General features: G+C 37.9%; 1 protein-coding gene across 1 annotated transcript; it reads left to right on the top strand.

Moving 5' to 3' along the window:
* The first annotated feature begins 35,110 nt into the window (after window positions 1-35,110).
* LOC131873721 (alpha pinene synthase, chloroplastic-like) lies at window positions 35,111-55,761 on the top strand. The gene is made up of 3 exons (XM_059216908.1): window positions 35,111-35,297; window positions 35,611-35,749; window positions 55,662-55,761. Exons 1-3 carry the CDS (start codon window positions 35,209-35,211, stop codon window positions 55,692-55,694), a joined length of 261 nt encoding a protein of 86 aa, XP_059072891.1. The 5' UTR covers window positions 35,111-35,208; the 3' UTR covers window positions 55,695-55,761.
* Window positions 55,762-72,089: the final 16,328 nt, after the last annotated feature.

Genomic DNA, 72,089 nt, shown 5'->3' with positions numbered 1-72,089 from the left:
TTTGAATATCGCTTCCCAATCTTGCCCTTGCTTATTTTCTCCCTTTTTCCTACCTCCCTTTCTAGGAGAGGAAAAGTAGTTTATATACTTGTCAATTAGGGTTGATAGACTGATTTTCCCGACCTTAGGCCGACCAGGAAACATTATTTCCCGAATTGCAAACTTAAAGACCCGATGCCCACAAGAGACCGGGCCCAAAATAGGGCCAGGGACTAGGGCGCTGGGCGCCATGGTCCTGGGGGACCAGGGCACTAGGCGCCCTATTCTTGAAGGACCACGGTCCTGGGCGCCATGGTCCCACCTCCCAGGACAGCAGGGTGCAAGGAGGGTCAGGCCAGGGTGCTGAAAAATGCAGTTTTTGATGTCATGAACAAGTTTCAGGGTCTCCATTCAGGTTCTGTGTTGCATCGCCATCGTGAAGACCCAAATGCAGTCGAAATTGCAAGTGTCACAATTTTAGGACGCTACATTTAGCCCCCACTTTAGCGGGAGTATAAGCGTACGCTCATACTTCCAGTAAAGTACAAGGAATCAACATTGAAAGACTTTCACCACGTCAAGGAGGCAAGATACACCAAGCCCCCAGTGGACTAAGGATCTTACGACTTCGATTGACAAAGTAAAAGGGAAGATCACGAGGGAGAACCATGACTATCAGTAGTAAGGTTCCCTCACTATGAGTCATGCAAGAAAGATATCAAAAATTTTCAAGGAAAAGCTAAATTTGTCAAGAAATTTTCAAGTATCTTGAAAAGATATGAACGGGATGTATGCCCCCCTACGTTAAAGTGATCGCACATGCCTCACCGGGGGTGATTGCTTTAAGGTAGTGATACATATAAGAAATGAGAAAGGAGCACGTTATCATAAGGATTTAGCCCCCAAGTGTGAGATAAGCCCAAGGATAATAGACACAAAACACAAAGCACAAGGTGACTTCGATTTCCTCGGGGTCAGTATGTTGTATGATAATTCATGTATATCATATGTATGTATGCATAATTGTTCTTCATTCCCCAATCAAGGAAGGTCACCTAGAAGAAGGGAACACATGTGTCTTTTGAGTCAACATGAGAGAGACCAAAAGAGATCTCAATGTTTTGCATCGTCCTCAAGTAGACAACACTAAGGACAACAAATAGAAGAATGAGAATAACACATAGAAGAAGTAACAAAAGAGAGGAGGAGAGAGTCTGCTATGCTAATGAACTAGTCTAGCACGTCATCTACCCCCCGATCTTGCTGATCAATATTTCGGGAAGGTAGGAAACATGCTAGAGGAGGAACATCCAACATAGTAGATGGACCTATCACAAGATCCAAACAAGGGCTATGTTCATGTTCCGAGCCACGTTGTTCTTGTCTAGGAGCTAGGATAAGAGCTTTAGAAAATTCGTTAGATAAATGATTATCAACATCAACATATTCATATTCACTATCAGAATGAACAGGAGTAACATTTTCATCATGAATAATATTTTCATCTATATCATCATCAAGATTTATAAAAATAGGATCTTTAACTCGCACAGGATCAAGACCATCATGCATCTTATGTTTAGGAGATTTCGGCTCAATCATCGGCTGAGGAGAAAATGGAATAATACTAGCTGAAGGTGTTTTTGATGATTGAGAAGCAGCTGCCTGAGCTCTAAGATGACGCTTTTGTCGACGTTCATGTGCAGAGTGATTCCGTCTAGTCTTAGTAGGAAGTTGAGAAGATTGAGGAGGAGGAATGTTCTCATCCTTTTCACTTGGGTGTTTAGGTTGTGGTCTCTTAGGTTGAATAATAGGAGAAGAGGAAGGTCTCTTCTCTCCATAAGAGGAAGGAGGAGGAACTGCTCCATATAAGGGAGGAATATTTGGTTTAGGAAGGAGACCAAGTCCATCATGATGAGGAGGGATAGGTCTACTTTTAGGAAGTTTATTAGATATAGGCATAGTCACATCCATAGGGATGGGTTGGGAATCTTCTTGAGGAAAGACATTAGTTTTATCTTTCAAGGGAAGAACTTCCTTCTCAAGAACGATAGGAATGTCAAGTTTGGGTGTTCTAGGTTCACTTAGAGATAGGATCATATCTTTTTTCCACTTTTGATAAGATTTGAAAAGATGATCACTTCGCGGAGGAAGAGATTGGAATTGTTTAGGCCAAAAGTAATCAATAGGAACGCTAGAAGTTCTTTTAGCTGGTTTAAAGAGACTATGAGTGACAGTAACAACTTCACCATTATGGGGAAATTTCAAACACTTGTGAATAGGAGAAGCAATAGCTTTCATGGAAGATAGCCAAGGATAGCCTAGCTTCACACGAAATTGTTCGGATGATGGAATAATAGCAAAGTCCACATCAAGGGATTTGTTATGGACCTCAATAGGTAATGTAATAGAACCAATTGCAGGAGAAGAAAATGCATCAAATAGTTTCACAACCACATTTGTTTCATCATAGATCACTTGATTCAATTGCAAAGTAAAAAGAAATTCTTCAGTAATGATATTAACCATACAAGAAGGATCAATAAGCACTCCATGGCAAGGTGTACTCTTGACTTTTGCAACTATATATAAAGGACCATCAGGTGCCCTGATAGTTTCACTAGAATCAAAGGTGATGGAAGGTTCTTTAGGGATTTTCTGCTGCTCTACAAAGTTAATCACATTCGGAGTCATGGACACAAGATCATCAGGTGAGACAGAGGAATCAGTGGTATCAATCACATTAGAGGTATGAGAAGGTAATGGATTAGTAAAAATCTTAAGATTTTGGTTAGGAGGAGCTACAGATGTATTGCCTTTATCACTCACTCTAGAAACAGAAATAGTATTATTATCAATCAAATCTTGAATTTTACCCTTTAAAGAAAAACATTTTTCAGTATCATGCCCAGGATGACGATGAAATTGACAAAAAGATTTGTTATCAAAATAGGGTGAATTAATCTTTGTAGGGTCTATTTGCCTTATAGGACGAAGAGTAAGCACATTTTGTTCCAATAACTTATTCATAATACTATGCAATGACTCATTCAAAGGAGTGAACTTTCTTTCTTTCTTGAAAAACTTAGAAATAGGAGGCAAACCTGATGTCGCATTCACATTGTTGTTGATGATGTGTTCATTGAATTTAATGGACTCTCTGTTCGGTTTAAACTTCCCAAATGGTTGTTGACTACTATCACCCTTATCACTCGGAGCCATAGGATTTGCTTGTTCCATTTGACTCACAGTCAGTTGATAATTGTGAAGAGTTGCGCACAACTGTTGGAAAGAAGTAAACTTAGAAAACAGGAGTTTTTCTCTAATATCTTTTTGTAAATTAGAAATAAAGATTCTTTGAATATCATTGTCAGGCACTAGAAAAGAAATTTGAGCATACAAATGCTTATATCTACTAATGAAATCAGTCACTTTTTCTTTAACACCTTGTTTACAATGCATTAAATCAATCAAAGTAACTTTAGGACTTATATTGTTTTGAAATTGTTGAATAAAAGCATTTGCAAGTTGTTCGAAAGATGTAATAGAATAGGAAGGCAACGAGCAATACCATTGTAGGGCTTTATCTCTTAATGTTCTAGTAAACAGTTTTGCAAGCAACCTTTGGTCATAAGCAAAATCAATACATATTGTTTGAAAGGTCTTAACATGTGTTAGAGGATTACCCTTACCATTATAAAGCTCCAAATGTGGAATTTCAACATGTTTAGGGGGGATAGCTCAAACAATGTCAAGAGAAAGTGGGCTCGCCACATCAAATGTGGGCACACTAAACTTAGATTGATTCATAGAGGCAATTTGTTGCTGTAAAGAAGAGACAGTTTGTGCAAGGTTGGTAATGGTCGCTTCAGTCGAAGAGTTCATATTAGATATGTTAGATTGTGATGGAGGTGTTATGTTATTGAAAGAAGGTAGAGAGTAAGGTGGTGGGACACTATGATAGTTAGTCATAGGAGATGATTGGAAAGGAGGAACACTACAAGGAGGAATGGAAGGGTTAAATGAATTGCCCCCTTGCGTCATGTTCATTTGTGGAGATGTAATAGGAATACTCATTGAAGGAATAAATGAAGAAGTTGGATTGAATGAAGGAAGTGGGTTGATTGAAGAAGAGGGATTGCCCCCATGACTAGTGATCATAGGAGGAATGTCTTGTATTGAAGTAGTCATTATGTTTGATGTGAAAGTAGGTATACTAGCAATAGGAGTTGTCAAAGGAATAGAATGATTGACTTGAGTAAGAGGTTGTGTATAACCTAAGGTTTCAACACAACTTTTCATAGGCACCACATTCGAATCCACAATGTGTGCAATACCATGCAAAATATCAATTCCATTCTTATCACTTTGAACCATACGCTTTAGACCCTCAATTAAAGGAAGAGCTTGACTATCGGGGTATTCTTGAGACATCCATTGTCGAAAATCATCAAATTGGTTATCCAATTTTGAAAGTTGTTCTACAGAAACCTCATGGAGAGCTTCTTCATCATTAAGAGGATTAGAGGAATTACCCATGTCCTCATTAAAAAGGCCATTCAAATTAGGTTCCGTCTCCTCAGTAATTACACCTTGGAAAGACTTAATTCTAAGGCTTCGTCTAACGGGAATAGTGTAAGTAGGACTTATTGTTGTAAAACTCATGCACTAAAGAGAGAGAGAAGATTTTGAATTTTAGAGGTAGCAAATTTCAATAGAATCAACCAATCTCCTAGATTTAAGCTATTAAATGCAATCAAGACAATCTCCCGAAATTTCAGAAAAAATGTCCGAGACTGTGGCGAACGGAGTGCACATGGTCCTCGCAACTTTTTTCGAAATTTTCAGGGATGAAAGTTATGATGATTTTAAAGCTAATCTGAAAAAATTGAGTGATTTTATGATCTGTAGATAGGCCAAATTAAAGTTGCAATCTCAAAATTGAACCCTACCAAGATTGTTGAAAAATGTAAAATTTGAATTTTGAAAAAGAGGGGGAAACTGAAATTTTGAATTTTATGATTTTAGAGGGAATGCTGAAAGCAATGCAAGTGTTGAAATTTAAAAATTGACTCAATTTCATGCAAAATTCAAATTTGAAAGTGGAAATCAAAGTTGTTGCAATTAAACACTTAATTTCAAAAGTCACAAACTACAAATATTTGAATAAAACACTGAAATTTCGAATGAATGTCAACACACTTTTCAGATTTAGGACTGTAAGAAACACAATTTTGATATAAATTTCAATTTCAACAATTTTTGAATGATTAGAAGCCTCAATCCAAGCAATCGCTAGACCAAATTTGACTTTAATTTTGAAGGTGTTAAAATTGATAAAATCAGCCAAAATTTTGGATTTTAGCAGAAAAATACAGTAAGATCTAGCTCTCGAAATTTCGGAAAAAATGTCGGGGACGAGGGCGCTCGGGGTGCACACGGTCCTCGCAACTTTTTTCCAAATTTTCAAGGATGAGAGATATTGTGATTTTGTTGTGGAATCCAAAATTATAGCCGATTTGGAGGTGTTTTGATCAGTGAAATTATCAGTAAGGTTGAATCAAGAAGGTCTTAAAAATTAGGGTTTTGACATTTAACCACTTAATTTTTAGAGTTAAAGCACAAATATGAATTGACAATTTGCAATAGAAGGGTAGATCTGAAACAAGCATTAACAATTAAACATTCCACAAGTTTAATTACTTAAAAAGAAAATTTTAGGGTTTGTATGCAATCAACCTCTAAAATTTGCAAAAGATCAAACATGGAAATATAATTAGGAAAGAAAAATTTTCAGATCTAACCATGAATAATCAGAATGAGGATGTTCACGTCGGGTTCACCAAAATGTAAAGTGGAAAAATCAAACCCTAGTTGTTCTCCCCTCCCCAACTCCAAGGAGAGAGAAGGGAGAGTCACTAGGGTTGATGGTTTTCACTTAGGGGAGACTTTACATTCAAAAGAGGGGTTGAAACCCACAAGATCCAATCCCACACAATGCAAGATTGGATTCTATATGAGTTTCAAGGGTTGTGATAGAAAGGATACCCTCTTTTGTAAAGAATGTAGATAGAAAGATTGAACTAGGAATGCATGTAAAGTAGGAAAGATTCGCTAATAAACAGAGATAGGGATATGGGATGAAGCTGCAGACCTGGAATTAGCAGTAAAATGTCAAGACGGTGCTGTTTTGCAAATTTGAACAAAAGTTGACGGGACGATGGCGCCCGGCGTGCACAAGGTCCTCTGAAAAATCCGCGAAACGAAGGGGGATCTGTTCGTCTCTGCACAAGGATTCCAGATCTTCAATTACAGCCGTATACCTACAACCTACACATAGAAAAGAGAGGATGATTGGGGGGTTAGGGATGAGGGGTTTGCCTTTAGGTCAAACCCCGGTTTTGGAATTAACCAAGAAATGAGAATGCTGTAAATGTAAATGTTTGTAATGTAAACAAGTACTGATACCTTGTTGTAAGAATGTTTGTATTCTTACATGCGAAGGTGTAATGTATGTAGTATGTTGTATGTTGTATGTGATCTCCTCTTCAATGGTTGAATCCTTGTCTTGAATGCAACACTTAGCCTTGAATGGAGACTTAGAATGCTCAATTGCTTGAAGGAATGCTTGAATGCTTGAATGTTTGAATGTTTGAATATCGCTTCCACGTCTTGCCCTTGCTTATTTTCTCCCTTTTTCCTACCTCCCTTTCTAGGAGAGGAAAAGTAGTTTATATACTTGTCAATTAGGGTTGATAGACTGATTTTCCCGACCTTAGGCCGACCAGGAAACATTATTTCCCGAATTGCAAACTTAAAGACCCGATTCCCACAAGAGACCGGGCCCAAAATAGGGCCAGGGACCAGGGCGCTGGGCGCCATGGTCCTGGGGGACCAGGGCACTGGGTGCCCTAGTCCTGAAGGACCAGGGCGCTAGGCACCATGGTCCCACCTCCCGGGACAGCAGGGTGCAAGGAGGGTCAGGCCAGGGTGCTGAAAAATGCAGTTTTTGATGTCATGAACAAGTTTCGGGGTCTCCATTCAGGTTCCGTGTTGCATCACCATCGTGAAGACCCAAATGCAGTCGAAATTGCAAGTGTTGCAATTTTAGGACGCTACACGGTGCTAATGCTGTAGGCACTGCCTTTGCCTTCTTCATTGTCAGTTCTTTTTCTTTCTTTGCAGAGGGTTCCTCGATCGGTGTAACCCTTTCTAGATAGGTTCCGGTCCTCTTTTCCTTAGGATCAAGAGGTGAGGAAATAAGGGTAGAGGCATACCCTTCCAACATATCGTATATTACCTCATAGCCCATTGGCTCCACTTCTTCCTGTCTGGGCTCAACAGCCTCCATTATGCTTTTATCTACTTGGATGGTGAAACAGATATCATCTTCATATTTCTTGACAATGTCACCTGATATCCTCATTCTTTGGCTTATTTTTGGTCTTAACTCATCAATATACTTGTTCAAAATATCAGGGTAACTGGTTCCAATTGCTTCAATACTTTCCTTGATTTGCTTGGTCACCAGTTGGTCAGCAGACCACTGGACATCTCCTACTCCTAGAAAGTAGCCTTGGAAATAGAAGAACAATCCAACCAGTAGTTGTCCAAACTTGAAACTTAGTGCATTATCCTGTTTGATTGACTTTAGATTCAATAGGAGTTGTCTCTACATATCGATGCACAGATCAAATGATGCATCCTCCTTTATCATCCGGTAAGCGGCATTTACCGCTGCAGCAGACATAGAGTTAATTCTACTAGCTGAGAATGTCCAGTATCCAATCACCATACATGCATACTTCACCAGATCATCCTTGATAGAATTGACTTTCATGCCTTGTGAGTCGCCCACTGAACCGGTGAGCTTGGACATTTCAGTTTTGCTTACCGTCCTTAGGGCTGGCACTTTCCTTGTGTTGTAGAATCCAGTGACTGCATGAATTGCCTACGGCATGATATCATGTATTCTCTCCAGGTACATCTTATCACCATGGACTTTGCTCAGAATGATCCTTATATGATCCTCTATGAAATCCTCTAGGAAGTAAACAACATTGTGGAGCTTCTTCTTCTCCAAAATATTAAACTCTAGTTTGATCTTCTTATCCTTGCCACAAAATAAACCTAACTAGGAGTGGATAGCTAGAGACCCTAGGTCTTCAATCTTGCAATCTATGTAGTCAGAAATTCTCTCTTCTACTATCACACTAGTTGGAACTTGTGATAGGGCATTATAGTTGGAATTTCATTGAATAAAACTTGCAGACTCAATAGATGCACTAGAACTGGTATGAGATGTGGAAGCCATGATAGAAATTTTAAGAACTCAAGAAATACCTTTTGAAACACGTGAATTTAGGGCTTGCCGATTCTCCTTCAATTCACACTCCTTCGATTGCTGAATCACCGCTTTGTGTTCTCCACTTGACCGTTTGTAGTTTAAATTTGAATCTCCTTCACGGTTTCTCAATTTCTCAAAATCTCAGCTCGAATCGGCTTTTTGTCGCTCTACTCTTTGAAAAACTTTTCTTTGCTCAAAAACTAATAGTGAGAAATGATCTAAAAAATGCTTTTAAACATATTCCTCACCTACCATCATTAATGCTCCTTCATTAGGGCGTAAACCCTAATTTGCCTTTTTACCATTTCTAGTCTTCTACCAAATGACAGGTATAACATACCGGTTAAGGACTTTTACCGGTGTAAACCAAGGGTTCAAAACATTTCGCCGTTTGCTCCCCTAAGCTTTTCTGAAGCTTAGTTTGTTGATTCTGTGATTTCCACACTAGGTGCAGAAACCAGTTCCTCTTGTAACACCACTGGTTTCTTCTTCCTGGTTTTGTTCATGTCTTCTTCCAGGTATATCATCAGATATGTCCTTTCTTGATCTACAGAATCTAGCAATGTGACTTGGTTTGTTGCAGTGATAACAGACCAATCCAAGTGCTCTCCAAGGTCCATTGTTCATGTTTCCATTCTTCCTTCTGCATGTTGCAGCAGTGTGACCATGACCATGACAGACCATACAGTTTGCTCTCCATCCGGTTGCCGCTTGCTAGCCACTGCTTCTTTGCTAATGATTGAAGGCATTAAACTGGTTGTGATTCTTGTTCACAAAAGGTTTAGGACCAACTCCTTGGGTCCTCTGAGGATATCTTCCAGTGTTATTCATAACAGACCAACATTCAGATGCTCTATGCCCATACTTCTTACATGCATAATAGTTACTATCAAATCTATAGGATCTAGACTTATCATTTAGGAAATAAGGAAAATTGTTGTAAGCCTTACTCCTACACACATTTGTAGTATGTCCTTCTTTAAGACAGTTGAAGAAAACATGTTTAAAATTTTGCTTATTTTTATCCTTTGATTCCAGTTGTTTCTTTGATATTCCAGCATTTGTACCAGAGGTCTCACCTTCCTCATGATAAGAATAACCAAGTCCATTGGTATTCTTGACCGGTTTGGTAGATTCAATCTTTTGCTCTAGCTTGACAGTTCTCTTGTTGAACTTAGCAAGTATTTCCTTTGACTCAGAGAGTTCTTTGGAAATAGCAACATTTGTTTCCAATAGGTTTTCATTCTTAGAGATGGCAGTGTTCAGTTTTCCTTGCATGTCTTCCTTTTCCACTTTGCTTGCATGGAGTTGAGCATTTAGGGCACCGATCTCTTGTTTCAGCTTGGAGATCTCATGATCTCTTTCTTTGACCAGATCTTTAGCTTTCCTCCAATTCTCAAGCTCTTGACATATCCGGATAGTTAGTCCTTCCAATTCCTTTCTCAGGTTGGAGTTTGATTCATTCAATTTATTTACTTCTGCAATTAGGGCTTCCATGTCTGCTTCATCTGAAGAACTATTTTCAGATAGCTCCATCAACTTTTCTGCATGTTCTCTTCTTTTTTCATGAGATGCCTTGTATTTGACCATAAGATCATCATAGGCTTGTTCATACTGAGTGAGCCGGTGGATAAGTTCCCTCAAAGTGTATTCCCCCAAATCTCTTTCCAAGTGGTTAAACTTATAGAAAGGTAGGCTCTGATACCAATTGATGAATACTAAGAGGGGGGGGGTGAATTAGTATGCCAAAAATCTTTGCACTTAAACACTTTACAAGATTGACAATAAACTGGTAAAACAGTTTAGCAGACAAATCGGTTAGCACACATGCAAACCAAATAGCAAATAATACATTCACCCACAAAAGCACAAACACCATAACACATGAGATTTTGACATGGAAACCCAAATGGGAAAAATCACGGTGAGATGGAACTCACAAGTAACTGTCTGCAGAATAGGAACCAAACTGGTTAAGGTCAGACCGATTAAGGTCTTACAATGTTATTTACCAGAACAGATCCCGTTAGGAATCTCAATCTTTATTAGGAGATAAGTCCCATTAAAGACTACCATGCTAGAGGATTTTAGATCCACAGATGTGAACCACCTTGTTAGAGGATTTACAAAAGGCTTTTGGGCCTACTTGGTTAATGGCTACAAACTTGTCAAAGATGTGAGTAATCAACAAGTGTTTGATCTAGCTAATAGCATAGACTGCTCGATTAGATCCTTGATAGCTCAATCTTAATGCACTTTAGCATTACTTCAGTCTTCTACACATTCATTTTCTCTCCAACTCCTCAAGACCTTAAACCGTAGCCGCAATATCAGCTATCGCAACAAGAACCAACAACCTAAAACCCTAGACATGATGTCCTTATAAAGGAATCTGATTTCATGTCGGTCCAATAGGATTATATTATAATTTCCTAGGTTCAATGAACCTGGACATAATTGGTAACACGACACAAAAAGCACCATTAAAGTGTCGGGACCATCAAACAATTGGTGGATGGTAACTCATCACAAAATGTCGGTTGGTAACTCATCATAGAGTATTACCGGTTCATACAAAATGTCGGTTGCCGGTTTGACAAAAATGAAGACTAGTAGAAATGTGTTATGCCACTTTAATCCCTCATACCGCTTGAGGTCAACATGCCGCTTCAGACCGGGAAACGCATTCTGCAAAAACCAATAGTCTAAAGACTATAATACAACATACTGGTTGGAACAAATACTCGTTTTGCTCTAACTCATATATATAAAGGGGATCTCAATGCATGTCTGTGTGCATCAATGACAATCACAACATAAACATAAAAAATGCCAACATATTTATTCATAACTTGAAAAATTTCTGAATTTGATACATCAGGAAAATGTTGAGAAAATATTTTCTCCCTCATTTCCTGTTGCTTTTCTATGGCAAGGCGCCATTTATTGTCTAAAGAATTATACAAAGAATCCAGTGTCTCAGATCTAATTTCTTAAGGTGACCGGTCATTAACACATAAATAGCTAATGATTTCCTATTCAACTGCTTCCTTTTCATCATCATTGAAATCATCAAAACAATCAATCAAATCATTCAACACTTTTCTCCTAATATTCTTTATAGTTCTTTGACAATGTGTCAAAGGTTTGTAAGAAGAAATGTCAATATTTACCGGTGCAGATGATTCTGGTTCATTCTTTGTCTTTTTCTTTGTTTGCCTAGTTTTCTTCTTAGGCGGTTCTTCTGACACAGTTTCTTCTGAGTCAGGTGTATTTCTTTTTGTCTTCCGCTTCCTCTTGAAGACTTTTGTAGGTGCCGCTTCCGGTTTCTTCTTAACTGGTGACTGCTTGGTCACTTTGGGACTGGTTGCATGGTGCAGGGGCACCCTTCCAAGCTCTCCCTCCTTCTTTGTTTTGTTGATGTTATGCTTCTTTTGAAGCCATTGTACATGTAATAAAGGCCATGAGCTCATTTGTTTTTCACTAGGTCCTAGTTCTAGGTCCTTAGTGATTTTGTTGTGATTTATGGTGCAGTAGAGGTTGAGTGTGCCTTGGATGTGTGTTAGGCCTTATTGGCATGTTGATGTCCTTAGGATAGTCCAAAATAGACCTAGGAGTCATGAAAAGCAACAATGGCAAAGTTGCTCAAAAGACGCAAAAGTTGCATGACAACTTTTAAAAGTTGTCAAGCAAATTTTCCACCCAAAAAAAGGTAAAAGACCCTTACTGAGTGTGGAGAGGCCTAATTTTGGCACACCGATGGAGGCAAAGGTGGTATAAGTAATTGCAAACCCTAATTGGATGGGTTGGATGTCAGACATTGTACGACTCAAGCAAACTGAATTGACTATGACTGTTTTGTTGGTTACCAGTCAGTTTGAATGAAGCTACCGAGCAAGTTAATGGATTGATTTGCATGCAAAACTATGTGGAGTGACTTTTAAGGTTTAAATAATTTCATTGTGAGTAATTAGATTAGGTTTTTAGTTGTCGGTTGAGTGTGTTTGTAAATAGCTTGTAAATTGCATTGTCTCTATCCAATTTGGACTAGTTTGTGCAAATGAAGTCATAACTCCATTCCCCATTGTGGAATCACCATGAAACCATGGCGAATGGAAGTGAAGACCCTATACTTTAGTCCCATGCAAGAAGGGCCCTTGGAAATGTAGGGAGGCCAAACAAAGACCCACTCCTAGGTGAGACTGGACAGTGCTCGGCTAGGAGAGGTCAAATTGCAGAGGTCTTGGAGAGAAAGGTTGGTCAGAGGAGAGTGCACCATTTGGAGGAGGTGCAGAGGAGTAAGTGAAGCATCGTTGGTGTGAAGGAGGAGCCTCCACCAATCCAAACAAGGTGGCTAAAATACCAAGTATCCACTGTGACCCAGGCAAACCCTAAAAACCCTCACAAAACCCTTAAAAACCCCAAAATTCGCCCAAGGCATTGTACGGCTAGTTGGAGGCCCAAAACCAGAGAAATCCTTGAGCCCTTGCCAAATGAATGGTAGTCCATTTTGGGAGTTTGGGTAGTTGGTGCATCATTTGTGAGAGGAAGCCCTAAAGGACTGGGTAGGAGGCCTAATTGGTCCTAATCCTTGTAGCCCTATTGAAGGCGAAAACACAAAATAGTGAAATCGGTAAGGGGTTGGAATCTTGAAACCTCTTGGGGGCACATGAATGGGTGGAAAGACCATGAATTAGACCTGATATAACCTTGCTAAGACCTTGGAAGGTGTGGAACAAGACTAGCCCTTATTAGCCATAGTAAGGGGTTTGAGTCTCATGAGTAGATGAGACCTTAGGAGTAGGATTACAACTCATTGGTGGGTGGAATTGGGCAAGGTCAGGGGATTCCCCAAGAAAAGGAAGTCCTAGAGACCTTAGGGTGTGTAGAGAACACCAGATGATCCAAGAAAAGGATCCAAGAGCATAGACTAGGCTAGTCTATCCCAATGCACCATGCCACCCGATTGTTATCAGAGCAGGTTAAAGACTTGGAGGACTGTGTATGTCTCTATATACTAGTGAATCAGTAGGGGAGAGCAGAATGGTCACTAATGTAGACCTGGCAAGAGAGGTAGAAGAGAAGAAGGAGAAAAATAGACTCCTTGAAGAAGCTATGAGTGAGATAAGGGATAAACTGTAGGAAGTGATGGATCAGAGGACACAAGGACCTTGGGATGAAGACACCAAGGGTAAAGGCAAGAAAACTATTGACATAGATGACATAATACCTGAACTAGATCCCTTGTTCAATGAAGAACCTTTTGTAAAGGCTATTAAGGCTTTGAACACCAAAACTTTTGATGGAATGCCACATTTTAGTGGAAGAATGGACATAGACACTGTTATGGAATGGATTGAGGGCATGGAAAACCACTTTGAGTGTGAAGGAGTGACTGAGGCTCAAAAGGTTAAAGTAGCCAGATCAAGATTAAGGGGAGCAACTTTGACATGGTGGAAGTACCTGCAAGAAGAAAGAGTTAGTATGGGGAAGCTACCTATTGCAAATTAGAAGGCCATGGTGAGTAAGATTAAAGAGAACTACTTACCAGAGGATTGTGAAGTCCAACTTCATAAGAAGAGACAAGGATTGAAGCAGAAGGATCTTGATGTGACCTCCTACATAGAAGAATTTCAAAAGCTATGTCTTAGGTCCAAAGTCCAAGAAGATGAATCTATTAAGGTGGCTAGGTATCTAAGCAACCTAAAGTGGAACATTAAAGAGGAGATAAGCCTATGGACTCCTACTACTATTCAAAAATGTCATCAACTTGTTGCCAAGGTAGAAGAGAGGAACAAAAGGAAAGGAGACTCCAATAACAGGGGTAGAGGTAGAGGTAGGGATCAAGTGAATCACCGAGGTGGTTACCAAAGCAGGGCAAATGAGCAGAGGAACCAAGGAGAAGCCAAGTTAACTGAGCATGGAAGTGAAACCAATCTCAGAGGGGGCCATTTTAGAGGAAGAGGTGCACAAGGTTGTCCAAATAGGGGTAGAGGTACCAGCAGAGGTAACTCCTACTTTGCAACAATGAAGTGTTACAATTGTGGTCAATTGGGACACCCGACATATAGATGCCCTAACAAGCCTACCTCATCAAACAATGGAAAGAGGGTTGCTTATGCACATGAAGACTCTTCGAGTAGCAAGACACCTAAGGTGGATTATATTGAATCTGAGATTGGAGAAAATCTGATGTTCAATAGGGTCTTGATTAGACAGCCGGTCAAGAATGAACCTAAGCATAGGAAAGCATTGTTTAGGGTGAGATGCAAAGTTCTTGGTAAAGTGTGCAAGGTGATAGTTGATTCAGGATCAACTGACAATATCATATCAGAAGAGGCAGTTAGGAAGTTGAAACTCACAAGAATACCCCATACTAGCCCTTACAAGGTGACATGGTTGAACCATGAGCAGAGTGTGCTAGTCAATGAACAGACTTGGATAGAGTTTTCTATTGGAGGACATAAGGATAAGATCCTTTGTGATGTGTTGCCTATGGATGCTTGTCATCTATTACTAGGAGGACCCTGGCAATTTGATAGGAAGGTGATCTATGATGGAGAGGAGAACTCCATTTCCTTTAAGAAGGACAACAAGACCTTCAAGATTCAGTCTTTGACAGAGAATGAAGAGGGAACTTCAAGAACACCTAGTGTTCTATTGGCTACCGGTAAAGAGTTTTTAAACTTGCTACATGAGGAGGAGATAGTGAAGTGTGCCATCTTTGTGAAGCCAAAGGAGGAAGAAGACAAGTTGAAGGTAGAAGTACCCAAGGAGGTGAAGCAAATGTTGCAAGAGTATAAGGACATAGTGAGTGATGGAGCACTTACAACACTCCCACCTAGAAGGTCTATAAGCCATCTAATAGACTTTGTTCCCAGTGCATCCTTACCTAACAAGGCTGCATATAAGCTCACACATGATTAGAAAAAGGAGGTGGCAAGGCAAGTGTAGGAGATAATGGAACAAGGACTGATTAAGAAGAGCATCAGCCCATGTGCAGTCCCGGTAGTGCTAGCATCAAAGAAGGGAGGCAAGTGGAGACTTTGCACTTACTCAAGGGAAATCAATAGGATCACCATAAGGTATAGGTTTCCTATTCCTAGAATAGAGAATCTAATGGACTGTTTAGGATGGGCTATGTATTTTACCAAGCTAGACCTTAAAAGTGGTTATCACCAGATAAGAATTAAGGAGGGTGATGAGTGGAAGACTACTTTCAAGACCACAAAAGGGTTGTATGAATGGCTTGTGATGCCATTTGGACTCACCAATGCTCCAAGTACCTTCATGAGGTTGATGAATGAAGTGTTGAAGGATTTCACAAGCAGACTTGTGGTGGTGTACCTAGATGACATTCTCATCTATAGCAGAACCAAAGAGGAGGACCTTCAGGATTTGAGGTTAGTCTTAGAGAGGTTGCATGAGGAGAAGTTATGCATCAACTTAGAGAAGTGTGACTTCTTGAAGCAAGTGCTGGTCTACTTAGGATTTGTGGTGTCCAAGGGAACCTTGAAAATGGATCCAAGCAAAGTGGAGGCGATCTTGAATTGGCCTGCACCTAAAACAGGGACTGAAGTTAGGAGTTTCCATGGATTAGCTCAATTTTATAGGAAGTTTGTGAGGAACTTCAGTGGCATATGTGCACCAGTCCTTGACACCATTAAAGGAGGCCTTAAAAATAAGTTTAAATGGACTGAGCAGGCTGACAAAGCATTTCAAATGTCGAAGCAAGCAGTAGCCACAAAACCCATCCCACTCCTACCTACGTTTGATAAGCTATTCACTTTGGAGTGTGATGCAAGTGGAATTGTAGTAGGGGGTGTTTTGAGTCAAGAGGGAAGACCTGTGGCATTTTTCAGTGAGAAGCTTAATGAAGCAAAGAAGAATTACTTAGCCTATGGCCTAGAGTTGTATGCATTAGTACAGTCTCTAAAGAAATGGAGGCATTACCTACTCCCAATAGAATTTGTGGTGTTCACAGACAACTAGGCATTGAGATACATTAAAACTCAAGAGAAGCTTAGCAATAGGCATTTGAAATGGATGAAATACCTCCAATCCTTCACCTTCACCATCAAGCATAAGAAGGGGCAACTTAACAAGGTGGTAGATGCCTAAAACAGAAAACTGTTGATAGTTCAAGAATTACAGTTGCAAAACATAGGAATAGAAGGTTTCAAAGACCTCTATGAAGGAGATGAAGACTTCTCATCAGCTTACATGGTTTGCAAGGAGTTTGAGAACCATTTCCATGGTGAGTATGTAGATTACAGTCTCCAAAATGGTCTCTTGTTCAAAGGTTATTAGTTGTGTGTACCAAGAGGATCCATGAGGGAGAACCTCATCCAAGAGAAACCTAATGGCAATTTGAGCAGACACTTTGGGATTAATAAGACCCTATACTTAGTACAGAGGTACTACTATTGGCCAAAGTTGCCAAGAGATGTAAAGAGGTATGTAGAGCAATGTGGTGTATGCCAAAGAGAAAAAGGAGGATCAAGCAATGCTGGTCTCTATCAACCATTACCGGTACCAAATAGACCTTGGGAATGTATAAGCATGGACTTTGTAGTAGGACTTCCCAAGACTAAAATAGGTATGGACAACATCTATGTGGTAGTAGATAGATTTTCCAAGATGAGTCATTTCATTCCATGTAAGACTACACATGATGCTAGCTATGTTGCACATCTCTTCTTCAAAGAGATTGTTAGGATTCATGGACTCCCTCTAAGAATAGTTTTAGATAGGGACAACAATTTCATGGGTCATTTTTGGCAAACATTATGGAGGAGACTAGGAACTAACTTGTCATTTAGCTCAACTTACCATCCACAAACGGATGGTCAAACTGAAGTCATCAAGAGGGTGTTAGGCAATTTGTTGAGGTGCTTAACTAAGGAGTATGGTCAGACATGGGACCTAGTCATCCCTTAAGAAGAGTATGCATATTATGATAGTGTGAATAGGACCACTGGTAGAAGTCCCTTTGAGGTTGTGTATGGTAGACATCCAAGGGGACTATGTGAGTTGAGAGACCTTGGTACCTTAGAGATGAAGAGTGGGCAAGCAGAGGACTTCACTCAAACCATCAAGGAAGTCCAAGAGCAAGTTAAGAAGGCCATCCTTTAATCCACTCAAAAGTTGAAAGAGAAAATGGATGAGAAAAGGAGAGAAGTACAGTTCAAGGTGGGTGACTATGTGATGGTCCATTTGAGCAAAGCTAGGATGCAAAGTGGTAAGCCTACCAAACTGCAGATGAAGAGGGTAGGACCTTGTAAAATTCTAGCCAAATTTGGTGAGAACGCTTATAAGGTTGACCTGCCTTCAGATTTAGCTATATCACCAGTCTTTAATGTTGCTGATCTGGTTATGTACAAGGGTGAGATAGCAGGGTAGACTGAGAACCAAGCCAAGGTACTACAAGACTTGGATGTGAATAGCTTACCTCAAGTGAAGAATCCTATGGCAGAGGAGAGCTTGGAGTCAAGGGTGAAGAATTCTACTAGACACCAGGTCTACATGCAACACTTAGTGAAATGGGTAGAGCAACTAGTATCTGAAGCTACTTAGGTGGAGGAGAGCAAGTTCAAGACACTTAACATAGACCCGGCTCTCATCTCTTCTTCTATTTCTTAGTTGTGTGCATAGGAGGAGTATGGTGTAGGGGCACCCTTCCAAGCTCTCCCTCCTTTTTTTTGTTGATGTTATACTTCTTTTGAAGCCATTGTACATGTAATAAGGGCCATGAGCTCATTTGCTTTTCACTAGGTCCTAGTTGTAGGTCCTTAGTGATTTTGTTGTTTTTTCTGGTGCAGGAGAGTTTGAGTGTGCCTTGGATGTGTGTTAGGCCTTATTGGCATGTTGGTGTCCTTAGGATTGTCCAAAATAGGCCTAGGAGTCATGAAAAGCAACAATGGCAAAGTTGCTCAAAAGATGCAAAAGTTGGATGACAACTTTTAAAAGTTGTCAAGCAACTTTTCCACCAAAAAAAAGGTAAAATACCCTTATTGAGTGTGGAGAGCCCTAATTTTTGCACACCGACTGAGGCAAAGGTGGTATAAGTAATTGTAAACCCTAATTGGATGGGTTGGATGCCAGACATTGTACGGCTCAAGCAAACTGAATTGACTATGACTGTTTTGTTGGTTACCAGTTAGTTTGAATGAAGCTACCGAGCAAGTTAATGGATTGATTTGCATCAAAAACTATGTGGAGTGACTTATAAGGTGTAAATACTTTCATTTTGAGTAATTAGATTAGGTTTTTGTTTGTCGGTTGAGTGTGTTTGTAAATAGTTTGTAAATTGCATTGTCTCTGTCCAGTTTGGACTGGTTTGTGCAAATGAAGTCATAACTCCATTCCCTATTATGGAATCACCATGAAACCATGGGGAATGGAAGTGAAGACCCTATACTTTAGTCCCATGAAAGAAGGGCCCTTGGAAATGCAGGGAGGCCAAGCAAAGACCCACTCCTAGGCGATACTGGATAGTGCTCGACAAGGAGAGGTCAAATTGTAGAGGTCTTGGAGAGCAAGGTTGGTCAGAGGAGAGTGCACCCTTTGGAGGAGGTGCAAAGGAGTGAGTGAAGCATCATTGTGTAGCATCCTAAAATTGTGACACTTGCAATTTCAACTGCATTTCGGTCTTCACGATGGCGACGCAACACTAAACCTGAATGGAGACCCCGAAACTTGCTCACAACACCAAAAACTGCATTTTCTTGCACCCTGGCCTGATCCTCCTTTGCACCCTACTGTCCCGGGAGGTGGGACCAGAGCGCCCAGTGCCCTGGTCCTTCAAGACCAGGGCGCCCAGCGCCCTGGTCCCTGGCCCTATTTTGGGCCCGGTCTCCTATGGGACTTCGGGCCTTTTTGTTTGCAAATTGGAAAATAAACTTTCCTGGTCGGCCTAAGGTCGGGAAAATCAGTCTATTAACCCTAATTGGCAAGTATATAAACTACTTTTCCTCTCTCATTTTGGGGAGGATGGAAAAAGGTGGAAACGATATTCAAACATTCAAGCATTCAATCATTCCTTCAAGCAATTGATTATTCTAAGTCTCCATTCAAGGCTAAGTGTTGCATTCAAGACAAGGATTCAACCATTGAAGAGGAGATCACATACTACAACATACAACATACAACATACAACAACATCTATACCTTCGCATATAAGGATACAAACATCCTTACAACAAGGTATTAGTACTTGTTTTACATTACATTTACAGCATTTCTCATTTCTTGGTTAATTCCAAAACCGGGGTTTGACCTAAAGGCAAACCCCTCATCCCTAACCCCCCAATCGTCTTCGCTTTTCTATGTGTAGGTTGCAGGTACGCGGCTGAAATTGAAGATCTGGAATCCTTGTGCAGAGACGAACAGATCCCCCTTCGTTTCGCGGATTTTTCGGAGGACTGTGTGCACGCCGGGCGCCATCGTCCCATCAACTTTTGCTCAAATTTGCAGGACAGCGCCATATCGACATTTTATAGCTAATTCCAGGTCCGCAGCTTCATCCTATATCCCTATCTCAGTTTATAAGCGAATCTTTCTCACTTTCTATGCATTCCTAGCTTAATCTTTCTATCTACATTTCTTTACGAAAGAGGGTATCCTTGCTATCACAACCCTTGAAACTCATATAGAATCCAATCTTGCATTGCGTGGGATTGGATCTTGTGGGTTTCAACCCCTCTTTTGAATGTAAAGTCCCTCCTAAGTGAAAACCATCAACCCTAGTGACTCTCCCTTCTCTCTCCTCGGAGTTGGGGAGGGGAGAACGACTAGGGTTCGATTTTTCCGCTTTACATTTTGGTGAACCCGACGTGAACATCCTTTCTGATTATTCATAGTTAGATCTGAAAATTGGATTCCTTGATTACATTTCCACGTTTGATCTTTTGCAAAATTTTAGAGGTTAATTGCATAAAAACCCTAAATTTTCTTTTTAAGTAATTAAACTTGTGAAATGTTTAATTGTTAATGCTTGTTTCAGATCTGCACTTCTATTACAAATTATCAATTCATATTTGTGCTTTAATTTTGAAAATTAAGTGGTTAAGTGTCAAAACCCTAATTTTTGAAACCCTCTTGATTCAACCTTTGTCCGACAATTTCATTGATCAAAACATCTCCAAATCAGCTGTAACTTTGGATTCCGCAATAAAATCACAATATCTTTCATCCCTGAAAATTTAGAAAAAAGTTGCGAGGATCGTGTGCACTCCGAGCGCCATCGTCCCTGACATTTTTTCCGAAATTTCGGGAGCTAGATCTTACTGTATTTTTCTGCTAAAATCTAGAATTTTGGCTGATTTTATCAATTTTAACACCTTCAAAATTACAGTCAAAGTTGGTCTAGCGATTGCTTGGATTGAGGCTTCTAATCATTCAAAAATTGTTGAAATTGAAATTTGTGTCGAAATTGTGTTTCTTACTGTCCTAAATCTGAAAAGTGTGTTATCATTCATTTGAAATTTCAGTGATTTATTCAAATTTTTGCAATTTGTGACTTTTGAAATTAAGTGCTTAATTACAACAACTTTGATTTCCGCTTTCAAAATTGAATTTTGCGTGAAATTGAGTCAACTTTCAAATTTCAAAACTTGCATTGCTTTTGGTATTCCCTCTAAAATCATAAAATTCAAAATTTCAGTTTCCCTCTCTTTTTCAAAATTCAAATTTTGCATTTTTCGACAATCTTGGTAGGGTTCAATTTTGAAATTGCAACTTTAATTTGGCCTATCTACAGATCATAAAATCACTCAATTTTTTCAGGTTAACTGTAAAATCATCATAACTTTCATCCCTGCAAATTTCGAAAAAAGTTGCGAGGACCGTGTGCACCCCGAGCGCCACAGTCCCGGACATTTTTTCCGAAATTTCGGGAGATTGTCCTGATTGTATTTAACAGCTTAAATCTAGAAGATTGGCTGGTTTTACTGAAATTTGCTACCTCTAAAAATTCAAAATCTTCTCTCTTTCTTTAGTGCATGAGTTTTACAACAATAAGCCCTACTTACACTATTCCTGTTAGACGAAGCCTTAGAATTAAGTCCTTCCAAGGTTTAATTACTGAGGAGATGGAACCTAATTTGAATGGTCTTTTTAACGAGGACATGGGTAATTCCTCTAATCCTCTTAATGATGAAGAAGCTCTCCATGAGGTTTCTGTAGAACAACTTTCAAAATTGGATAACCAATTTGACGATTTTCGACAGTGGATGTCTCAAGAATACCCTGATAGTCAAGCTCTTCCTTTAATTGAGGGTCTAAAACGTATGCTTCAAAGTGATAAGAATGGAATTGATATTTTGCGTGGTATTTCACACTTTGTGGATTCAAATGTGATGCCTATGAAAAGTTGTGCCGAAACCTTAGGTTATACACAACCTCCTACTCAGGACAATCATTCTATTCCTTTGATGACTTCTATTGCTAGTATACCTACTTTTACATCAAACATAATGACTACTTCAACACAAGACATTCCTCCTATGAGCACCAGTCATGGGGGCAATCCCTCTTCTTCAATCAACCCTCTTCCTTCATTCAATCTGACTTCTTCATTCATTCCTTCAGTGAGTGTTCCTCTTATATCTCCACAAATGAACATGACACAAGGGGGCAATTCTTTTTCCATTCCTCCTTGTAGTGTTCCTCCTGTCCAATCATCTCCTATGACTAACTATCATAGTGTCCCACCACCTTACTCTCTACCTTCTTTCAATAACATAACACCTCCATCACAATCTAACACGTCTAATATGAACTCTTCGACTGAAGCGACCATTAATAATCTTGCACAAACTGTCTCTTCTTTACAGCAACAAATTGCCTCTATGAATCAATCTAAGTTTAGTGTGCCCACATTTGATGTTGCGAGCCCACTCTCTTTTGACATTGTTCAAGCTATTCCCCCTAAACATGTTGAAATTCCGCATTTGGAGCTTTATAATGGTAAGGGTGATCCTCTAACACATGTTAAGACCTTTCAAACAATATGTACTGATTTTGGTTATGACCAAAGGTTGCTTGCAAAACTGTTTACTAGAACATTAAGAGACAAAGCCCTACAATGGTATTGCTCGTTGCCTTCCTATTCTATTACTTCTTTCGAACAACTTGCAAATGCTTTCATTCAACAATTTCAAAACAATATAAGTCCTAAAGTTACTTTGATTGATTTAATGCATTGCAAACAAGGTGTTAAAGAAAAAGTGACTGATTTCATTGGTAGATATAAGCATTTGTATGCTCAAATCTCTTTTCCAGTGCCTGACAATGATATTCAAAGAATCTTTATTTCTAATTTACAAAAAGACATTAGAGAAAAACTCCTATTTTCTGAGTTTACTTCTTTCCAACAGTTGTGCGCAACTCTTCACAATTATCAACTGACTGTGAGTCAAATGGAACAATCACATCCTATGGCTCCGAGTGATAAGGGTGATAGTAGTCAACAACCATTTGGGAAGTTTAAACCGAACAGAGAGTCCATTAAATTCAATGAAAACATCATCAACAACAGTGTGAATGCAGCATCAGGTGTGTCTCCTATTTCTAAGTTTTTCAAGAAAGAAAGAAAGTTTACTCCTTTGAATGAATCATTGCATAGTATTATGAATAAGTTATTGGAACAAAATGTACTTACTCTTCCTCCTATAAGGCAAATTGATCCTGCAAAGATTACTTCACCTTATTTTGATAACAAATCTTTTTGTCAATTTCATCGTCAGCCTGGGCATGATACTGAAAAATGTTTTGCTTTAAAGGGTAAAATTCAAGATTTGATTGATAATAATACTATCTCTGTTTCTGGAGTGAATGATAAAGGCAACACATCTGTAGCTCCTCCTAACCAAAATCTTCAGATTTTTACTGATCCATTGCCTTCTCATACCTCTAATGTGATTGATACTACTGATTCCTCTGTCTCACCTAATGATCTTGTGTCCATGACTCCGAATGTGATTAACTTTGTGGAGAAACAGAAAATCCCTAAAGAACCTTCCATCACATTTGATTCTAGTGAAAATATCAGGGCTCCTGATGGTCCTTTATATATAGTTGCAAAAGTCAAGAACACACCTTGCCGTGGAGTGCTTATTGATCCTTCGTGCATGGTTAATGTTATTACTGAAGAATTTCTTTTTACTTTGCAATCGAATCAAGTGATCTATGACAAAACAGATGTGGTTGTGAAATTATTTGATGCGTTTTCTTCTCCTGCAATCGGTTCTATTACATTACCTATTGAGGTCCATAACAAATCCCTTGATGTGGAGTTTGCTATTATTCCATCATCCGAACAATTTCGTGTGAAGCTAGGCTATCCTTGGCTATCTTCCATGAAAGCTATTGCTTCTCCTATTCACAAGTGTTTGAAATTTCCCCATAATGGTGATGTTGTTACTATCAATCATAGTCTCTTTAAACCAACTGAAAGAACTTCTAGCGTTCCTATTGATTATTTTTGGCCTAAACAATTCCAATCTCTTCCTCCGCGAAGTGATCATCTTTTCAAATCTTATCAAAAGTGGAAAACAGATATGATCCTATCTCTAAGTGAAACTAGAACACCTAAACTTGACATTCCTATCATTCTTGAGAAGGAAGTTCTTCCTTTGAAAGATAAAACTAATGTCTTTCCTCAAGAAGATTCCCAACCCATCCCTATGGATGTGACTATGCCTATGATTAAGAAACTTCCTAAGAGTAGAACTTTACCTCCTCGTCATGATGGACTTGGTCTCCTTCCTAAACCGAATATTCCTCCCTTATATGGAGCAGTTCCTCCTCCTTCCTCTTATGGAGAGAAGAGACCTTCCTCTTCTCCTATTGTTCAACCTAAGAGACCACAACCTAAACACCCAAGTGATAAGGATGAGAACATTCCTCCTCCTCAATCTCCTAATCTTCCTACTAAGACTAGACGAAATCGTTCCGCACGTGAACGCCGACGAAAGCGTCGTCTTAGAGCTCAGGCAGCTCCCTCTCAAACTTTGCAATCCCCAAAAACACCTTCAACAAGCATTATTCCGTTTTCTCCTCAGCTGACGATTGAGCCGAAATCTCCTAAACATAAGATGCATGATGGTCTTGATCCTGTGCGAGTTAAAGATCCTATTTTTATAAATCTTGATGATGATATAGATGAAAATGTTATTCATGATGAAAATGCTACTTCTCCTGTTCATTCTGATAGTGAATATGAACTTGTTGATATTGATAACCATTTATCTAACGCATTTTCTAAAGCACTTATCCTAGCTCCTAGACAAGAACACCGTGGCTTGGGATATGAACATAGCCCTTGTTTGGATCTTGTGATAGCTCCATCTGCTGTGTTGGATGTTCCTCCTCTAGCGTGTTCCCTACCTTCCCGAAACATTGATCAGCAAGATCGGGGGGTAGATGACGTGATAGACTAGTTACATTAGCATAGCAGATTCTCTCCTCCTCTCTTTTGTTACTTCTTCTATATGTTATTCTCATTCTTCTATTTGTTGTCCTTAGTGTTGTCTACTTGAGGACGATGCAAAGCATTGAGATCTCTTGGTCTCTCTCATGTTGACTCAAAAGACACATGTGTTCCCTTCTTCTAGGTGACCTTCCTTGATTGGGGAATGAAGAACAATTATGCATACATACATATGATATACATGAATTATCATACAGCATACTTACCCCAAGGAAAGCGAAGTCACCTCGTGCTTTGTGTTTTGTGTCTATTATCCTTGGGCTTATCTCACACTTGGGGGCTAAATCCTTGTGATAACGTGCTCCTTTCCTTTTTCTCATTCTTATATGTATCACTACCTTAAAGCAATCACCCCCAGTGAGGTGTGTGCGATCGCTTTAACGTAGGGGGGCATACATCCCGTCCATATCTTTTCAAGATACTTGAAAATTTCTTGACAAATTTAACCTTGCCTTGAAAATTTTTGATATCTTTCTTGCATGACTCATAGTGAGGGAACCTTACTACTGACAGTCATGGTTCTCCCTTGTGATCTTCCCTTTTACTTTGTCAATTGAAGTCGTAAGATCCTTAGTCCACTGGGGGCTTGGTGTATCTTGCCTCCTTGACGTGGTGAAAGTTTTTCAAAGTTGTTTCCTTGTACTTTACCGGAAGTATGAGCGTACGCTTATACTCCCGCTAAAGTGGGGGCTAAATGTAGCGTCCTAAAATTGTGACACTTGCAATTTCGACTGCATTTCGGTCTTCACGATGGCGACGCAACACTAAACCTGAATGGAGACCCCGAAACTTGCTCACGACACCAAAAACTGCATTTTCTTGCACCCTGGCCTGATCCTCCTTTGCACCCTGCTGTCCCAGGAGGTGGGACCAGAGCGCCTAGCCCCCTGGTCCTTCAGGACCAGGGCACCCCCTGGTCCCCCAGGACCATGGCGCCCAGCGCCCTGGTCCCTGGCCCTATTTTGGGCCCGGTCTCCTATGGGACTTCGAGCCTTTTTGTTTGCAAATTGGAAAATAAACTTTCCTGGTCGGCCTAAGGTCGGGAAAATTAGTCTATTAACCCTAATTGGCAAGTATATAAACTACTTTTCCTCTCTCATTTTGGGGAGGATGGAAAAAGGTGGAAACGATATTCAAACATTCAAGCATTCAAGCATTCAAGCATTCAAGCATTCCTTCAAGCAATTGATTATTCTAAGTCTCCATTCAAGGCTAAGTGTTGCATTCAAGACAAGGATTCAACCATTGAAGAGGAGATCACATACTACAACATACAACATACAACATACAACAACATCTATACCTTCGCATATAAGGATACAAACATCCTTACAACAAGGTATTAGTACTTGTTTTACGTTACATTTACAACATTTCTCATTTGTTGGTTAATTCCAAAACTGGGGTTTGACCTAAAGGCAAACCCCTCATCCCTAACCCCCCAATCGTCTTCGCTTTTCTGTGTGTAGGTTGTAGGTACGCGGCTGAAATTGAAGATCTGGAATCCTTGTGCAGAGACAAACAGATCCCCCTTCGTTTCGCGGATTTTTCGGAGGACTGTGTGCACGCCGGGCACCATCGTCCCATCAACTTTTGCTCAAATTTGCAGGACAGTGCCGTATCGACATTTTACAGCTAATTCCAGGTTCGCAGCTTCATCCTATATCCCTATCTCAGTTTATAAGCAAATCTTTCTCACTTTCTATGCATTCCTAGCTTAATCTTTCTATCTACATTCTTTACAAAAGAGGGTATCCTTGCTATCACAACCCTTGAAACTCATATAGAATCCAATCTTGCATTGCGTGGGATTGGATCTTGTGGGTTTCAACCCCTCTTTTGAATGTAAAGTCCCTCCTAAGTGAAAACCATCAACCCTAGTGACTCTCCCTTCTCTCTCCTCGGAGTTGGGGAGGGGAGAACGACTAGGGTTCGATTTTTCCGCTTTACATTTTGGTGAACCTGACATCGGGTTCACCAAAATGTAAAGCGGAAAAATCGAACCCTAGTCGTTCTCCCCTCCCCAACTCCGAGGAGAGAGAAGGGAGAGTCACTAGGGTTGATGGTTTTCACTTAGGAGGGACTTTACATTCAAAAGAGGGGTTGAAACCCACAAGATCCAATCCCACGCAATGCAAGATTGGATTCTATATGAGTTTCAAGGGTTGTGATAGCAAGGATACCCTCTTTCATAAAGAAATGTAGATAGAAAGATTAAGCTAGGAATGCATAGAAAGTGAGAAAGATTCGCTTATAAACTGAGATAGGGATATAGGATGAAGCTGCGGACCTGGAATTAGCTGTAAAATGTCGATACGGCGCTGTCCTGCAAATTTGAGCAAAAGTTGATGGGACGATGGCGCCCGGAGCCACGGTCCTCCGAAAAATCCGCGAAACGAAGGGGGATCTGTTCGTCTCTGCACAAGGATTCCAGATCTTCAATTTCAGCCGCGTACCTGCAACCTACACATAGAAAAGCGAAGACGATTGGGGGGTTAGGGATGAGGGGTTTGCCTTTAGGTCAAACCCCAGTTTTGGAATTAACCAACAAATGAGAAATGTTGTAAATGTAATGTAAAACAAGTACTAATACCTTGTTGTAAGGATGTTTGTATCCTTATATGCGAAGGTATAGATGTTGTTGTATGTTGTATGTTGTATGTTGTAGTATGTGATCTCCTCTTCAATGGTTGAATCCTTGTCTTGAATGCAACACTTAGCCTTGAATGGAGACTTAGAATAATCAATTGCTTGAAGGAATGCTTGAATGCTTGAATGCTTGAATGTTTGAATATCGTTTCCACCTTTTTCCATCCTCCCCAAAATGAGAGAGGAAAAGTAGTTTATATACTTGCCAATTAGGGTTAATAGACTGATTTTCCCGACCTTAGGCTGACCAGGAAAGTTTATTTTCCAATTTGCAAACAAAAAGGCCCGAAGTCCCATAGGAGACCGGGCCCAAAATAGGGCCAGGGACCAGGGCGCTGGGCGCCATGGTCCTAGGGGACCAGGGCACTGGGCGCCCTGGTCCTGAAGGACTAGGGCGCTGGGCGCTCTGGTCCCACCTCCTGGGACAGCAGGGTGCAAAGGAGGATCAGGCCAGGGTGCAAGAAAATGCAGTTTTTGGTGTCGTGAGCAAGTTTCGGGGTCTCCATTCAGGTTTAGTGTTGCGTCGCCATCGTGAAGACCGAAATGCAGTCGAAATTGCAAGTGTCACAATTTTAGGACGCTACACATTGGTGTGAAGGAGGAGCCTCCACCAATTCAAACAAGGTGGCTAAAACACAAAGTATCCACTGTGACCCAGGCAGACCCTAAAAACCCTCACAAAACCCTTAAAATCACCAAAATTCGCCCAAGGCACTGGACGGCCAGTTGGAGGCCCAAGACCAAAGAAATCCTTGAGTCCTTGCCAAATGAATGGCAGTACATTTTGGGAGTTTGGGTAGTTGGTGCATTGTTTGTTAGAGGAATCCCTAAAGGATCAGGTAGGAGGCCTAATTGGTCCTAATCCTTGTAGCCCTATTTGAAGGCAAAAATACAAAATAGTGAAATCGGTAAGGGGTTGGAATCTTGAAACTTCTTGGGGGCACATGAATGGGTGGAAAGACCATGAATTAGACCTAATATAACGTTTCTAAGGCCTTGGAAGGTCTGGAACAAGCATAGCCCTTATTAGCCATAGTAAGGGGTTTTGAGTCTCATGACTAGGTGATACCTTAGGAGCAACATTGCAACTCATTGGTGGGTGGAATTGAGAAAGGTCAGGGGATTCCCCAAGCAAAGGAAGTCCTAGAGACCCTAGAGTGTGTAGAGAACACCAGGTGATCCAAGAAAAGGATCCAAGGGCATAGACTAGGCTAGTCTATCCCAAGTACCATCCCACCACTGCAGTAACCGGTGTCGATGTCAAAGGCACTACCTTTCCTTTCTTTTCAGAGGGTTCTACAACCGGTGAAACCCTTTCCAAATAGGTGCCAGTTCTCTTTGCCTTAGGATCAAGGGGTGAGGTGATTAGGGTAGAAGCCTACCCGTCCAACATATCATACATTACCTCATAGCCCATAGGCTCTACTTCTTCATGTCTGGGCTCAATAGCCTCCATTATGCATTCATCCACTTTGATGGTGAAGCAGATGTCTTCCTCATACTTTTTGACCAAATCACTGGATATTTTTATCCTTTGACTCATCTTGCATTTGAACTCATCAAAGTATTTGTTCAACACTTCCGGATAGCCAGCTCCAACCGCTTGTAGGCTCTCCTTGATTTGTTTTGTTACCAGTTGGTCGGTAGATGACTGAAGGTCACCTACTCCTAGAAAGTAGCCTTGGAAGTAAAAGAACAACCCAACCATTAGGTATCCAAACTTGAATCTCAGTGCATTGTCCTATTTGATTGACTTAAGATTCAACATAAGTTGTCTTTGCATACAGGTGCACAGATCAAACGATGCATCCTCCTTAATCATCGTGTAAGCAACATTTACCACTACATTAGAGACACAATTAATTCTGCTAGCAGAGAACATCTGGTAGCCTATCACCATGCAGGCATACTTGACCAGATCATCCTTGATTGAGTTAACTATCATGCCACATGAGTCACTCACTGAATCGGTGAGCTTGGACATTTCAGTCTTGCTGACCTTCCTTAGGGTTGGCACTTCCCCTATATTGCAGAAACCGGTGACGACATGAATCACTTCCAGTGTGATATCATGCGTCCGCTCTAGGTACATATTGTCACCGTGTACCCTGCTTAGGATAATGTGAGTGTGATCATCCAAATATTCTTCAAGAAAGTAAACTGCATTTTGGAGTTTCTTCTTTTCCAGAATGTTGAATTCTGGTTTAATCTTCTTATTCTTTCTGCAGAATAAGCTCAGCTAGGAATGGATCACAAGAGACCCTAGGTCTTTGATTTTGTAGTCTATGTAATCAGAAATCCCTTCTTCTACTATAACACCAGCCAATACTTGAGACAAGGCATTATTTTTTGACTTTCGTTGTATGAAGTCCATAGAATCAACAGTTGCACTAGAACTATCATGAGATACGGAAGCCATGATAAAACATAAAACTAAAGAAATAACTTTCGGAAATCGAGAATTTAGTTCTTACAAATTCCACTTTGCCTCACACTTCGTCGATTCCTGAATCACCGCTTTGAGTTCTTCTCTTGACCGGTTGATATTTGCTTCTGAATATTCTTCAGGGTTTCAAAATTTCTTTGAATCGCAACACAAATCACTTTTTCTTCACTCTGCACTTGAAAAACTTCTTCACTCGAAAAATGATAGTGAGAAATGATTTGAAAATTCCTTTTAAACATATTCCTCACCTACCATAATAAATGCTCCACCATTAGGGCGTAAACCCTAATTTGCCTGTTACCATTTTTGGTCTTCTGCCAAATGACAGGTATCACATACTTGTTAAGGTCTTTTACCAGTATAAACCGGGGGTTCGAAACATTTCACCATTTGCTCCCCCTAAGCTTTTCTGATGCTTAGTTCGCCGGTTCTGTGATTTCCACACTAGGTGCAGAAACCGGTTCTTCTTGCAACACCGTTGGTTTCTTCTTCCAAGTTTTATTCATATCTACTTGAATAGTGTCGATATCAATCTTTCCTTCTGGAGTGACCAGTACATCATTCGATATGTTCTTTCTTGGTCTGCAGAATCTAGCAATGTGACCTGGTTTGCTGCAATGATAGCAGACCATTCCAGGTGCTCTCCAAGGTCAATTATTCATGTTACCATTCTTCCTCCTACATGTTGCAGCAGTGTGACCATGACAATGACAGATCAAATAGCTTTCTCTCCATCAGGTTGCCGCTTGATAGCCACCACTTCCTGACTGATGATTAAAGACATTAAACTAGTTGTGATTCCGATTCACAAAAGGTTCCGGACCAACTCCTTGAGTCCTCTGAGGATATCTTCCAGTGTTGTTCATAACAGACCTGCATTCAGGTGCTTTATACCCAAACTTGCTGCATGTATAACAATTACCATTGAACTTATTGGATCTAGGGACATTGTTTATAAAGTAAGGAAAATTATTGTAGCCTTTGCTCCTACACACATTAGTAGTATGTCCTTCTTTAAGACAATTAAAGAAAACAGGTTTAAACTTTTGCTTACATTTATCCTTTGATGCCGGTTGTTTCTTCGATCCTCCAGCATTTGTACTAAAGGTCTCACCTTTCTCATGACCAGAATAACCAAGTCCATCAGTGTTCTTGACAAGTTTGGCAGATTCAAGCTTTTGCTCTAGCTTAACAGTACTCTTGTTGAACTTAGCAAGTATTTCCTTTGACTTAGAGAGTTCTTTGGAAATAGCAGCATTTGTTTCCATTAGGTTTGCATTCTTAGAGATGGCTATGTTCAGTTCTCCTTGCATGTCTTCCTTGTCCACTTTGCTCAGATGGAGTTGAGCAGCTAGGGCACTGATCTCTTGCTTCAGCTTATAGATTTCTTGATCTTTGTCTTTGACCAGATCTTCAGCTTTCCTTCGGTTCTCAAGCTCTTGGCACATTCAACTAGTCAGTCCTTCCAACTCTTTTCTCAGGTTGGAATTAGATTCATTCAGCTTTTCTAGTTCTTGAATCAGGGCTTCCATGTCCGCTTCATCAAAAGAACTATTTTCAAATAGCTCCATCAGTTTTTCAGCATGTTCTCTCCTTTTTGCTTGAGAGACCTTATATTTGACCATAAGATCATCATAGGCTTGCTCAGAGTGAGTGAGCTGATGAGTAAGTTTCCTCATAGTGTATTCCCCCATATCTCTTTCCAAGTGGTTAGACTTATAGAAAGGTAGGCTCTGATACCAATTGATGAATACTAAGAGGGGGGGGGGGTGAATTAGTATGCCAAAAATCAATGTACTTAAGCACTTTACTAGACTAACAGTAAACCAGTAAAACAGTTTAGCAGACAAACTGGATAGCACACATGCAAACCAAATAGCAAATAATGCATTTACCCATAGAAGCACAAACACCATAACACAAGAGATTTTGATGTGGAAACCCAAATGGGAAAAACCACAATGAGATGAAACTCACAAGTAACTATATGCAGAATAGGAACCAGACCGATTAAGGTCAGACCGGTTAAGGTCATACAATGTTCTTTACCAGAACAGATCCTGTTAGGAATCTCAATCTCTGTTAGGAGATAAGTCCGATTAAAGACTACCTTGCTAGAGGATTTTAGATCCACAGATGTGAACCACCTTGTTAGAGGATTTACAAAAGGCTTTTGGCCCTACCTGGTTAAGGGCTTCAGACTTGTCGAAGATGTGAGTAATCAACAAGTGAGTGATCTAGCAAATAGCATAGATTGCTTGGTTAGATCCTTGATAGCTCGTTCCTAATGCATTCTAGCATTATTTTAGTCTTCAACACATTCACACTCTCTCTAACTCATCAACCACCTTAAACCCTAGCAACAACATAAAACCCTAGACATGATGTCCTTATAAAGGAATCTGATTTCATGTCGGTCCAATAGGATTACATTACAATTTCCTAGGTTCAATGCATCTAGACATATTCTGTAACATGACACAAAAAGCACCGTTAAAGTGTTGGCATCGTCAAACAATCGGTGGATGGTAACTCATCACAAAATGCCTGTTGGTAACTCATCACAGAGTATTACTGGTTCATACAAAATACCGGTTGCTGGTATGACAAAAATGAAGACTGGGAAATATGTGTTATGTCGCTTTGATCCTTCGTACTGCTTGAGATCCTCGAACCGCTTGGGGTCAACATACCGCTTCAGACCAGTAAACACATTTTGCAAAACACCGATAGTCTAAAGACTATAATGCATCATACCGATTGGGAACAATTGCCGGTTGAGCATAACTCATACATATAAAAGTGATCTCAATGCAAGTGTGTGTCCATCAATGACAATCACAACATAATCATCAAAAATGCCAACAAACAAAACTTAAATCACCATATATAAATTGAACATTAATTTTATAGATTGGGTGAGTGGGAAGCCCAAAAATGCATATTATTATTATTTAATGAGGAAACTAAGCACAATTAAGTTACCCATCAGTGCTTGTTATTAAGGTCTTTCGTTACAGCGGCCTTATCATTGGAAACCATGCTCATTGGCTGCAATAAATTGGATTTTGAATGGTGCCAATTCATGTATGCGAAGGTGACGAGGCACAAGGTTAGGGCATCTATGAGTGGCAGTGAAAGGTGCTTTCATTTTCATCCATGTGGAGCATGATTTAAATTTTTAAAGTAGTTTCAGTGTTTTCCGTTTACTTGAAAATGGTTAGATGATGGGCTAAGCCTGTTTACCGATGTGAGACAGGTTTTGCGAATAGATGTGGACAGGGAAGTCCACTTAAAACAAAGCCTATCGGCTAATTACAACACTATAATATTAAAATTGAAATATCCAACCATGGAGTAAAAAATTTCATGAAACGTGGTCCCATGTTAATACAGTATGAATAGAACTAATGTCAAGACAAGTAAGTATTATGCACATGTTTTCTAATAACCCATAAATCCAATCACTATGCCAAAAAATACTTGCAAGAAACACATTAAGATTTATATTCATTGCTAGATCTTATTTTTAGATTAATCTATAATACCCAAAAATATAATAGAAAAACTAAAATTGAGTTCATATTTGACTAATAGAATTTTGAGATAATGTTATAAGGTTGTTTAATTATTTTTAAATAATTAATTAATTAAATGATTCTCTTCATTCATATTATTTCTAGTTATCATCTTGATGTTTGTAAAGGAGTTGATTAAGGTGTGATATTTGACAAGATCAATGTGGCCTATGAGGTAATCCTACGATTAACCTTTTTGATAGTTTATATAGTAATGTCCACATCTAAAAATAACTAAGGAAGATGAGTATTACATTGCTAGGAGTTACAAGTGGTATGATCTATGAAGATAATGGAGGATTTCAAGCTAATTGTACCCAAATAGAGATTATTTTAATCACATTAACTATTTCATATAATTATTATCAATTTATAAAAAAATATTTATGATTTGAACATGTAATTACTTTCATATGAAAACCCCTTAAGACTTCCAATCTTATTGTAACATCTCTTGTAATAAAATATTTATAATATATACATCTTGTTGATGTGAAATGTTGATAACCTGAACTTACAAAATCAATGCATTGCTTTGACATTAAAAGAACGTGGTAAGAAATGCGAAGACTACGGAAATCCTGAATATAACGTAAGAATATAAAACGGAAATCAATGCATTTCTTATGACGTAAATTACTTTCAACGTCTCGATCAACGTCTCTATCAATGCATTTCGTATGACGTAAATTACTTTCAACGTCTCGATCAACGTCTCTATCAACGTCTCTATCAATTACAATGGTGGATGATGTAGAACGCCTTTCAACGTCTCTCTCAATTTCAATGGTGGATGATGTAGAACGCCTTTCAACGTCTCTATCAATGAAATTAAAGAAAATCTTGACTATGTTTACAGGTTTGCTTGGTTTTTAAGATTCAGGATTAGTATCATGTTTCTAATAACCTTACCTATAATAACCTTTCAATCTTATTAATTGAATATATGAACACACTAAATTTCATTTTCTTAAAAGTATCAAACATTGATATTAGATATACTTTTAGGTTATATTAACAAAGGATGAAATTGTTTCTAACTTGTTGTCATATCAGGTATGTTGCAACAATTCAAAAGTAAAGATGGACACTTTTTTTACTCAGATAATCAATCAAATGAGGAGTTAAGGAGCATTCTAAATTTATTTCGAGCTTCACTCATTGCATTTCCTAAGGAGCAAACTTTGGATGATGCCAAATCCTTTTCTACAACATATCTAAAACAAGATCTACCGAATATGAATAATACTAATATTTCAAAAGAGGTATCCATACCCATTAATATTCTCTTCATATTAAGCCTATGAATCCATTTATTGATTGTAATTCTAATTTATGTGTTATAACAGATAAAATTCAATCTAGAGTATCGTTGGCACACCAATGTGCTTAGGTTGGAAGCAAGGACATATCTTGACATATATGAAGATATCCAATCAATTCAAAAACGCGAGCTTCAAATTCTCTCAAGGTAAAAAATTCATATTATGCAAGATTTTCTAATTGTTTGAAGAATAAATTATTTCTGATAAAATTTATATTGAAATAGTTTAAAAATTAAGTTGATATAGTGATGTGTGTGTGTTTTAGATGGTAGAGAGAGTCTGGTCTAGCTAAACTAGAGTTTGGTCGCCATCGCCATGTGGAATTTGATTTTTGGGCAGTTGGAGTGTGTATTGAGCCAAAATATTCTACTTTTAGAATTGGGTTTGCAAAGATGGCTACCTTTGTCACTTGTTTGGATGATATTTATGACACTTATGGAACTTTAGATGAACTTGAAATATTCACAGAAGCCATTAAAAGGTACTCATTTACTTATATTCATAAAATGGGGTGATATAAATAAATATATTAAACCATATTCATGCTAATTTTCTACTTGTTTTTGTAGGGATCATGGCTTCCATGTAAGTAACTAACACATTGATGATAATACATTATAATTTCTATTGGGTATATAGAAATTGGATTAGTTCTCCATATTTATCATATACTTTCTAAAAAATATTTCTATTGATATTAATATATAACAAATATTCTGATTTATTAATATATTGATTGATAGAAGGATAGATATAAATATTGTGTTAATATATTATTTTGTGCTTTATGAAAGGTGGGATTTAGCATCTATGGAAGGACTTCCAGAATTTATGAAGTTGACATTCAAAGCATTTGATGAGGGTGTGAGGGACATGGCTCAAGAGGCTGAAAAATCTCAAGGTAGAGACACACTTGACTATGCGCGTAAAGTTGTATGGTTTTATAATATTTATTTTTGATATGTATAATTAAAATTCTATTAATCAAAGTGTATAGAAAATGATTAAGATATTCACTTCACTATGTTTAAAAATTTTAAATGCAACTTCAGGGCTATTTATATCTCATTAATTCATTAAAAAGGATGATAACTATTAAAAAATGAGAACTTAAAATGTATATCTTCATTCAAATACGAAATAAGTTACAAAATAGCTTATGTATAATACCACTCTTCTCTCAATTCTATTGATCTATTGACCTCTATTTTTCTTGTATATAAAGAGAATATTTTTATTATTATTTATTGTACTTGTTAATCATTATTGATAATAAAAAACAGTATTAATCTAGAAATTTATCATTCATTTATTTATATTAGGTTGGCAAAAAATTATTGTAAATGATGTCATATATTGAGTATGAGGGCCTTTTCGTATTAGTGTGATCTAGGACTTACCTTTTATTTTTATTATTTACTATTCTAAGTTTGTTTCCTTTTTAATTTATCTTTCTAACCTTATATGTTTATTAATCTTGGAATTATAGGTGTATATAATAGAAGGTTTACAATGAAACAAAATTGGTAGGTGTGCATGACCTACCAAAATATAATTGATTAAAAACTAGAATGAAAGAAAAAAAAGTAAAGTAAGGAGTACATCGCCCATCATATCACTAAGAACATGCCAGTGCACTAGGAGGAGGGAGAGGTGTCTCCTCCTACTAATGTAGAATTCAATAGGGTGAAACTTTAAAATGAATGTTAGGGTATTCCTAGCCATCTTGAGGGTATTGAACTACAATAAACAACAATATTTCTTAGGTAGGTTAATAAAGAAAAAATAACTCCTTGATATGACCTCACATATTACTAGAATAATTTCTTAAGAGGAAGTAATCCAACCCCTCCACTAAGGATATGATGATAAAAAAATATTATTGTGTGAGTGGTTCCATTAATCATAAAATGATGGTAGAATTCTTTTAGTAGTTTACTAAGAGTGCAAAAAACACTCGATCAGTTTATTGACTAGGTTTGTTAAACACATAAAAATTATAGTTCCAATTAGTTCGTTTGTGACTATTTATAATGATAAAAATAAGTAAGCATGAAAAAATTTATTATGAAAATAAAACATCCAGCACTTCCATTAAAATAATTTAATTTATACTAATCTAGAGTTAAAAACAAAATAGAACATCTATTGAGAAACTAGAAATTATAACCATGTAATTAGGTCAAGGTGTTGTGGCTTCAAATAAAATAGATTGGCAGGAAATTGATACTAGATTAAATAAAAAAATATAAAATAAATCTAGTTTGAGAACTCCATTAATATAGGCAACTCCAAATGAGGTGTTTGAATGATGCCAATATCTAAGAAGCTAGGAAATTATCATGACCTAAATGAATGCCATGAAGAAAAAAATCTCAATGAAAGAGAAATTAAATAGGGTGAGAAATAGGATAACAATGGATTAAAAAAATATTTATTCTACAAACCCAAGTGGACGAGAGATATTTATTTCATATCACTTGTCTAGTTATAAAGGATGGAGAAAAAAGGAAATCATCTCCATCAATCTCCTGCTGCCATTGACCCACCCACCACAATCCTCTCTTTTTCCGTTGGTCATTCTTCCAAATCCATCCTCTATCACCCATTTAACATCATCCAAACTAGCTCAGATGGGAATTGAACTTAGAACCCAACATTAACACTAGGCGGACAAGAACCATTGTAGTGCAGGGTCATCCCCAATTTTTTATGGATATTTGATTGAATATTCATTTTGAATATTATTTTCTATTGTTCTTAGGAATTTAATCAATTTAAAGTATTAATATTAACTTGGAATCTTGTTTGAATACAGTGGGAAGTTTATATAGATGCTTACTTTCAATAAGCAAAGTGGCTTGCTATGGGTTATATACCATCTTTGGAGAAATATTTAGAGAATGGAAAAGTAAGCTTTTGGGCTCGTGTTGTGACCTTACAGCCTATACTCTTATTACATGTTCCCATTTTTAATGATTCTATTAAAGATATTGATTATCCATCAAGGTTCAATGAGATCTTGTGCTTAACCCTTAGATTAAGAGGTGACACAAAGACTTTCAAGGTATGCTATAAGTTTAGATAATTTAACTTTCAAAATTTCATATTTGTTCATTCATATGATCAATTGGTTTGATTTAAAAAGAATTATATATGAAAATTTATGAAAAATATGATATTATTTTTGAAGGCTAAGGCAGAACGTGGAGAAGTAATATCATGTATAATCTGTTATATGAAAGACCATCCAGGATCTATAGAGGAAGATGCATTGGACTATCTTAATTATTTAATTGATGAAAGACCATCCAGGATTTAGTGTTTCAGGCATTGAGAAAAGGAATCTTATAACCAAAACCATGATTGAACCCGTTCCTATGTGAATTTTTAATTAGGTTACATATGTGTTATTAATAATGGTGTCCTTTGCATGAGCAAGACCAAAGGTTTTCTTTGCCTGGTTCTTCCCTACCGGTGCTCTTTGAACCAAGATTGTAAACTTTATATAATTAATAAAGTTTCGTGGTATTTTTCACTTTTATAAAATAAAATAAAATAATGGTATCCTTTGATATATGTAATATATCATAATAACTATGATTTATTCATCATCTATGTGTACCAAATGATTGTATACACTTGTGTATGTTTCTCTAAGAAATAAATAGCCATGCAATTTTCATAAGATTTTTTTTCCCACGTCTATGTTTATATATATATTGAACTTAATTTCATATAATTAAACTTAATTTCATTTATTTTTTAGTTTCAATATATATACATATATAATAAATTAATTCATTAGTGAAAGGAGCAGGGTTAAGAAGAACCCAGATGGAGGCTACAACTGGTTGGACCTTCAGAGTCTCTAGGTGGACATGTCATAGTTCATCATTACGTACATTACCCTTGACGGGCACTTTGCTAGTATTTTTTGTTACCATTTCACTATTTTGAATCATTTTATACATGACAAGAGAATTTCTATTCTGTTTTACTTGTTATCGTCGCTAGAGTTATCTATTAGAAAGCATGCAAAGAATGAGGATAACCCGATTCTTCATGAGGATTTAATAATCTTAATCATGGAGTATGTGAAGGCCCATGAGGTCAAGCCTTCCCCCTCTCTGAAAAATCGAGCTAGGAGGTGCATGATGAGTCGGATATGGAGTTTGATGATATAGAGTGCGGGAAAGCTATGGATTAGAATGATGTCCAAGTGTTAGAGGATTCAAAACAAAAACCCTCGGAGGATGAGGGTCCCCTAAAAAACACCACCCCTGGTACTAGTAGCAGCAGAAAAACCCCTCTGAGCTGGGCTGCTAAGAAGAAAATCCCCTTTTCGCAGACCCATATTATGGGACCATAAAATCTGAAAAAACAAAAGATTAGTAAGGCATTGATTCGTGACAAGGAGGCTAATGAAATAAAGATCGACATCCCTCTCTATGTGGACCCAAATGAGAACAAATATAATGAAAAGGATGTTGATTTGCTTATGGGGAAATCATAGATGTATCAGGAAAAATATTTTTGATGGTTCTTTGGGGAAATTAATATTCTGAAATAGTAAGATCTCGTAGCCACGTTCACTGAGATTCTTGCACCAGATAAGACATGGGAAAATTTTCTTTCCCAACAAATTTTGAAGGACATCGAGACAATGAAGATTGAGCATGAGGTGAAATTTGACAAGATGGAGAAAGAAATTCAAAAATTGAAGAGAAAATTAAAGGGTTTGGTGGAGGTCAGTAAGGAAGCCATGCATAATAGTGCCAATTGCCTTAAGAGAGTCAATGATGAAATTTCATTGTGGAAGGAGTAGATGGTTAGAGATGAAACATCCCCAGATACCAATTTAAATTTAAATTTCTCATTTAATAATTTTAAAAAGGTAATCGAATTAAAAATTATATTCTTCTTTTCTATGCAATCTTAGACACTTGATAGTTTTTTATTTTCATTTAAATAAAATAAAAAACTGAGTTATGTTGTTTAGATATATTTCATGAAATTCAAATGAGTTAAATGGAAAGATTCCACGTGTTTCAATCTAATAGCATATTAATTCAAAATTGTAAAAGATTGTAATTAGACTTTCTTGTGTACATTATAGTGGTTATTTGAGGATTTTATCTTCTTGATTAAGTTCTAATTTTCTCACTACAAAATAAGCTCTCTCCCCCTCTCTCTCTATCTCTATTGACCATCAAGTAATATCTGTTAGCTATTATCAATTGATAAACATTTCCACATGTCCTCTTTCCCCTTGCAATCACAGTTCTAGACATTTTTATGCTCTCACACCCATCATCCTAAAAAAAAAGATTATATCCATTTCAATACATTTGACCAAGACCTCTGATCTCATTTACCACAATATTTATCTTTTGTAGGTATCTAGTTATATTGTCTTCTTCATCCATCTACAAGCATTCATATTTAGTTTTAGTGTTTTGCAACTTAGCTTGTTTAATTGTATCTTCTCCTTCATAAGTCTTTTCTAATTTATTCCAAACCTTATGAGCAGATTCTATAGATACAACTTTTGTTCATTCAGTCTTAGAAAGATAACTAAACATAAAAAAATGTTGCCTTTTCATTGTCTTCCAATAAATTGATCTCATTTGGAGTGTTCATGCTAGTCAACGACTTAATATTATTTTGTGTAACAAAAATCCAAAATTTAAAGCCAAGAGACATTAAGCAACCTTGTATCTTAACTTTCTAGAATGCATAGATGGGTTCATCAAACATAGGGATTGTCAGTTTGTGTGCCATCAAGATCTCCTCAAATGGTTAAGATCTTCTCCAAGGAACCTATTGTTCACCAAAAGTGATAACCTAAGAACACCTGCAATTGATCTATGAAGTAGCCAATTCAATCTATGAAGAACCTCAGGGCTTGGACAACATGACAAGGATATGAATCCTTCTACTCTTCAGGCTCTGCAAAACCTAGGCGGGTATACCTTTGATGCTTAGAATTAAACCTATTACACACCTATGACAACATCAACATAAATAGATAGATCTCACCAGGGCTCCAAAACAAGTAGTTTATTGCAGATGGGCTAGATCTACACATAAAACTCAACTATGTTTGAGCATGAGATAGATGAAACATTTCAAAACATAACATAGACTAAAGATATTCTGATTGGATTTTAAATTGGTTTGAGAACCCCCTTAATTGCAAGATCAGTGCCTTATCCAAGGGCAACAGAGTCATACATCAAACTATAAATGAAAGCTTCGATTGCAAATCCATCTTCATTATTAAATATTCATGCATTAATGCCTTGCATAAATGCATTACTAAGATCATTCACAAAATCATCAAATCTCGAGACTATATTCCATTTTTCATGATTTATTACAAAATTTAAATCATTCCTTGAAGAATCCCTACAAACAATCATAACTATCTCCTTGAGATAACAAATTTCATCCTCCTTGAGGATCTGATTTGATAAAATGGAAATACAAATCTAGAGACAATCCTGTGTGAATTTATGTATGCCTTACATACACAAGAACCAACAACTAAGAGCACTTATAGCAAGAATTGAACTCCATTACTGAAGGAAAAGCCCTACCTTGTACAATCTTGAAGAAAACTCAAAATTGGAAGCCATGAAAATATGGAGCCATTCTCCAAATTTCTGGAACCCTTACAACTGAGAAGAATTGGGAATAAGAAGGAGAGGGAAGAAAATCAAATCTGCAACTGAAATTGCCAGGTGTCTCCTCTCTAACTGAAATTCATTCCCATCAAAACTACTCCCAAAATATCTTCTCTTTGTCAAAATTTACTACATGATTTGATTCTTCACGCTGAGAGCTTTCCGGAAACATATAATACTTCCCATTTTGACCAAAAATGGAGCCCTGAGTGAATGAATTCCTCATGTGTGCACATCATTTAAATTTTTGAAATTTCTCTACAGTCAAAACTATATCGTTAACTAATTTTAAATTTGATTTTTGCTCCCTATAGCTCTAACGCTTTGCCACATGGTAGCCTCTGATTGGTCGATGGGGTTGACTGGATGCCACCTGGAATGAACCTCATCACCGCCATCTCATCCGCTTTGTCACTGCCACTTGCCCGCCACGTGTACACCACCTTAGAACCACGTCATTGCCACCTAGGTGCCACCTCTGCACCACATCATCGCCACTGGGATGGGACCTACCTGCTGGACACTGACTGTACCTGCCACATGATCGCCACCTAGCTTTCACCATTTCGCAGACGGTATGTTTTGTGCATCTTCGCCTCACGAAACCACACGCACTATCGATCTGCTTGGAACTTGGTCGACCTTAAACCTTCTCATTTTTGGAGATGCTTTTCGCTATTTCACGGACCTTAACCGACGAGCAACTTTCCTTCGCGAAGTCGCGCAAGCCATCCGATCATCTCGAACCTGTAGGGTCTTTACCTCTTTTCGCTGTTTCACGGACCTTAAGCGGCGAACACCTTCGGCCTACGAATCAATGCGCTTCGTCCGATCATCTCGGACCTGCTCACTGGTTAAGCCGACCATTCTCTACAAAATTTTCCCAGTCTGCCTTGGGAAGCATGCCTGTGTGGGGTCCACCTGCTCGCTGCTCAGTCACCTCCTCCGTTGCCTCAGGATCCTCACCAGTGCGTGGGCCCATCTTGGACACCCAACGGAACCATCCATCAAAAGCCCAGATGGCTTTGACATATTAGATGTGTGTGTTCATTATTATAAATACCACAAAAAAACTCCCGCCCAGCCAATGTGGGACTAAAGACTTTGCCTGGGATTGCACTTTGAAGCTTTCCTCTTGGGTTTTAAGGGCAATTTTTGCATTTGATTAAAATGTTGATGCCCAAACACCACGCAGGGAAGGGAAAATGCTGGCAAGGTCGTGAACATTAGCTTTACACCTGCCAAATGCATTCGCTATATGATTAATATGGCGTCCAAATAGCCACACAAAGGGGGTTCCTATTGCATATGGCATATTTGAATGTTTTCAATGGCCTCTATCACCAATCATGTGGGAAGGGACTTGTTATTTTATTCATGCTGAAGGAGAGAAGAGACCATGCTAGACTGGGGCACTTGCCTTACATCCCCCTGCATCCCCTTCACCATTCACGTTTTACTCCCTTTGTTTTCAACTCTCTTCTCAACATCCACCATGACAGCAGAGCTCTTGGGCGACACGTGAGAGTGGGGGAACACTACATTTATTTGCTATGTTTTTAAAACTATTATTTGCCACTTCCACGTAGCAGAGGAGGGAGGATTGGTTTTGACGCCACTATCATTGACTTCTAAATACTTCAGAACAACCCTCCAAACTTCTACGCAGCTGTTTATCTCCTGATATTCCACACAAGAGGGTAAGATGTTGGCAAGTGAGTTTTACCGAAGGTTTAATGCTCCTCTCTTTTCACTCCACGCAACAAGGAAGATGTCACAAGTTATGGCATTTGGCACTACACCTGCCAATCACATTTTGCTTGAGTTTTCTATGATGCACAAACTCCACGTTGAGGGGAATTATTCTTCATTGCATTTGTTTGGTTTGATTTCATTGATTTTCATACACCCACGTGAGGGAGGAGAGACTGCAGAAATTGCCATCTGCATTGTTTAAAAGTTATTTCAATGCCTCTCCACATACCACATGAACTGCCAATTTCATTATATTTGAAGCTTCAATTTTTGCCATTCACCACACTGGAGGAGGCACTGGCATTTTCTTTCTGAAGTTTAAAGCCTTTTCACACCACAACAATGGAAACAAAGTTATCTGGGCTTTATGTCTACCAATTGAGTTTGCTATTGGAGGTTTTGATGACTACCATGCTTTACACCTGCTACTCTCTTAGACATCTTAGTAACAAGCATTAAGAAAACCAAATCTCAATTTCACAATGGCCCATGCAATAAAACCTCTTAGCAGAACCAAGTCGCCAATAAAAATAATGCGTGAGCATGAGTCAGGTCGGGCCCCAAAGTGGGTCCGACTAAAAAAATTTTTGTTTTCATGCAACTGACCTCTAAAATGCTTCAGGAACCTTACCCATACCTCTGGAAATGATCGGCATCATTTTCGGATCATAAAACTGAAATTTGCAACATTCAAGGAATTACGCCACATTTTCACATTTAATCGCAAAGACGCAATTTTCAAACCTGTCAAAACACCTTTCTGGATCTCGCCATCTGACAGGCGTGTACTCTGATATACAAGAATGAAATCTACCAAACGGTTTCCCAAGACGATTCATGAGCGAAGAGATATTAATCGGCAAAAAATGGCCAAGTGGCTTTGTCGACACTGCAGACCTGATAAAGTCAATGTTCTGGCAACACATGATGCCTTTCTCAAAAATATCAAATGACCTTCGTAGACCCTCAAATTTGAAACACAAGTACCTTTAAGTACATACTAAAACCTGGAAATCTTAGTTCGATCACAAGACTAATAGGATGCAAATGGCATGCTCGCAAAAATGGCTACATTAACTGATATAGCACTAAATGTACGAAAGATTGAAAAAGATGCCAAAAGAACCCTTTTGAAAACCGATCAAATGGATTGACGAAGGCTTTAAATTTGAAACGTAGCTCATCATTCATACCAACATTATCCCAAAAAAAACATTATGGCATGACGCTTACTGACGCAACTTTTACACTTGTGCGAAACAGGGCTCTGACTAGCTGTTGAAACAGGGACTTGCCAAAACATAGAAACTGCAAATGGATTTGACTTGGTAAACTGAGCAAATGGATTCATTAAGACTTTTAATTTCTTCAAGACGATCAATAGGGCAAAAGATATAATCTCTCAAACTAGGCTACTCAATAAAATCTGCATTTGTGCCTAAAATGCACTTTTAGCCCACCCCTCAAACTAGGTACCTCATAAACTTATCCAAACTGAAATCTGAAAGTTGCACATCACTGAATAAGCCAAATGAAAGGTGTAGGACTTAATTCTCGAGCCTTACCCTCTGAAAATCAACTGGCTCCACTTTCCCTCTCTCTAACTAGGCCATTCAAACTGACTTATTTAGATACATTTTTGACATGTAGAGCAAAATTTTGAAATAGGCCTATAAAATTTGACTCAAATTTAATGAGTCCCAACAGTGGCTCTGACTGGGGATGCTCGATTGCAAGATCAATAGGGGCTATGTATTTTACCAAGCTAGACCTTAAAAGTGGTTATCACTAGATAAGAATTAAGGATGGTGATGAGTGGAAGACTGCTTTCAAGACCACAAAAGGGTTGTATGAATGGCTTGTGATGCCATTTGGACTCACCAATGCTCTGAGTACCTTCATGAGGTTGATGAATGAATTGTTGAAGGATTTCACAGGCAGATTTGTGGTGGTGTACCTAGATGACATTCTCATCTATAGCAGAACCAAAGAGGAGCACCTTGAGCATTTGAGGTTAGTCTTAGAGAGGTTGCATGAGGAGAAGTTATGCATCAACTTAGAGAAGTGTGACTTCTTGAAGCAAGTGCTGGTCTACTTAGGATTTGTGGTGTCCAAGGGAACCTTGAAAATGGATCCAAGCAAAGTGGAGGCGATCTTGAATTGGCCTGCACCTAAAATAGGGACTGAAGTTAGGATTTTCCATGGATTAGATCAATTCTATAGGAAGTTTGTGAGGAACTTCAGTGGCATATGTGCACCAGTCCTTGAAACCATTAAAGGAGGCCTTAAAACTAAGTTTAAATGGACTTAGCAGGCTGACAAAGCATTTGAAATGTTGAAGCAAGAAGTAGCCACAAAACCCATCCTACTCCTACCTACGTTTGATAAGCTATTCACTTTGGAGTGTGATGCAAGTGGAATTGTAGTAGGGGGTGTTTTGAGTCAAGAGGGAAGACTTGTGGCATTTTTCAATGAGAAGCTTAATGAAGCAAAGAAGAAGTACTTAGCCTATGACCTAGAGTTGTATGCATTAGTGTAGTCTCTGAAGAAATGGAGGCATTACCTACTCCCAATGGAATTTGTGGTGTTCACAGACAAGCAGGCATTGAGTTACATTAAAAATAAAGAGAAGCTTAGCAATAGACATCTGAAATGGATGAAATACCTCCAATCCTTCACCTTCACCATCAAGCATAAGAAGGGGCAACTTAACAAGGTGGTAGATGCCTTAAGCAAAATATTGTTGACAGTTCAAGAATTACAGTTGCAGAACATAGGAATAGAAGGTTTCAAAGACCTCTATGAAGGAGATGAAGACTTCTCATCAGCTTACATGGTTTGCAAGGAGTTTGAGAACCATTTCCATGGTGAGTATGCAGATTACAGTCTCCAAAATGGTATCTTGTTCAAAGGTTATTAGGTGTGTGTACCAAGAGGATCCATGAGGGAGAACCTCATCCAAGAGAAACATAATGGCAGTTTGAGTGGACACTTTGGGATTAATAAGACCCTAGACTTAGTACAGAGGTACTACTATTGGCCAAAGTTGCCAAGAGATGTAAAGAGGTATATAGAGCAATGTGGTGTATGCCAAAGAGAAAAAGGAGGATCAAGCAATGCTGGTCTCTATCAACCATTACCGGTCCCAAATAGACCTTGGGAATGTATAAGCATGGACTTTGTAGTAGGACTTCCCAAAAATAAAATAGGTATGGACAACATCTATGTGGTAGTAGATAGATTTTCCAAGATGAGTCATTTCATTCCATGTAAGACTACACATGATGCTAGCTATGGTGCACATCTCTTCTTCAAAGAGATTGTTAGGATTCATGGACTCCCTTTAAGCATTGTTTCAGATAGGGACAACAAGTTCATGGGTCATTTTTGGCAAACATTATGGAGGAGACTAGGAACTAACTTGTCATTTAGGTCAACTTACCATCCACAAACAGATGGTCAAACTGAAGTCATCAAGAGGGTGTTAGGCAATTTGTTGAGGTGCTTAACTAAGGAGTATGGTCAGACATGGGACCTAATCATCCCTCAAGAAGAGTATGCATATTATGACAGTGTGAATAGGACCACTGGTAGAAGTCCCTTTGAGGTTGTGTATGGTAAACATCCAAGGGGAGTATGTGAGTTGAGAGACCTTGGTACCTTAGAGATGAAGAGTGGGCAAGCAGAGGACTTCACTCAAACCATCAAGGAAGTCGAAAGGCAAGTTAAGAAGGACATCCTTGAATCCACTCAAAAGCTGAAAGCCAAAATGGATGAGAAAAGGAGAGAATTACAGTTCAAGGTGGGTGACTATGTGATGGTCCATTTGAGCAAAGCTAGGATGCAAAATGGTAAGCCTACCAAATTGCAGATGAAGAGGGTAGGACCTTGTAAAATTCTAGCCAAATTTGGTGAGAACGCTTATAAGGTTGACCTGCCTTCAGATTTAGCTATATCACCAGTCTTTAATGTTTTTGATCTGGTTATGTACAAAGGTGAGATAGCAGGGCAGACTGAGAACCAAGCCAAGGTACTACAAGACTTGGATGTGAATACCTTACCTCAAGTGAAGAAGCCTATGGTAGAGAAGAGATTGGAATCAAGGCTGAAGAAGTCTACTAGACACCAGGTCTACATGGAGTACTTAGTGAAATGGGTAGAGCAACTAGTATCTGAAGCTACTTAGGTGGAGGACAGCAAGTTCAAGACACTTGGCATAGACCCGGCTCTCATCTCTTCTTCTATTTCATAGTTGTGTCCAGAGGGGGAGTATGGTGTAGGGGCACCCTTCCAAGCTCTCCCTCCTTCTTTTTTTTGTTGATGTTATGCTTCTTTTGAAGCCATTGTACATGTAATAAGGGCCATGAGGTCATTTGCTTTTCACTAGGTCCTAGTTGTAGGTCCTTAGTGATTTTGTTGTGTTTTCTAGTGCAGGAGAGTTTGAGTGTGCCTTGGATGTGTGTTAGGCCTTATTGGAAAGTTGATGTCCTTAGGATAGTCCAAAATAGGCCTAGGAGTCATGAAAAGCAACAATGGCAAAGTTGCTCAAAAGATGCAAAAGTTGCATGACAACTTTAAAAAGTTGTCAAGCAACTTTTCCACCCAAAAAAAGGTAAAATACCTTTACTAAGCGTGGAGAGCAGTAATTTTGGCACATCGATCAAGGAAAAGGTTTTATAAGTAATTGCAAACCCTAATTGGATGGGTTGGATGCCAGACATTGTACGGCTCAAGCAAATTGAATTGACTATGACTGTTTTGGTGGTTACTAGTCAGTTTGATTGAAGCTACCGAGAAAGTTAATGGATTGATTTGCATGAAAAACTATGTGGATTGACTTATAAGGTGTAAATACTTTCATTGTGAGTAATTAGATTATGTTTTTGTTTGTTGGTTGAGTGTGTTCGTAAATAGTTTGTAAATTGCATTGTCTCTGTCCAGTTTGGACTGGTTTGTGCAAATGAAGTCATAACTCCATTCGCCATTATGGATTCACCATGAAACCATGGGGAATGGAAGTGAAGACCCTATACTTTAGTCCCATGAAAGAAGGGCCCTTGGAAATGCAGGGAGGCCAAACAAAGGCCCACTCCTAGGCGAGACTGGACAGTGCTCGACTAGGAGAGGTCAAATTGCAGAGGTCTTCGAAAGCAAGGTTGGTCAGAGGAGAGTGCACCCTTTGGAGGAGGTGCAGAGGAGTGAGTGAAGAATCATTGGTGTGAAGGAGGAGCCTCCACCAATCCAAACAAGGTGGCTAAAACACAAAGTATCCACTGTGACCCAGGCAGACCATAAAAACCCTCACAAAACCCTTAAAAACCCCAAAATTTGCCCAAGGCACTGTACGGCCACTTGGAGGCCCAAAACCACATAAATCCTTGAGCCCTTGCCAAATGAATGGTAGTACATTTTGGGATTTTGGGTAGTTGGTGCATTGTTTGTGAGAGGAAGCCCTAAAGGACCGGGTAGGAGGCCTAATTGGTCCTAATCCTTGTAGCCCTATTTGAAGGTAAAAACACAAAATAGTGAAATCGGTAAGGGGTTGGAATCTTGAAACTTCTTGGGGGCACATGAATGGGTGGAAAGACCATGAATTAGACCTGATATAACCTTGCTAAGACCTTGGAAGGTGTGGAACAAGCGTAGCCCTTATTAGCCTTAGTAAGGGGTTTTGAGTCTCATGAGTAGGTGAGACCTTAGGAGCAGCATTGCAACTCATTGGTGGGTGGAATTGGGCAAGGTCAGGGGATTCCCCAAGCAAAGGAAGTCCTAGATACGCTAGAGTGTGTAGAGAACACTAGGTGATCCAAGAAAAGGATCCAAGGGCATAGACTAGGCTAGTCTATCCGAAGCACCATTCCACCACTGCAGTAACTGGTGTTGATGTCAAAGGCACTACCTTTCCTTTCTTTTCAAAGGGTTCTACAACTGGTTCAACCATTTCCAAATAGGTGCCAGTTCTCTTTTCCTTAGGATCAAGGGGTGAGGCGATTAGGGTAGAAGCATACTCGTCCAACATATCATACATTACCTCATAGCCCATAGGCTCTACTTCTTCATGTTTGGGCTCAACAGCCTCCATTATGCATTCATCCACTTTGATGGTGAAGCAAATGTCTTCCTCATACTTTTTGACCAAATCATCGGATATTTTAATCCTTTGACTCATCTTGCATCTAAAGTCATCAAAGTATTTGTTCAACACTTTCGTATAGCCAGCTCCAATTGCTTGTAGGCTCTCCTTGATTTGTTTTGTTACCAGTTGGTCGGAAGACGACTAAATGTCACCTACTTCTGGAAAGTAGCCTTGGAAGTAAAAGAACAACCCAACCAATAGTTGTCCGAACTTGAATCTCAGTGCATTGTCCTATTTGATTGACTTAAGATTCAACATAAGTTGTCTTTGCATACAGGTGTACAGATCAAATGATGCATCCTCCTTGATCATCCTGAAAGCGGCATTTACCACTGCATCAGAGACACAATTAATTCTGCTAGCAGAGAACATCCGGTAGCCTATCACCATGCAGGCATACTTGACCAGATCATCCATGATTGAGTTGACGATCATGCCACGTGAGTCACTCACTGAATCGGTGAGCTTGGACATTTCAACCTTGCTGACCTTCCTTAGGGCTAGCACTTCCCCTATATTGCAGAAATCGGTGACGACATGAATTTCTTCCGGTGTGATATCATGTGTCCACTCTAGGTACATCTTGTCACCATGTACCCTGCTTAGGATAATGCGAATATGATCATCCAAAAATTCTTCAAGAAAGTAAACTGCATTTTGGAGTTTCTTCTTTTCCAGAATGCTGAATTTTGGTTTAGTCTTCTCATTCTTTTTGTAGAATAAGCTCAGCTAGGAATGGATCACAAGAGACCCTAGGTCTTCAATTTTGCAGTCTATGTAATTGAAAATCCCTTCTTCTACTATAACACCAGCCGATACTGGAGACAAGGCATTATTTTTTGACTTTCGTTGTATGAAGTCCATAGAATCAACAGTTGCACTAGAACTATCATGAGATACGGAAGCCATGATAAAACATAAAACTCAAGAAATACCTTTTAGAAATTGACAATTTAGGGCTTGGAAATTCCACTTTGCCTCACACTTCATCGGTTCCTGAATCACCGCTTTGAGTTCTTCTCTTGACCAGTTGATATTTGCTTCTGAATATTCTTCAGGGTTTCAAAATTTCTTTGAATCGCAACACAAATCACTTTTTCTTCACTCTGCACTTGAAAAAATTCTTCACTCGAAAAATGATTGTGAGAAATGATTTGAAAATTCCTTTTAAACATATTCCTCACCTACCATAATAAATGCTCCACCATTAGGGCGTAAAACCTAAATTGCCTGTTACCATTTTTGGTCTTCTGCCAAATGACAGGTATCACATACCAGTTAATGTATTTTACCAGTATAAACCGGGGGTTCGAAACATTTCACCGTTTGCTCCCCCTAAGCTTTTCTGATGCTTAGTTCGCCGGTTCCGTGATTTCCACACTAGGTGCAGAAATTGGTTCTTCTTGCAACACCGTTGGTTTCTTCTTCCAGGTTTTATTCATATCTACTTGAATAGTGTCGATATCAATCTTTCCTTCTAGAGTGACTGGTATGTCATCCGATATGTTCTTTCTTGGTCTGGAGAATCTGGCAATGTGACTCGGTTTGTTGCAATGATAGCAGACCATTCCAGGTGCACTCCAAGGTCAATTATTCATGTTACCATTCTTCCTCCTGCATGTTGTAGCAGTGTGACCATGATAATGACAAATCAAATAGTTTGCTCTCCATCAGGTTGCTACTTGATAGCCACCGCTTCCTGACTGATGATTAAAGACATTAAACTAGTTGTGATTCCAGTTCACAAAAGGTTCCGGACCAACTCCTTGAGTCCTCTGAGGATATCTTCCAGTGTTGTTCATAATAGACCTGCATTCAGGTGCTCTATGCCCAAACTTGCTGTATGTATAACAATTACCATTGAACTTAGTGGATCTAGGGACATTGTTTATAAAGTAAGGAAAATTATTGTAACCTTTGCTCCTACACACATTGGTAGTATGTCCTTCTTTAAGACAGTTAAAGCAAACAGGTTTAAACTTTTATCTTACGTTTATCCTTTGATGCCAGTTGTTTCTTCGATGCTCCAACATTTGTACCAAAGGTCTCACCTTTCTCATGACCGGAATAACCAAGTCCATCAGTGTTCTTGACAAGTTTGGCAGATTCAAGCTTTTGCTCTAGCTTAACAGTACTCTTGTTGAACTTAGCAAGTATTTCCTTTGACTTAGAGAGTTCTTTGGAAATAGCAACATTTGTTTCCATTAGGTTTGCATTCTCAGAGATGGCTATGTTCAGTTCTCCTTGCATGTCTTCCTTCTCCACTTTGCTCAGATGGAGTTGAGCAGCTAGGGCACTGATCTCTTGCTTCAGCTTATAGATTTCATGATCTTTGTCTTTGACCAGATCTTCAGCTTTCCTTTGGTTCTCAAGCTCTTGGCACATTCGAATAGTCAATATTGCATTGCCAAGAGTTACATGTGGTGTGATCTATGAATGGAGGATTTCAAGCTAATTGTACCCAAATAAAGATTATTTTAATCACATTAACTATTTCATATAATTATTATCAATTTATAAAAAAACATATAATTATTATCAATTTATAAAAAAAAATTTATGATTTGAACATGTAATTAGTTTCATATGAAAACCCCTTAAGACTTCCAATCTTATTGTAACATCTCTTGTAATAAAATATTTATAACATATACATCTTGTTGATGTGAAATGTTGATAACCTGAACTTACAAAATCAATGCATTGCTTTGACATTAAAAGAACGTGGTAAGAAATGCGAAGACTACGGAAATCCTGAATATAACGTAAGAATATAAAACGGAAATCAATGCATTTCGTATGACGTAAATTACTTTCAACGTCTCGATCAACGTCTCTATCAACGTCTCTATCAATTACAATGGTGGATGATGTAGAACGCCTTTCATCGTCTCTATCAATTTCAATGGTGGATGATGTAGAACGCCTTTCAACGTCTCTATCAATGAAATTAAAGAAAATCTTGACTATGTTTACAGGTTTGCTTGGTTTTTAAGATTCAGGATTAGTATCATGTTTCTAATAACCTTACCTATAATAACCTTTCAATCTTATTAATTGAATATATGAACACACTAAATTTCATTTTCTTAAAAGTATCAAACATTGATATTAGATATACTTTAGGTTATATTAACAAAGGATGAAATTGTTTCTAACTTGTTGTCATATCAGGTATGTTGCAACAATTCAAAAGTAAAGATGGACACTTTTTTTACTCAGATAATCAATCAAATGAGGAGGAGTTAAGGAGCATTCTAAATTTATTTCGAGCTTCACTCATTGGATTTCCTAAGGAGCAAACTTTGGATGACGCCAAATCCTTTTCTACAACATATCTAAAACAAGATCAACCGAATATGAATAATACTAATATTTCAAAAGAGGTATCCATACCCATTAATATTCTCTTCATATTAAGCCTATGAATCCATTTATTGATTGTAATTCTAATTTATGTGTTATAGCAGATAAAATTCAATCTAGAGTATTGTTGGCACACCAATGTGCTTAGGTTGGAAGCAAGGACATATCTTGACATATATGAAGATATCCAATCAATTCAAAAACGCAAGCTTCAAATTCTCTCAAGGTAAAAAATTCATATTATGCAAGATTTTCTAATTGTTTGAAGAATAAATTATTTATGATAAAATTTATATTGAAATAGATTAAAAATTAAGTTGATATAGTGATGTGTGTGTGTTTTAGATGGTAGACAGAGTCTGGTCTAGCTAAACTAGAGTTTGGTCGTCATCGCCATGTGGAATTTGATTTTTGGGCAGCTAGAGTGTGTATTGAGCCAAAATATTCTACTTTTAGAATTGGGTTTGCAAAGATGGCTACCTTTGTCACTTGTTTGGATGATATTTATGACACTTATGGAACTTTAGATGAACTTGAAATATTCATAGAAGCCATTAAAAGGTACTCATTTACTTATATTCATAAAATGGGGTGATATAAATAAATATATTAAACCATATTCATGCTAATTTTCTACTTGTTTTTGTAGGGATCATGGCTTCCATGTAAGTAACTAACACATTGATGATAATACATTATAATTTCTATTCGGTAGATAGAAATTGGATTAGTTCTCCATATTTATCATATACTTTCTAAAAAATATTTCTATTGATATTAATATATAACAAATATTCTGATTTATTAATATATTGATTGATAGAAGGATAGATGTAAATATTGTGTTAATATATTATTTTGTGCTTTATGAAAGGTGGGATTTAACATCTATGGAAGGACTTCCAGAATTTATGAACTTGACATTCAAAGCATTTGATGAGGGTGTGAGGGACATGGCTCAAGAGGCTGAAAAATCTCAAGGTAGAGACACACTTGACTATGCACGTAAAATTGTATGGTTTTATAATATTTATTTTTGATATGTATAATTAAAATTCTATTAATTAAAGTGTATAGAAAATGATCAAGATATTCACTTCACTATGTTTAAAAATTTTAAATGCAACTTCAGGGCTATTTATATCTCATTAATTCATTAAAAAGGATGATAACTATTAAAAAATGAGAACTTAAAATGTATATCTTCATTCAAATATGAAATAAGTTACAAAATAGCTTATGTATAATACCACTCTTCTCTCAACTCTATTGATCTATTGACCTCTATTTTTCTTGTATATAAAGAGAATGTTTTTATTATTATTTATTGTACTTGTTAATCATTATTGATAATAAAAAACTGTATTAATCTAGAAATTTATCATTCATTTATTTATATTAGGTTGGCAAAAAATTATTGTAAATGATGTCATATATTGAGTATGAGGGCCTTTTCGTATTAGTGTGATCTAGGACTTACCTTTTATTTTTATTATTTACTATTCAAAGTTTGTTTCCTTTTTAATTTTAGCTTTCTAACCTTATATGTTTATTAATCTAGGAATTATAGGTGTATATAATAGAAGGTTTACAATGAAACAAAATTGGTAGGTGTGCATGACCTACCAAAATATAATTGATTAAAAACTAGAATCAAAGAAAAAAAACTAAAGTAAGGAGTACATCACCCATCATATCACTAAGAACATGCCAGTGCACTAGGAGGAGGGAGAGGTGTCTCCTCCTACTAATGTAGAATTCAATAGGGCGACACTTTAAAATGAATGTTAGGGTATTCCTAGCCATCTTGAGGGTATTGAACTACAATAAACAAAAATATTTCTTAGGTAGGTTAATAAAGAAAAAATAACTCCTTGATATGACCTCACATATTAATAGAATAATTTCTTAAGAGGAAGTAATCGAACCCCTCCACTAAGGAGATGATGATAAAAAAATATTATTGTGTGAGTGGTTCCATTAATCATAAAATGATGGTAGAAATCTTTTAGTAGTTTACTAAGAGTGCAAAAAACACTCGATTAGTTTATTGACTAGGTTTGTTAAACACATAAAAATTATAGTTCCAATTAGTTCGTTTGTGACTATTTATAATGATAAAAATAAGTAAGCATGAAAAAATTTATTATGAAAATAAAACATCCAGCACTTCCATTAAAATAATTTAATTTATACTAATCTAGAGTTAAAAACAAAATAGAACATCTATTGAGAAACTAGAAATTATAACCATGTACTTAGGTCAAGGTGTTGTGGCTTCAAATAAAATAGATTGGCAGGAAATTGATACTAGATTAAATAAAAAATTATAAAATAAATCTAGTTTGAGAACTCCATTAATATAGGCAACTCCAAATGAGGTGTTTGAATGATGCCAATATCTAAGAAGCTAGGAAATTATCATGACCTAAATGAATGCCATGAAGAAAAAAATCTCAATGAAAGAGAAATTAAATAGGGTGAGAAATAGAATAACAATGGATTAAAAAAAAATTTATTCTACAAACCCAAGTGAACGAGAGATATTTATTTCATATCACTTGTCTAGTTATAAAGGATGGAGAAAAAAGGAAATCATCTCCATCAATCTCCTGCTACGATTGACCCACCCATCACAATCCTTTCTTTTTTCGTTGGTCATTCTCCCAACTCCATCCTCTATCACCCATTTATCATCATCCAAACCAGCTCAGATAGGAATTGAACTTAGAACCCAACATTAACACTAGGCGGACAAGAACCATTGTAGTGCAGGGTCATCCCCAATTTTTTATGGATATTTGATTTAATATTCATTTTGAATATTATTTTCTATTGTTCTTAGGAATTTAATCAATTTAAAGTATTAATATTAACTTGGAATATTGTTTAAATACAGTGGGAAGTTTACATAGATGCTTACTTTCAATAAGCAAAGTGGCTTGCTATGGGTTATATACCATCTTTGGAGGAATATTTAGAGAATGGAAAAGTAAGCTTTTGGGCTCGTGTTGTGACCTTATAGCTTGTACTCTTATTAGATGTTCCCATTTTTAATTATTCTACTAAAGAAATTGATTATCCATCAATGTTCAATGAGATCTTGTGCTTAACCCTTAGATTAAGAGGTGACACAAAGACTTTCAAGGTACGCTATAAGTTTAGATAATTTAACTTTCAAAATTTCATATTTGTTCATTCATATGATCAATTGGTTTAATTTAAAAAGAATTATATATGAAAATTTATGAAAAATATGACATTATTTTTGAAGGCTAAGGCAGAACATGGAGAAGTAATATCATGTATAATCTGTTATATGAAAGACCATCCAGGATGTATAGAGGAAGATGCATTGGAGTATCTCAATTATTTAATTGATGAAAAACTCAACGAATTAAATTGGGAATATTTTAAAACTGATAATGTTCCAATAATTGCCAAAGATCATGCATATGCTTTATCAAAAGGTCTCTAGCTTCTCTATAGAGAAAGAGATGGATTTAGTGTTTTAGGCATTGAGAAAAGGAATCTTATAACCAAAACCATGATTGAACCCGTTCCTATGTGAATTTTTAATTAGGTTACATATGTGTTATTAATAATGGTGTCCTTTGCATGCGCAAGACCAAAGGTTTTCTTTGCCTGGTTCTTCCCTACCGGTGCTCTTTGAACCAAGATTGTAATATTTATATAATTAATAAAATTTTGTGGTATTTTTCACTTTTATAGAATAAAATAAAATAATGGTATCCTTTGATATATGTAATATATCATAATAACTATGATTTATTCATCATCTATGTGTACCAAATGATTGTATACACTTGTGTATGTTTCTCTAAGAAATAAATAGCCATGCAATTTTCATAAGATTTTTTTTCCCATATCTATGTTTATATATATATTGAACTTAATTTCATATAATTAAACTTAATTTCATTTATTTTTTAGTTTCAATATATATACATATATAATAAATTAATCCATTAGTGAAAGGAGCAGGGTTAAGAAGAACCCAGATGGAGGCTACAACTGGTTGGACCTTCAGAGTCTCTAGGTGGACATGTCATAGTTCATCATTATGTACATTACCCTTGACGGGCGCTTTGCTAGTTTTTTTTGTTACCATTTCACTATTTTGAATCATTTTAGACATGACAAGAGAATTTCTATTCTATTTTACTTGTTATCGTCCCTAGAGTTATCTATTAGAAAGTATGCAAAGAATGAGGATAACCCAATTCTTCATGAGGATTTAATAATCTTAATCATGGAGTATGTGAAGGCCCATGAGGTCAAGCCTTCCCCCTCTCTGAAAAATCGAGCTAGGAGGTGCATGATGAGTCGGATATGAGTTTGATGATACGGAGGGTGGGAAAGCTATGGATTAGAATGATGTCCAAGTGTTAGAGGATTCAAAATAAAAACCCTCGGAGGATGAGGGACCCCTAAAAAACACCACCCTTGGTACTAGTAGTAGCAGAGAAACCCCTCTGAGCTGGGCTAGTAAGAAGAAAATCCCTTTTTCGCGGACCCATATTATGGGACCACAAAATCTGAAAAAACAAAAGATTGGTAAGGCATTGATTCATGAGAAGGAGCCTAATGAAAAAAGCTCGACATCCCTCTCAATGTGGACCCAAATGAGAACAAATATAATGAAAAGGATGTTGATTTGCTTCTAGGGAAATCACAGATGTATCAGGAAAAATATTTTTGATGGTTCTTTGGGGAAATTAATATTCTGAAATAGTAAGATCTCATAGCCACGTTCACTGAGATTCCTGCACCAGATAAGACTGGGGAACTTTTTCTTTCCCAACAAGTTTTGAAGGACATAGAGACTATGAAGACTTAGCATGAGGTGAAATTTGACAAGATGGAGAAAGAAATTCAAAAATTGAAGAGAAAATTAAAGGGCTTGGTGGAGGTCAGTAAGGAAGCCATGCATAACAGTGCCAATTGCCTTGAGAGAGTCAATGATGAAATTACCTTGTAGAAGGAGCAGATGGTTAGAGATGAAACATCCCCAGATACCAATTTAAATTTGAATTTCTCATTTAATAATTTTAAAAAGGTACTCGAATTAGAAATTATATTCTTCTTTTCTATGCAATCTTAGACACTTGATAGTTTTTTATTTTCATTTAAATAAAATAAAAAACTAAGTTATGTTGTTTAGATATATTTCATGAAATTCAAATGAGTTAAATGGAAAGATTCCACATGTTTCAATCTAATAGCATATTAATTCAAAATTTTAAAAGATTGTAATTAGACTTTCTTGTGTACATTATAGTGGTTATTTGAGGATTTTATCTTCTTGATTAAGTTCTAATTTTATCACTACAAAATAAGCTCTCTCCCCCTCTCTCTGTGTGTCTCTAGACCATCAAGTAATATCTGTTAGCTATTATCAATTGATAAACATTCCACATGTCCTCTTTCCCGTTGCAATCACAGTTCCAGACCTTTTTATGATCTCACACCCATCATCCTAAAAAAAAAGATTATATCCATTTCAAAACATTTGACCAAGACCTCTAATCTCATTTACCACAATATTTATCTTTTGTAGGTATCTAGTTATATTGTCTTCTTGATCCATCTACAAGCATTCATATTTAGTTTTAGTGTTTTGCAGCTTAGCTTGTTTAATTGTATCTTCTCCTTCATAAGTCTTTTCTAATTTAGTCCAAACCTTATGAGCAGATTCTATAGATACAGCTTTTGTTCATTCAGTCTTAGAAAGATAACTAAACATAAAAAATGTTGCCTTTTCATTGTCTTCAAATAAATTGATCTCATTTGGAGTGTTCATGCTAGTCAACGACTTGATATTATTTTGTGTAACAAAAATCCAAAATTTAAAGCCAAGAGACATTAAGTAACCTTGCATCTTCACTTTCTAGAATGCATAGATGGGTTCATCAAACATAGGGATTGTCAGTTTGTGTGCCATCAAGATCTCCTCAAAGGGTTAAGATCTTCTCCAAGGAACCTGTTGTTCACCAAAAGTGATAACCCAAGAACACCTACAATTGATCTATGAAGTAGCCAATTCAATCTATGAAGAACCTCAGGGCTTGGACAACATGACAAGGATATGAATCCTTCTACTCTTCAGGCTCTACAAAACCTAGGCGGGTATACCTTTGATGCTTAGAATTAAACCTATTACACACCTATGACAGCATCAATATAAACAGATAGATCTCACCAGGGCTCCAAAACAAGTAGTTTATTGCAGATGGGCTAGATCTACACATAAAACTCAACTATGCCTAAGCATGAGATAGATGAAACATTTCAAAACATAACATACACTAAAGATATTCTAATTGGATTTTAAATTGGTTTGAGAACCCCCTTAATTGCAAGATCAGTGCCTTATCTAAGGGCAACAAAGTCATACATCAAACTATAAATGAAAGCTTCGATTGCAAATCCATCTTCATTATTAAATATTCATGCATTAATGCCTTGCATAAATGCATTACTAAGATCATTCACAAAATCATCAAATCTCGAAACTATATTCCATTTTTTATGATTTATTACAAAATTTAAATCATTCCTTGAAGAATCCCTGCAAACAATCATAACTATCTCCTTGAGATAACAAATTTCATCCTCCTTGAGGATCTGATTTGATAAAATGGAAAAACAAATCTAGAGACAATCCTGTGTGAATTTATGTATGCCTTACATACACAAGAACTAGCAACTAAGAACAGCTATAGCAAGAATTGAACTCCATTACTGAAGGAAAAGCCCTACCTTTTACAATCTTGAAGAAAAATCTGAATTGGAAGCCTTGAAAATATGGAGCCATTGTCCAAATTTTTGGAACCCTTACAACTAAGAAGAATTGGGAATAAGAAGGAGAGGGAAGAAAATCAAATCAGAAATTGAAATTACCAAGTGTCTCATCTCTAACTAAAATTCATTCCCATCAAAACTACTCCCAAAATATCTTCTCTTTTGTCAGAATTGACTAAATAATTGGATTCTTCACACTGAGAGCTTTCTGGAAACATATAATACTTGCCATTTTGACAAAAAATGGAGCCTTGAGCAAATTAATTCCTCGTGTGTGCACATAATTAAATTTTTTTAATTTTCTCTATTGTCAGAACTATATCTTTAACTTATTTTAAATTTGATTTTTGCTCCCTATAGCCCTGATGGTTTGCCACATGGCAGCCTCTGATTGGTCGATGGGGTTGAGAGGGCGCCACCTGGGATGAACCTCATCATCGCCATGTCATCCGCTTTGTCACTGCCACTTGCGCGCCACGTGTACACCACCTTAGCACCACATCATTGCCACCTAGGTGCCACCTCTGCAGCACATCATCGCCACTAGGACGGGACCTACCTGCTAGAAATTGACTGTACTTGCCACATCATCGCCGCCTGGCTTTCACCATTTCACAGACGGTATGTTTCGTGCATCTTCGCCTCACGAAACCACACGCACCATCGATCTGCTTGGCACTTGGTCGACCTTAAACCTTCTCATTTTTGGAGATGCTTTTCGCTATTTCGCGGACCTTAACCAACAAGCAACTTTCCTTTGCAAAGTCGCGCAAGCCATCCGATCATCTCAAACCTGCAGGGTCTTTACCTCTTTTCTCTATTTCGCGGACCTTGACTGGTGAGCACCTTTGGCCTACGAATCAATGCGCTTCGTCCGATCATCTCAAACCTGCTCATTGGTTAAGCTGACCTTTCTCTACAAAATTTGCCCAGTCTACCTCGGGAAGCGTTCCTGCATGGGGTCCACGTGCTCACTGCTCAGTCACCTCCTCCGTCACCTCGGGATCCTCACCCGTGCGTGAGCCCATCTTGGACGCCCAAAAGGACCGTCCATCAAAAGTCCAGATGGCTTTGACATATTAGATGTGTTTGCTCTTTATTATAAATACCACAAAAAACTCCCGCCCAGCCAATGTGGGACTAAAGACTTTGCTTGGGACTGCACTTTGAAGCTTTCCTCCTGGGTTTTAAAGGCGATTTTTGCATTTGATTAAAATGTTGATGCCCAAACACCACACAAGGGAGGGAAAATGCTGGCAAGGTCATGAACATTAGCTTTACACCTGCTAAATGCATTCGCTATATGATTAATATGGCCTCCAAACAGCCACACAAAGGGGGTTCCTATTGCATATGGCATATTTGAATGTTTTCAATGGCCTCTATCACCAATCATGTGGAAAGGGACTTGTTATTTTATTCATGCTGAAGGAGAGAAGACACCATGCTAGACTGGGGCAGTTGCCTTACATGCCCCTGCAGCCCCTTCACCATTCACATTTTACTCCCTTTGTTTTCAACTCTCTTCTCAACATCCACCATGACAGCAGAGCTCTTGGGCGGCATGTGAGAGTGGGGAAACACTGCATTTATTTGCTATGGTTTTAAAACTATTATTTGCCACTTCCACGTAGCAGGGGAGGGAGGATTGGTTTTGACGCCACTATCATTGACTTCTATAAACTTCAGAACAACCCTCCAAACTTCTATGCAGCTGTTTATCTCCTGATATTACACCATTAGCATAAGAGTTTCAACAATTTGGCCCTGCTCACAGCAAGGAGGAGGCATAGAGCGGTTTGCATCCTCTTCCACACAATATTCATGCAGAGGGGAGACCCTTTGCAAAACTATACATATTGTTCACCAACGAAATGCAAGAGGATAAGATGCTGGCAAGCGAGTTTTACCGAAGGTTTAATGCTCCTCTCTTTTCATTCCATGCAACAAGGAAGATGTTAGAGGTTATGGCATTTAGCACTACACTTACCAATCACATTTTGCTTGAGTTTTCTATGCTGCACAAACTCCACGTTGAGGGGAAATATTCTTCATTGCATTTGTTTGGTTTGATTTCATTGATTTTCATACACCCACGTGAGGGAGGAGAGACTGCAGAAATTGCCATCTGCATTGTTTAAAAGTTATTTCAATGCCTCTCCACATACCACATGAACTGCCAATTTCATTATATTTGAAGCTTCGATTTTTCCCAAAAACCACACTGGAGGAGGCACTGGCATTTTCTTTCTGAAGTTTAAAGCCTTTTCACACCACAACAATGGAAACAATGTTATCCGGGCTTTATGTCTGCCAATTGAATTTGCTATTGGAGGTTTTGATGACTACCACACTTTACACCTGCTACTCTCTTAGACATCTTAGTAAAAAGCATTAAGAAAACCAAATCTCAATTTCACAATGGCCCATGCAATAAAACCTCTTTGCAAAACCATGTTGCCAATAAAAATAATGCGTGAGCATGAGCCAGGTTGGGCTTAAAAAAAAAAAAATTTCATGCAATTGACCTCTGAAATGCTTCAGGAACCTTACCCATACCTCTGGAAATGATCGGCATCGTTTTCGTATCATAAAACTGAAATTTGCAACATTCAAGCAATTACACCACATTTTCGCATTTAATCGCGAAGATGCAATTTTCAAACCTGTCAAAACACCTTTCTAGATCCCGCCATCTGACAGGCATGTACTCTGATATACAAGAATGAAATCTACCAAACGGTTTCCTAAGACGAGTCCTGAGCGAAGAGATATTAATCAGCGAAAATGGCCAACTGGCTTTGTCGACACTGCGGACCTGATGAAGTCAATGTTCTGGCAACACATGATGCCTTTCTGAAAAATATCAAATGACCTCCGTAGACCCTCAAATTTGAAACACAGCTACCTTTAAGTACATACTAAAACTTGGAAATCTCAGTTCAATCACAAGACTGACAGGATGCAAATGGCTACATTAATTGATATAGCACTGAAAGTACGAAAGATTGAAAAAGATGCCAAAAGAACCCTTTTGAAAACCAATCAAATGGATTGACAGAGGCTTGAAATTTGAAATGTAGCTCATCATTCATACCGAAATTAGATCGGAAAAAACATTATGGCATGACGCTTACTGACGCAACTTTAACACTTGTGCGAAACAGGGCTCCGACTAGTTGTCGAAACAGGGACTTGCCAAAACATAGAAACTGCAAATGGATTTGACTTGGTAAACTGAGCAAATGGATTTGTTAAGACTTGAAATTTTGTAGGATAACTCACATTTATGCATAGAATCCAATCCACTTTTAATTTCTTCATGACGATCAATAGGGCAAAAGATATAATCGCTCAAAGTAGGCTACTCAATAAAATCTACATTTGTGCATAAAATGCACTTTCAACTCACCCCTCAAACTAGGTACCTCATAAACTTATCCAAACTGAAATCTGAAAGTTGCACATCACTGAATAAGCCAAATGAAAGGTGTAGGACTTAATTCTCGAGCCTTACCCTCTGAAAAATCAACTGGCTCCACTTTCCCTCTCTCTAACTAGGCCATTCAAACTGACTTATTTAGATACTTTTCTGACATGTAGAGCAAAATTTTTAAATAGGCCTATAAAATTTGACTCAAATTTAACAAGTCCCAACAATGGCTCTAACTGGGGATGCTCGATTGCAAGATCAACACAAGAATCCAGATATCTTTGGTTAAGCAGACCACTCAAAAATGGATCATTGTTCTCTTCTCATCTCATTTCAAAAACAGGGCATCGTTATTCTACCCAAACAACAGGGCACTTTTTTGAAAATCACACAACTGAAGCAAAGCAACTATATAAAATATACAAACATGCTTAAAACTAAATCATAAGCTGCTCAAACAATCTTAGCATTTACCTCTGTAAAAAATCTGATTCTGATCACTTGATACAATGATCCAAACAAAGGCACTTTTCAATAACAACTAAGCATAACTTTTATAATCCACCTCTTTTGTCTCATTACTGAAACAACTAGTGTGCATACCTTTGGTCTGATTTTGAACTTTGTGATCACACACTACTTCAACAAAAATAAAACCATGAGACAAGTCACCATAAAGGCTTTCCCACAAGCTACCATACCTTTCACTATCCCACTCAACTCTATCATTTTTAAGGACATCATCATGCTGAACTTCAAAAGTAAAACATTCATTTTCAACATTGCAATTCCTATCAACACTTACCTTATTACCATTTCAATTAATATAATGAAGGACACTACTAACCAATTGATGCAAACAAGGAACATGAACATTACAATCCGGATGTCATACTTCACTATGCTAATCAAACCTCATACTATCCTTGCTTATCAAACTGAAAACCTCTTCATTCTCAACATCCCATTCATGGAAAAGAATGCATACCTCTGGCTGAAGCAAATCCTCAGCTAAATCTTTTTCATTCAAACTTATATCCACCTGAAACACTTTCATTTGTGGTTTTAAGTAATCACCACGTAACCCATGCCTCTTACATTCATCATGAAGTAGTCTTTTACAACCCAGGCTATTGCTGTTCAGAATTTCATCATTATTATGGACTGGTTCATCATTTACAACATCTGGTTGATTAGTTATTTCTTCATACAAAGGGTTAGAAACAAAATGAAGAATCCCCTTATGAACATTATGACACTGAAGTGGCTAGTCCTTATCTATATCAGCATTGAATAAAGCATTAGTAAAATTGCTAAAGACACTATCCATTCGATCATCATAATCATCTTCATCAGACAAAGAAGAAATTGAAACTTGGCTGGAACAATCCTTAGTGTTCCATGTTTCACATTCATAAGATTTTATCCTATGACCATCATTCTGAAAATTGAGATAATCATACTTATCTTGCCACAACTGATCTTCTTCACCAATAGAATACTTGTCATCAGCCAAAGAATGAAAATGAACATCACTGCCATTTACTTCATCAAGTGAACTTTCAGCACATTCACTAAAATTTTCTGTCATAAAACCATTTGTTAGATCAGCATGTTCATCAAGTGTACAAGCATTCAATTCACAGTCCTTTTCCAAAGAATTCTCTTCACCATATTGTAGAAGGTCTTCATTAACAGCTTGAAGGCTTTCCAACATTTGAACCTCCTTGTCCACAACCTCAAGAGCTTTCTTAAGTTCTACAATCTTCTAGACTTGCATTGCACTTTGCTGTTCCATTTGAGATTCCGTAAAAATTTGTCCATCCATGTGTGCTATATTTTCATTGCAATCATGCATACCCTTGAAATCTTCTGAATTAACATTGTGCATAACTTTCAAAATAGAATGATCATCAACATGATTAGAAGAAGTGAAATCTGAAAATAAATTTACTTCATCCTCAACACAATTGAAATTATCAATATCTAAGTGAGGATCAACTATTGTTTGCACTAAACAATTCTGATTTTCATCACATGGCACATTTTCACTTGCACAAACAACAACACTTAGTAATCTCTTTGTATTTGGAATTTCAACATCAAATACATCAACAACATGTAAAGATTGATGGTCATCACCATCATTATTTTCATTAATATTATCTTGGAGAGATGTATGATTCACTTGGTAGTTGGCAGCCACATAATCAACATAACTAGCATACAAATCAAATGGCACATACCCCTTGTATATATCTATCTCTGTATCAACATTTTCACAACACTTCCCACTAATCATTCCATCATTACTTTGAGAGACAACCAACATTAACAGTAGAGGCTCTTGACTCTCATCTAAATCTGAAACACATGCATCAACAAAACCATTCGGAACTGCAGAGCTTGATGCACTTAGACAAGGAATGATTTGCTCATCTTCACATGGTATTTCACCATTGAAGGTGCTTTGATAAGAAACAACAGCAGACATGAATCTCTTCGAGATTCCAAACTTCAAGTTATTTTCCATATCCCTAGCTGTGTTAAAGGCTTCATACAAGGTTTTGGGCTCTTTGTTTCTCAATAGGAAACCCATATTCTTACCAAAAGCACTCATATAAATATCCAGACATACTTTATCATCAAGTTTATACTTTTTGGAAATTTTAGACAAAGCTTGTGAAAATCTGATATTAAATGTTGGTACCAATTCATCTTCCCTGATTTGTATATAAGCGAATTCTTCCAACAAGTCATAATCACTCACCTTCTCATCGAATTGATCCATGAAATATGAAACCAATTCTTCCCATGAGGTAATAGAATTCACTGGCAAAAAAGAGAACCAATCCCTTGCATCCTCTTTCAATGACTGAACAAATAACTTCATGCACACATCCTCTTGGCAAATTTCAAATTCTCCTATCAAATCTGACAATCTTTTCACATGTTTACATGTTGATTCTGATTTCTTCCCACTGAATATGGGCAAATATTTTCTAATTTTTATGGGTATGGGATTTGGGTAACCTGGAATACATTCAAAGTTTAGAGCATCATAATACTTCATACTAAAACTCTTCCTATTACATGGTTGTGACATTTCACTAAGCATGGCCATATGTGGAAATAATTGGGGCTGAAAAATTTCACTGCTCATTTTTTCCTACTTCCACAAATGATTATACAATCTTGGATAAAAAAATTCAAGCACATATCCTTATTCAAATCTATTCTTTAACATTTCTTGACATAAGGTTTTCCAAATTTGCATGCTACGGAAGATCGTACACACTGGATACTTTAGCATCATAGATATGCAAATTAATTTTGAGATCCTCTCTTTCCCTCTAGACTAGTGTTGTTCACTAAATGGGAAAACAACATTAAATATTCTAATTTTTCAGAACAAATATCTTTGCATTTGAAACCTCTAAAAAATACCTGGAGATTTGCAGCTGTAAGACTCATAGATCTGGAGATTTACTTCACTTTTAGCACGATCTTTTACATCCGAGTTTCCACCTCTTGCACAGAGGATATTTTGAACAGCAGAACACCATTCAACACTTATTTAATTCTCTATTTCTCTTTTAATCTTGATGCAATTAACACTCTTCTAGGCAATTTAACACTGGTATGAACCATGGAGTGGCCACCCATATAAGGAATTGGGGAAAAGTTTGCATACAGCTGCAAGGACTTCTTACAACTCTCAATAATGCATTCACTATAAATCCTTCATAAAATATGACATGAAACACATATCATTCTATAGATCTAGAACAAGGAGCATTTTCTAACTCATAAACTCACTTTCACACTTTGTGCATACACAATGGACAGACTAACTAGATGAATTTTGGCAATTTCCATTCTCATTTCCCCAGCAAGGTCGCCATTTTTGTTGTGGTGACTCGAATAGGATAATCTCGACATTATATGAAGCAAATTTTTTAACCAGAGACTCTTTAACAATTCATTTACTCCCCAGCAGAGTCACCATTTTTGTTGTTCACCGAAAGTGATAACCCAAGAACACCTGCAATTGATCTATGAAGTAGCCAATTCAATCTATGAAGAACCTCAGGGCTTGGACAACATGACAAGGATATGAATCCTTCTACTCTTCAAGCTCTGCAAAACCTAGGTGGGTATACCTTTGATGCTTAGAATTAAACCTATTACACACCTATGACAGCATCAACATAAACATATAGATCTCACCAGGGCTCCAAAACAAGTAGTTTATTGCAGATGGGCTAGATCTACACATAAAACTCAACTATGCTTGAGCATGAGATAGATGAAACATTTCAAAACATACCATACACTAAAGATATTCTGATTGGATTTTAAATTGGTTTGAGAACCCCCTTAATTGCAAGATCAATGCCTTATCCAAGGGCAACAGAGTCATACATCAAACTATAAATGAAATCTTCGATTGCAAATCCATCTTCATTATTAAATATTCATGCATTAATGCCTTGCATAAATGCATTACTAAGATCATTCACAAAATCATCAAATCTCGAAACTATATTCCATTTTTTATGATTTATTACAGAATTTAAATCCTTCCTTGAAGAATCCCTGCAAACAATCATAACTATCTCCTTGAGATAACAAGTTTCATCCTCCTTGAGGATCTGATTTGGTAAAATGGAAATACAAATCTAGAGACAATCCTGTGTGAATTTATGTATGCCTTACATACACAAGAACCTGCAACTAAGAGCACCTATAGCAAGAATTAAACTCCATTATTGAAGGAAAAGCCCTGCCCTGTACAATCTTGAAGAAAACTTAGAATTGGAAGCCATGAAAATATGGAGCCATTCTCCAAATTTCTAGAACCCTTACAACTGAGAAGAATTGGGAATAAGAATGAGAGGGAAGAAAATCAAATCTGCAACTGAAATTGCCAAGTGTCTCCTCTCTAACTGAAATTCATTCCCATCAAAACTTCTCCCAAAATATCTGATCTTTGTCAAAATTGACTACATAATTGGATTCTTCACACTGAGTGCTTTCTGGAAACATATAATACTTGCCATTTTGACCAAAAATGGAGCCCTGAGCGAATTAATTCCTCATGTGTGCACATCATTTAAATTTTTGAATTTTCTCTATAGTAAGAACTATATCATTAACTGATTTTAAATTTCATTTTTGCTCCCTATAGCCCTAACACTTTGCCACGTGGCAGCCTCTGATTGGTCAATGGGGTTGACTGGACGCCACCTGGGATGACACTTGATCACTGCCATGTCATCTGCTTTGTCATTGCCACTTGGCCACCATGTGTACACCACCTTAGCGCCATGTCATCACCACCTAGGCGCCACCTCTACACCACATAATTACCACTGGGTTGGGACCTACCTGCTAGACACTGACTGTACCTGCCACATCATCGCTACCTGGCTTTCACCATTTCGCAGATGTTATGTTTCGTGCATCTTCGCCTCACAAAACCACACACACCGTCGATCTACTTAGAACTTGCTCGACCTTAAACCTTCTCATTTTTGGAGATGCTTTTCACTATTTCGTGGACCTTAACTGGCAAGCAACTTTCCTTCGCGAAGTCGCGCGAGCCATCCGATCATCTCGAACATGCAGGGTCTTTACCTCTTTTCGCTATTTCGCGGATCTTAACCGACGAGCACCTTCGGCCTGCGAATCAACGCGCTTCGTCGGATCATCTCGGACCTGCTCACTAGTTAAGCTGACCTTTCTCTGCAAAATTTACCCAGTCTGCCTCGGGAAGCATGCCTGCGTGGGGTCCACCTGCTTGCTGCTCAATCACCTCCTCCATCACCTCAGGATCCGCACCCGTGCGTGGGCCCACCTTGGACGCCCAACGAAACCGTCCATCAAAAGCCCAGATGGCTTTGACATATTAGATGTGTGTGTTCTTTATTATAAATACCACAAAAATCTCCCGCCCAGCTAATGTGGGACTAAAGACTTTGCTTGGGACTGCACTTTGAAGCTTTCCTCTTGGGTTTTAATGGTGATTTTTGCATTTGATTAAAATGTTGATGCCCAAACATCATGCAGGGGAGGGAAATTGCTGGCAAGGTCGTGAACATTAGCTTTACACCTGCCAAATGCATTTGCTATATGATTAATATGGCCTCCGAAAAGGCACACCAAGGGTATGGCATTATTGAATGTTTTCAATGGCCTCTATCACCAATCATGTGGGAAGGGACTTGTTATTTTATTAATGCTGAAGGAGAGAAGACACCAAGCTAGACTGGGGCACTTGCCTTACATCCCCCTACAGCCCCTTCACCATTCACGTTTTACTCCCTTTGGTTTCAACTCTCTTCTCAACATCCACCATGACAGCAGAGCTCTTGGGCGGCATGTGAGAGTGGGGGAACACTGCATTTATTTGCTATGGTTTTAAAACTATTATTTGCAACTTCCACGTAGCAGGGGATGGAGGATTTGGTTTGATGCCACTATCATTGACTTCTAAAAACTTCAGAACAACCCTCCAAACTTCTACGCAGCTGTTTATCTCCTGATATTACACCATTAGGATAAGAGTTTCAACAATTTGGCCCTGCTCACAGCAAGGAGGAGGCACAGAGTGGTTTGCATCCTCTTCCACACAATATTCATGTAGAGGAGAGACCCTTTGCAAAAGTATACACACCCTTCACCAGCCAATGCAAGAGGATAAAATGCTGGCAAGCGAGTTTTACCGTAGGTTTAATGCTCCTCTCTTTTCACTCCACGCAACAAGGAAGATGTCACAGGTTATGGCTTTTGGCACTACACTTGCCAATCACATTTTGCTTGAGTTTTCTATGCTGCACAAACTCCACATTGAGGGGAAATATTCTTCATTGCATTTGTTTGGTTTGATTTCATTGATTTTCATACACCGTCGTGAGGGAGGAGAGACTGCAGAAATTGCCATCTGCATTGTTTAAAAGTTATTTCAATGCCTCTCCACATACCACATGAATTGCCAATTTCATTATATTTGAAGCTTCAATGGTTCCCATAAACCACACTAGAGGAGGCACTAGCATTTTCTTTCTGAAGTTTAAAGCCTTTTCACACCACAGCAATGGAAACAAAGTTATCCAGGCTTTATGTTTGCCAATTGAATTTGCTATTGGAGGTTTTGATGACTACCATGCTTTACACTTGCTACTCTCTTAGACACCTTAGTAACAAGCATTAAGAAAACCAAATCTCAATTTCACAATGGCCCATGCAATAAAACCTCTTAGCAGAACCAAGTCACCAATAAAAATAATGCGTGAGCATGAGCCAGGTCAGGCCCCAAAGTGGGTCCCACTAAAAAAAATTTCGTTTTCATGCAACTGAGCTTTGAAATGCTTCAGGAACCTTACCCATACCTCTGGAAACGATCGGCATCATTTTCGGATCATAAAACTGAAATTTGCAACATTCAAGCAATTACGCCACATTTTCGCATTGAATCGCGAAGACGCAATTTTTAAACCTGTCAAAACACCTTTTTGGATCTCGCCTTCTAACAGGCATGTACTCTGATATACAAGAATGGAATCTACCAAATGGTTTCCCACGATGAGTCCTGAGCGAAGAGATATTAATCGACAAAAATGGCCAACTGGCTTTGTCGACACTGTGGACCTAATGAAGTCAATGTTCTGGCAACACATGATGCCATTCTCAAAAATATCAAATGACCTCCGTAGACCCTCAAATTTGAAACACAGGTACCTTTAAGTACATAATAAAACTTGGAAATCTCAGCTTGATCACAAGACTGATAGGATGCAAATGGCGCGCTCGCAAAAATGGCTACATTAACTGATATAGCACTGAAAGTACGAAAGATTGAAAAAGATGCCAAAAGAACCCTTTTGAAAGTAGATCAAACAGATTGACAAAGGCTTGAAATTTGAAGTGTAGCTCATCATTCATACCAACATTAGCCTGGAACAAACATTATGGCATGATTCTTATTGACACAACTTTTACACTTGTGCAAAACAAGGTTCCGACTAGTTGTCGAAACAGGGACTTGCCAAAACATAGAAATTGCAAATGGATTTGACTTGGTAAACTGAGCAAATGGATTTTTTAAGAGTTGAAATTTTGCAGGCTAACTCACATTTATGCATAGAATCCAATCCACTTTTAATTTCTTCATTACGATCAACAAGGCAAAAGATATAATCGCTCAAATTAGGCTAGTCAATAAAATCTGCATTTGTGCCTAAAATGCATTTTCAGCTCACCCCTCAAACTGGGTACCTCATAAACTTATCCAAACTGAAATCTAAAAGTTGCACATCACTGAATAGGCCAAATGAAAGGTGTAGGACTTAATTCTCGAGCCTTACCCTCTGAAAATCAACTGGCTCCACTTTCCCTCTCTCTAACTAGGCCATTCAAACTGACTTATTTAGATACTTTTTTGACATGTAGAGCAAAATTTTGAAATAGGCCTATAAACTTTGACTCAAATTTAACGAGTCCCAATAGAACCAAAACTCTGATAGAAATTGTTGAATGTTCTTATGCACAAGACAACTAAGAGGGGGGGTGAATCAGTTGTACAAAGAAATCCAAATTTTTTCCTTTAATCATATCCATAGTAACTTAAGTTTATCATCTAATACAGAAAAAATATACATGAGAGTGAAAGAACATGAAAAACATACCATATCATACACAATGAGTGACTAAATTTTACATGGAAAACCCTATCAAGGGGAAAACCACGAAGAATGCTTAGATGAAGAATAATAAAAAAAGAATCCACCACTGATGCACCTCTACAACTGTAAGATCTGTAGATACCTTCAAATCACTTCTTCCGGTATCTAACACATGAAAGTCCACACTGATCAATACTTATCACCAACTCAAACAACACTTATCAAAACAATTAGGGAGATAGATCATCTTTCACACACCTTCATCACATACACATATGCCACGACTGACTTCCTTTCCATCTCACATTTCACAGACACATCAAATATGTCATCGCCAAGAAATTATCCTTTATTTATATCATCCTCATAAATGCAAAATCTC

Source organism: Cryptomeria japonica, chromosome 2 (assembly GCF_030272615.1).
Source record: "Cryptomeria japonica chromosome 2, Sugi_1.0, whole genome shotgun sequence".
NCBI lineage: Eukaryota > Viridiplantae > Streptophyta > Pinopsida > Cupressales > Cupressaceae > Cryptomeria > Cryptomeria japonica.
The sequence above is the reverse complement of the archived record's forward strand: the minus strand, read 5'-3'. Positions and strand labels throughout refer to the sequence as shown.

Coding starts and splice junctions, on each gene's coding strand:
- LOC131873721 (XM_059216908.1), top strand. CDS start 35,209: ATGGCTACCTTTGTCACTTGTTTGGATGATATTTATGACACTTATGGA. Junction 35,298..35,610: donor TTCACAGAAGCCATTAAAAG/GTACTCATTTAC, acceptor GCTTTATGAAAG/GTGGGATTTAGCATCTATGG. Junction 35,750..55,661: donor TTGACTATGCGCGTAAAGTT/GTATGGTTTTAT, acceptor GTTTAAATACAG/TGGGAAGTTTACATAGATGC.